The sequence below is a fragment of the Anabrus simplex genome, chromosome 6 (assembly GCF_040414725.1).
Source record: "Anabrus simplex isolate iqAnaSimp1 chromosome 6, ASM4041472v1, whole genome shotgun sequence".
NCBI classification, from domain to species: domain Eukaryota; kingdom Metazoa; phylum Arthropoda; class Insecta; order Orthoptera; family Tettigoniidae; genus Anabrus; species Anabrus simplex.
The window spans coordinates 89,433,681-89,505,769 of NC_090270.1; the positions used below are offsets into that span (position 1 = coordinate 89,433,681).

General features: G+C 38.5%; 1 protein-coding gene across 1 annotated transcript; it reads right to left on the minus strand.

Annotated features, from left to right (window-relative positions):
• Nucleotides 1-2,237: 2,237 nt before the first annotated feature.
• LOC136875483 (nudC domain-containing protein 3) lies at nt 2,238-58,419 on the minus strand. Its single transcript, XM_067149028.2, has 7 exons — nt 58,270-58,419; nt 57,999-58,136; nt 51,794-51,964; nt 32,192-32,291; nt 13,807-13,995; nt 11,028-11,216; nt 2,238-3,250 (listed from the first exon to the last, which is right to left on the minus strand). Exons 1-7 carry the CDS (start codon nt 58,368-58,370, stop codon nt 3,140-3,142), a joined length of 999 nt encoding a protein of 332 aa, XP_067005129.1. The 5' UTR covers nt 58,371-58,419; the 3' UTR covers nt 2,238-3,139.
• Between the last annotated feature and the right edge of the window lie 13,670 nt (nt 58,420-72,089).

A 72,089-nucleotide genomic window follows, 5' to 3' on the forward strand; every position in this document is an offset into this window, starting at 1 on the left:
AATCACGCCTAGCATGTTTTTACAAGACCTGCCTAATGTGAGTACTCCTGATTTGGACTTGATAGATGAGAAGTGTTTAACAAAAAGGATGAGATATATCCAGCAACTACGTCAGGACTTGAGGAAGCGATTCAGGGATGAATATCTGGGTTAGCTTGTACACTGTCATCAGAAGTCAAGTGGTGAAACTACAAAAATCAAGGAAGGGGACATTGTGCTCGTTGGTTGCGACCAGAAAAGGCGGATCAAGTGGCCTATTGCCAAGGTGCTTGAGGTATATCCTGGAAGAGATGGTGTGGTACGAGTGGTATGGTTGAAGACTTCTTCTGGTGAACTTACCAGCCCTTTACAGAGACTACTTGTTGGAGGGATCTTCACCTTCAGATGTTAGTCCTGTCATTGATGTTGATGACAGAGTCCGACAACCTTCAATGTCACCAATGAGGGAGGTACAGGTGACGAGAAGCGGAAGGAGAGTAAAATTTCCTGAGAAACTGAACCTTTGAGCATAGTTGATTGTTGCTTCGTGCAACAATCAAGGGGGGAGGATGTGAGAAACCAGTAATATGTGTTCTTTGTGTTGTTTACTTCCTTGAACTTGGTTATGTACTCTTTGGAAATGGAGAACTCTGGGAGTGTGTAAAAAGACAACGGTGTGATTGTTTGTGGTTTGTAGATGTCTGGAGAATTAAATCTCGTGTGAAGGTATGTTCTGTGTTTTGAACTGTGTTTACATGTATAGATGACGTTCTGTAGTTTTTTAATGTTGGTGCAAGGATCTGTGACACGGGTAGTGCGCAAGTGTCTAATCCAACAATAACTTCACCTGCATACACCCCAGCGTCAGTAGGTAGGGTTTGACACATCCCACTCTGATGAGTCTAGTGTCAGACCTAAGACGAAATGCTGGTTAATAGAGCAAACGCCTAAAAGCCTTACATCTGATCAACTATTACTGTAGTCGCCACCCTCAGAGATGCAGGTTTGTTCTCTCAATCATCGACCACCACTGATCTGCATTTAGGGCAGTTGCCCAGGTGGCAGACTCGCTATCACTTGTTTACCTAGCGTATTCTTAAATGTTTTCAATGAACGTGGAAATTTATAGAAAATTTCCCTTAATAATTTATTCCAGTCCCTTACACCTTGTCCTACAAATGAATACCGTATTTGCCCCCAATTTGTCCTCCTGAATTCAAACTTTTATCTTCATATTATGATCTTTCCTATATTTAAAAGCTCTGCACAAGCTTATTCGTCTACTAACGTCATTCCACGCCATCTCTCTACTGACAGCTTGAAACATACCACGTAGTTGAGCATCTTATTTCCTTAATTCCACTGTTTTCCCAGCCCGAAGTTTGCAACATTTTTTTGTAACACTACTCCTTTGTTGGAAATCACCCAGGACAAATTGTGCTGCTTTCCTTTGGTTCTTTTCCAGTTCTTGTATCAAGTAGTCCTGGTGTGGGTTCGATACATTGTAACCATACTCTAAATGAGGTCTTACCAGTTACTCATATGCCCACTCCTTTACATCCTTACTCAACCTCTAAACCTGTGATAACCATGTGAGGAGATCTGTAATCTTTCTTAACAACATTGTACTGGATGATGCAGATTACTCCTTATATTAACACCCAGGTAATTAAAGCAATTAAAACTGAGAGGACTTTTCCTCTAGGTAAAACTTAAAACCTGACTTTTCATCCCGTTTATCTTGTACCATTGTCCACTGTCCATCTCACAACACCGTCGAGGTCGTCTTCCAGTCGCTCACAATCCTGCAACTCATTTACTACTGTATACAATATAACATCATCTGCAAATAGCCAGTTCTTTACTCATATATATACGAAAACATAAAGGTCCAACAATACAGCCCTGCAGGACCCCCCCACTCTTTATCATTACAGGATCAGGAGTTTGGAATATGACAAGCAAAGTCAGCGACCCTGTTTGCACTAATGTTAGCCAAATAAAAGATCATCTTCAGCAGGTAAGGCAACATGATAAAGCCATTATAACCATGGTGGTACAGAATATCAAAAGTATGCCAAGACGTACTGAGTCTGTTATAAAAACAAAAGGGAGTGCTACAAAGTTAATCTTATATGATGCAGAAACTCTACTAGATTTAAATGCTAAAAATATGGTTTCAAAAAATGGTAAAAGTCTATGTACAAACAAATAAAATCATAGAATAATTTGCAGTTGCCCCCCCCCCCCCCCCCCGCTGTATAATAATAGACTTTCAGATTATCAGCAATCCATGAATAGCTTGCAATAGCTGCTGATTAAGAACAGTACGAAAATGAAACATCACACCAGTAAAAACACAGGGATTATTACATTAACATCCCAAGACTTGAAAGGCTGGGAGGAGACTACAAATGGTAAACCCTGAATTATTCTCACAAGTAGAAATGCTGATATGTCTCTGGTACTTTCTGTCACTGACAACCTACTTCACAGTATCAATTAGGCAGTTCAAGTGTTCACATTTTTAACCACAGAAGGAGCTGCCAATATTTTTAAACTCATACAAAGAGGAAAGAATAAAAACCATTTGAAGAATCCTGAGTCCATAGTGGAACTATTTACCACTGGTGGACAGTGACAGATATAATTACAGGGCGAGTGTTTATTCAAAATATATTCAGGTATTTTTTATGTTTCAATATTCATTTTCTCTAAACCTGTAACTGTGTTTTCCAAACTATTGCATTTAGTTGGATCCAAAATGTGCTGTGGAGATTGTGCAGTTTTTTAATCAAACGTATATCTGCTTCCAAACAGAGTTTTAGACACCTAAAACTGCCACCGGTATCAACCTGCTTCAAAGTATCATAAAGATTTATTATGGGAAGTCTTTATAATACTTTTGAGCACTTAATTACTTAGACAACTACAGTATATACAACACAAAGTAACATTTTCCATTTCAAAATCAATGTAATTTAACATCCACAATGTTTAGAGATACCTTATTAAAATCATAAATAAACAAGTCATTATTTAATACTGTAGCATCACATAGGTCATGTTCTTAAAATAAATTCTAAGAGGAGATGATGACATACGAAAATAACTAAAAATTTACAAAAGAAATGATTGATGGGAGATATTAGTTACCATATTAAAAGTTACCAGGGGACGTCACGTATTTTACCATATTAGGATCATATGGTTTACCAAGAAAAGGAGATCCTTCCTTATCCCAGGCTTCTTTCATAATCTTCTGCATGTCCTAATGTGAATAAACCACAATAATATCAGTATTTGAAAAAAGAATCTACCATACACATAAACACAAAAGAAAAATGCATCTTCCCATCTATAATTTTATCTGGACTGATAACCGAGTAATGGATTCTTAGTTCTTAGGTCCTTGGTATGGGGAAAAGAGGGCAGCTAAAAAAAATTTAAGTTGGGGAGGAAATGGTGATGGTGGTTATTGTTTTAAACTTTAATACTCATGCGGGGTTTTCGATGCTTCACTCTCATTTTAAATTAGTATGAATATTTGTACTGACCATATGTGACCTTGATCATTCAACAACTTCAACCAGAGGGGAGGCAAACTCAGTTTAGTAGCTGGCTTATTAATGCCAAGTAAAGTTCTCTGTGCAGAGCAGTGATGAGGCTTTGAAGACCTCACATGAGTAATTATAATGATTATAAAACAAGGTAAATTCTTTTACATTTTTTTTTTTTGCAAGTTGCTTTACATCGCACCGACACAGATAGGTCTTATGGCTACGATGGGACAGGAAAGGGCTAGGAGCTAGGAGTGGGAAGGAAGCGTCCGTGGCCTTAATTAAGATACAGCCTCAGCATCTGCTTGTTGTGAAAATGGGAAACCATGGAAAACCACCTTCAGGGCTGCCGACAGTGGGGTTCGAACCCACTATGTCCCGAATACTGGATATTGGCTGCACTTAAGCGACTGCAGCTATCGACTTCGGTTTACACATTCTTAATTGTGTGAATGTTTTAATACACATATTTTGATATGTATCTGAAATCTTCTGTGCACCCTGAGAATTGTTATTCTACCATAAATATTGAACACTTCTACATTGAAATTATGACATACACTGAAAAAACTACATAGAAAACTGTATTATTGATTTTCTCGATTTCTAGATTTCTTTTACTTGTGCCTGCTGTCATTTCTTGATGAATACAGTACTTTAGCATTCTGGCACAGGCCAGAGTAAAGTGTAGCTTCCACCCAAGTCCCAATCTCATCCATGGCTGTGACAATATGGAAGCTACTGGGTTATGGGTCGTGATGAATAATGACATTCGGAGCACAACCTGAGTGTTATGAAAGGTGTTGCTCACAGGGTTAGTTGTGCTACAATAGCAATGTCTGGCCCAGAGAGGAAAGCAATGGCAAACTACCTCACTCCTCATCTTGCCTAGTAGCCTCATTTTGGTGCTGCCATTGATTTGGGTGGTTTCCAACTGCATAGCCTTTGGTGGTGCTATTTCGAGGATCCAACCAGCCTCTGGGCTAATGATCTAACAAACAGATATACTCAGATAAATACTCAGATAAATATGACTGGAGAGCAAAAATATGGGATAGTGAACAGTGGCTTTTAGAAAGAGATGAAGATGGCCCTGCTGACATGTGTAACCTATGGAAAGAAGATATATTCCTTATTGCCACTTACTGTATGCCATTTTTTCTTGTACTGTGTATATGTTTCCTTTTATGTAGTTTAGTATGTATATACCTACAATAAAATAAAACTAGTGGACCCGTGCTACTCTGCAGCATTCCTTATAAATAGGTCAGATAACTCGTCTTGATATGCTTGTTGCAGTCATGTTGTTTTGCCAGCCTTTTTCAATAGTTTTATGAACATTTAATACCTGTAATATACAGTAGTTTTTAACACTTCTTTCCATACAATATTCTCTGTGCTTCGACCATTTGGCCGTATCTGGATCTTAACATTTACAAAAGACCTTGCCCGAGATAGTGCAACATACAATTGGCCGTGGCTGAATACTGGTTCGGGTAAGTAGACTACCCACTTTCTCAAGAGTTTGTCCCTGCATTTTATAAATGGTCATACAGAAGGCTAGTCGACTTGATATCTTCCAGTCTGTATGTATGTAGACCGTTTTGTCTTAGTAGCATATAGGTTATCAGGAACATTCTACCATCTGTTGAGTATATTTAGAAGCTTGGAAAGGTCAGAGAACCAAAGAATATCTAGCAGACAATAGTATTCTTCCATCACCAGAAGAAGGCTGTACAGGTAGTAATCAAACATGGCTGCATGCAATGATATTATTAAGGATGAAAATCATATATATCAGAATATTAATGAAAGTGTTGGTTGCTTAGCAACCTGCTAAGTAAGAATGTATTGCAGGTTACGGTAAGCCTTTGCCTGCAATTAATGGAATGATCATTTAATAATTTGATTTTATGATTACTCAAAGCTGGCTGAACTTAGAGACCTATCAATGTCTCATGATTCACCGGCAGGTAATTCCAGAGATAATAAAACAGAAATGAAGCAAATCAGTCCAGTAGAATGGACGGATGGATTTGCCCAAGCTGTTTTTAATATATTATTTTTTTAAAATATATACATAAAATCTGTTTCTTTTTTAAAACAAACAATCCCCATGATGTAACAGCCCTCATGGGTCGTACCTGCCAAGGGACTGCTGCTCAGCTAATGGCCTGCAGGTTGTGGGGTGACGCATGGTCAGTGTAATTAATCCTCTCAGCCGTTGCTTGGCTTTCTAGATTGGGGTCCTTACCTCACTGTCAGATAGCTTCTCAATTGTAATCACATAGGCTGAGTGGACCTAGAACTAGCCTTCAGATCCAGATAATAATCCTGGACCTGGCTGGGAAATGAACCTGAGTCCTCAGATTATTATTATTATTTTTTTTTTTGCTAGTTGCTTTACGTCACACCGACACAGATAGGTCTTATGGCGACGATGGGACAGGGAAGGGCTAGGAGTGGAAAGGAAGCGGCCATGGCGTTAATTAAGGTACATCCCCAGCATATGCCTGGTGTGAAAATGGGAAACCATGGAAAACCATTTACAGAGCTGCCGATAGTGGGGTTCGAACCTACTATCTCCCGAATACTGGATACTGGCCGCACTTGAGCGACTGCAGCTATCGAGCTACGTAGTCCTCAGATTGGCAACAAGGAAGCATTGTACCATTGTTCAAAACAGGAAATAGGAATGGGCTAAAAATAATGCTAGTTGCTTTACGTCGCACTGACACAGATAGGTCTTATAGCGACGATGGGACAGGAAAGGGCTAGGAGTAGGAATGAAGCGGCCGTGGCCTTAATTAAGGCACAGCCCCAGCATTTGCCTAGTGTGAAAATGGGAAACCACGGAAACTAAAAATAATGGAGAAAATCATATACAAAAGACTGAGGGATATAATAGAAACACAATTAGAGGAAGAACAATATGGCTTTAGACCAAATAGATCAACAATGGACCTGATATTTACAGTGCAAACGATAATGGAAAAACATCTGGAAAGGAACAAGGAAATCATCTTCGTATTTTTGGATTTGGAAAAAGCTTATGATACAGTCAAGAGAAAACATGTATGGGAATGCCTACTGGAAAGGAATGTACCAAAAGCATTAATTAACAAGATAAAAATGTTGTATCATGTGAGTAAAAGCAATGTACAAGTGGGGAGTGGTGACTCAAACATTTTATACAAAAAAAGGGTCTCAAGCAAGGAAGTGCACTGTCACCATTATGGTTTATTATATTGATGGATGAAATCATAAAACGTGTAAAACAGAGGATCAGTAGTGATGAAGTAAATGCTTTGGTATTTGCAGATGATGTGGTGATTTCAGGAAAGGGAGAAAAGGAAGTACAAAGGAGAATGGACGTTTGGAATGGTAATTAGCAGGAACGGATTTAAATGTACTAATAATTATTGAAATATGTACATATATATTTAGTTATAGTGAAACCTCGGAATGCGAGTAACTTGGTCTACGAGTGTTTTGCAAGATGAGCAAACATTTAAAATAAATTGTAACTTATAAGCGAGTGAGGATCCGCAATACGAGCATCACATGTCCCTACGATTTCCCCTCCCCTGTTCGTATGTTGAATGGATGAACGAGATCTTTGGTCCTGTACTGAAGAAATACCTTTCAGAAAATAATCTGCCGCTCAAAGTCTTGCTGGTTACGGACAATACTCCTGCTCATCCTCCAGGCCTTCAGGATGACACTGGAGGAATTCAAGTTCGTTAAGGTTAAGTTCCTTCCCCCCAACACTGCTCCACTACTCCAGCCTATGGATTAACAAGTCATTTCGAACTTCAAAAAGCTATACAGCAAAGCACTATTTCAGCGATGCTTCGAAGTGACCGAAGGAACAAACCTTACCCTCCGAAAGTTTGGAAGAAATCATTTCCCCATCGTGAACTGCCTGAACATCATTAATAAAGCCTGGGATGGAGTCACAAAGAGAACTCTCACTTCCGCTTGGGGAAAGCTGTGGCCTGACTGTGTTCTTGGACGTGACTTTGAGGGGATTGTTGGCGACAATAAGCAGCTGATTGTCAATGAAATTGTGTCCTTAGGAAAGACTATGGGCCTGGAGGTGAATGACGTGCACATCAAGAGCTGGTGAAAGAACATAGCCAAGAACTGACCACTAATGAACAGATGGACCTGCATCGCAAAAAATAGGAGGAGGTTATGGAGATCTCGTCTGGAGAAGAGAAGGAGGAAAAGTCAATGGAATCTCTCACTTCAACTGAGATTTGGGAGAAGTGCAAAATGTGGGAAATGGTGCAAAATTTTGCAGAAAAACACCACCCGAATAAGGCTGTAGCAGTGCGAGCGATGAATCAGTTCAATGACAATGCAATGTCACATTTTCGTGAAATCATCAAAAGAGACAAAAGCAACAGTCATTGGACAGGTTCCTCATTAAAGTTGCATGAAAAGGAAAATATTCCAGTGAGCCAGCAGATAGCAGTGATTCCGTTAGTGAAATTCATGCTACACAGTAACTCTTCTCATGTCATCTCTAGTCTCCCTCACACCAACAATGATTTTATTGTAAGGAAAAGTGCACTTTAATTTATTTTACGTTATATTTTGTTTTAGAAATGGTATGCGAATAAATATTTTTGAGTTGTGGACGAATCATCCGCGTTTGAATTGTTTCTTATGGGAAACTTGCTTTGATATACGAGCGCTTTGGATTACAAGCATGTAGCCGGAACGAATTATGCTCGCAATCCAAGGTTCCACTGTATTTTTATTGAAATTGGAATTACCGTATTTATGCGAATAATACCCGCACATTTCTTTTTTTTAATTTGAGGCACGAAATTGGGGTGCAGGTTTTATTTGCATCAATGTTGGCATTTTCTTTCAAAATCAGCCTTTCTAAATTTAGGGTGCGGGATTATTCGTTGGCGGGTATTATTCGCGTAAATACGGTGGCGGGGATTATTCGTGAAAAATTGAGCCACGAAATTGGGATGCGTTTTTTTTTTTTGCGTCAATGTTGGCTTTTTTTTTTTCTTCAAAATAAGCCTACCTAAAGTTAGGGTGCGGGGATTATTCGCGTAAATACATGGACTTAGAATTACACATATAACATTAATTTCTATTTAATATCAAAGTTCAAAGAAGCTAAACAAAGTAGATCTACATGCAACATAATGTTGCACTTCTCATCTACATATATAAAATAACTTGTCCTGACTGACCGACTGATTCATCATCGCCGAGCCCAAACTACTGGACATAAAGAAATGAAATTTTGGAAATACATTCATATTGATATGTAGTTGCTCGCTAAGAGAGGATTTTTGGATATTCCGTCACTAAGGGGGTGATAAGGGGGGGGGGGGGGGGGGGTGAATTTTTAAAATGAGAATATCTATATCTCAAAAACTTAAAAGTTTACAGACTTAAAAATCGGTATTTGGAATCTCCTTTAAAAATTAAGAAACACATATTTTTTTTGTTTTCGGAAAACCTCATTAAGGGAGGTGAAAAAAAGGGGGAAAACTGGTTGAACACCTTTTATGTGTAGACTTATATCTCAAAAACTGAAGGTGTTACAGACAGGAAAATTGAAATTTGGAATCTCCTTTGCAAATAAAGACACACATATTTTGGCGTTTTTGCATAATCCGAAGAATAGGGGTGACCAGGAGTTAAAAAATGGGGTAAATTTTTAAAAAGACTATATCTGAAAATTATCTCAGACACATAACATATTACAGATTTGAAAACTGGTATTTGGAAATTCCTGTAAAAGTAAAGAAATATAAATATTTTTTCAGAAAATCCAGTTAAGGGGAACCAAGAAAGGGGATGAAATTTTTAAATTAGCGTATCTACAGTATATAAGTTATAGACGAGAAAGGTTCCACCTTATCAATACAAATTTATTTATATAAATATCTACAGTACCGGTTTCGAGGAGGAGGAGGAACCTTGAGCTTCCTAATTTGTTCATTAGAATTCTCCACAGATAGTTTTAAAATATTTTCTTTGGAGAGAGCAGCTGACATACAGTACAGCAGAACGTGCTCGACTCAAGAACAAGAAACAAGCACAATTTTATGTAAAGAGGGAAAATAATCACAGAAATGTTGTCATGCAGCAAATGTAAACCCTTCATTGTCATTTAGCATGCACTGCCAAAAGGCGTTGCATTCAGACTGTATCTCTGGACATAAATGGGGATTTTGAAAGATTTTATGTGCAGTTAATATTGAAATGTGATACATTCACTTCTTGTAGCTAGCAAGTAATCTTTTATCAAAATCATTTTTTTATATAAAATGTACTGCTTGGCTAATTTTTTTAAATTCTAAAACAATTAAGCAAGATGAATGAAACGCAGCATTTCTGTCAATTACAGTGAAAACGTGTTAGTGTGTTCCTCATTAACATGTTTTCCCACTTAGTACATTGTAAATTCGAAATCCTGATTCCCATCATATTAGGTCTATATAAAATTACCTCACCTATCATGTGACAAATTTTTGCTATTACTGCTTAATATGATGAGATTTTTTCTAGCCCTGAAATAATTTGTTATCCCTTGTGAAAGGAATGTATTTTCCAACACAAGTAAGATTCCTCGCTACAGGAGGCAGGTTGGGTAAAATTGTGCAATAAAGGGAAAAGACCTTGAATTCCCAAACTTCGGGGCAAACTGCACCTTCAGTGGAAAACTGAAGCCTCAAGAAAGTTTAATTTTGCTAATTAACCCAGTGAGCCTGTTCATGCTTTCTTTTTGCATTTCAGCCAGAAATTAGAAGTTAATTGAATGGTATAGTGATGGGTATGGATTTGGAACATAATTGTGTGAAGTTGACTGGTGTGCCTCAGGTTTTTCTTGTGATAGCCTAGTAATGGCCAAGAGCAAAAGAACACCACCACTGAACGGTCAAAGGACATATGTAACATGGACATATGAGTGCCTCCAACACACTGCATATGACCTGTACGTGCAGTAAGACAATGCTTCAGGCCATTGCTCCAAAATTGTGGCTGAATGGCTTGATGAGCACTCCTTGGACGCGAAGATGCTTGCCTGGCTCCTGAGGAGCCTGGATCTCAATCCATTCAGCACATCTGGGAAGCTGTGGAGAGGGATGTGCATGCCCTGGACCCTGCTCCAACAAATATTTGAGGATTATGGGAGGATGTGCAGCAATCGCGGATCAGCATGGCTTCCCAGCACTTCCGGTGTCCTGGGAAGTTGATGCCACGCAGTGCTGTCGCAGTCATCAAGACAAAAGGGAGTTCTGCACACTACTAGCCAGCTATCGCCAATTCAATTGTTCATTAGTGGGTGAGTAGTTAAGAATTAGGGTCCTCAACATATGGCCCAAAGGCTGAAAAGGCATTTTATGTGGTCGTCAGGCCGAGGTTTGATAATTATCTTAAGTTTCAGTGCATGATTTTCACAGTGACCGAATTAGACAACATATTAACTAATGAAATATAACATACCATTTCATCAGATGTTGGAAGCCCTTTCTGTTTCCTTTCATGATTCCACATCAACTCCTGAATTTTCATTTGTTCTTCTTGGGAAAGGTCATCCATTGGACGCGATGCATCAATATTTTTCAAGTCAATTTTTGGTTCTGATACAAAGAGGGCATCCCACCATCTATCACCGGTCTTCTCTAGATGTAACTAGAAAAATTAAATTTTCAAGTGTAATCATACAATGCAAAAAAGGATGAAAAGTCAGTCATTTACATTCACAATGCAATATGGATTGTTAAATGAAGGTCATTTATAAAAATACGGCAGAAAGACTTCAGTAAAGGGTGGACAAACACACACAGAAAGGTTGGCATCAAGCAGGAAATATGGTAGAAAGTTTCAGGAGATGTGGTAAGGAATAAATTAAACATGAGGAGTAGGTAGCTGGAGATATCACAGAAAGGAGTTTCGTTCTGAGAAATCTTTTGTACAATGCTAGTCAACTGTCATTTCAGATTGCTACTATAAATTAAAATTATAATAAAGTTTATTGACATGATATAGGCTTTTGGGCTTATGCCATGTCAAGAAAATAAGGTGAGATTCTTTACGTTTTGCAGCGAAATTTGTTCTGAGTCTCCAGAAGAAAACCTCGACTGTTCATAAGAAAGGCTTTTCAAAAAAATGAGGTTTGAATTTAGACATTATAATAGAAGTGGAAGTGGTACATTCTTTCGTCACCAGATGAATCATCGGACGCAGTACAGCTCTAGCGTTTAAAATGGAAGCTGATGGAACCATCAGAATCAGTCTGAGAGGGAATCGCATAACATAACAGGTGTACACACATATGGAAGTATGACATGACACAAGTGTGGAATGAAATATCTGGTGAAAAGCAACGTACGAATTTGGAAAACACCGAAACGAAATAATAATAATGAAGGGAACTATCAATCACTTAATCAATTATAATACATTGTTGCCAGCCATTAAGGATTTACATAGGTAGTTCCTCTCCCTGTTCCTTCACTATTATTATTTTGTTTCGGTGTTTTCCAAATTCGTACGTTCCTCATCGCCAGATGTTTCATTCCAGGCTTGTGTCAATGTCATACTTCCATATATGTGTACACCTGTTATGTTATGTGACTTCCTCTCAGACTGATTCTGTTGGTTTCGTCAGTTTCCATTTTGAACGCTAGCGCTGAACCGTGTCCAGTAAGCCATCTGGTGACGAATTAATGTACCGCTTCCACTTCTATTATAACGTCTAAATTCAAATCTCACTGTTTGAGAAGCCTTTCTCGTGAACAGTTGGGATTTTCATCTGAAGGCACAGAGCAAAGTTCTCTGTGAAAAGTAAAGTATTTCACCTTATTTTCTTGACATGGCAACATATAATATAGTTTCATTCTAGAGACTTTGGACATAATGATCGACAGTTCAGTGCACTTGTTCCATATGAAATGTCTATAACAGGAGTACTCAACATATGGCCTGCAGGCTGGGAAGACATTTTATGTGGTCTCCAGGCCAAGGTTTGATAATGGTCAGTTTCAGTGTATGATTTTTGTAGTGACTGATAAACCCAGTGCACCAGAACTTCATTTTTATTAAGAGAAAGGAGATAAATCTATTAAAAATCTCTGAATTATTTGTAGTTTTCTTCTTGACATGATGTTTCCAGTTCTAGGGTGCATATTCCTACTTTAAAAGCAGGTAAGAATTACATTTTCCCACATTGTTTCTTTGAATTGCAGGCTGCAGTGCTTGCTCAAACATTAAAAGGTTGGCATCATTCCACTCTGGATTAGATTCAGCTATTTTGGGACATCAGCAGAGAATTGATAGCTTACACCTAGAAAGTATTTTGGGAGGTTGATTGTGGTTTACTGTGAACTAAAGTTCTTTCTAACTACTGATATTTGTTTGTGAAAAAGTCCCTTTTCAAACATAGAGAAGTGGGCAGCGAGTACTGTGTTTTGAAAGAGAAAAGGGCTGATGATTATTCTTGTACTAAGAACAGTGGAAGTGATGTACCTGATATGTAAAGAAAATATTTCAATTTTTAAACAATACAAAAACACCAGGTGTCATTCTGACTAAAAGCACAAATACATATAATGGAGTACTGGGTATTACGGAAGGAAAATATTTCAAGTTTAATTAAACATCTCATTGATTAAAAACAAATGTTCACAAACATATCAAGGAAAATATGGCTGCAGTTCATGCTAGTTACAGAGTTGCACATTCATTAGCCATGAAAGAATGTTCACAAACATATCAAGGAAAATATAGCTGCAGTTCATGCTAGTTATAGAGTTGCACATTTATTAACCATGAAAGACAAACCATTTTCTGAAGAGGAGTTTGTGAAGAACCGTATGCTTTCTGTACTGAACTGTGACCAATATCTCTGGAATTTTTTACAAATTAAACTTCACTACATTACGGTTTGGTATTCACATCAAGCTGGAGGCACAGCAGCTAAGATTAGATATTAATAGTCACACAAAAATACAAACTTGCTTGCTGCTCAATTATTTGAAAGAATAATGTAAAGGAGGGAGTTTCAATTTTCTTTCCTATTCTTAATAGACTGAAATCTGTTCTAGTTCTAGCCTGTTACCAATGTTCCAAACTGTCTATTAAGTACCAGACTTTGTTACATAGAACAGATTTCTAAACTTCTGTGGTGGTGAAGTACGAACAGGCAACCATCATCTCAATTCTAACTTAAGAGTAGAGGTTTTCACCTTCATCAACTAATAGCAGTATGTAAATAACTTACCTGTACATACTGTCCAGGAACTAGGCTCCATACAGAATCGTCCTTGTTAGTTCTGTGACATAATTCACCATAGACAAGACTGCGCCACTGGTCACTGCTGTTCTCCTCCAAGATGGATACAGATAGGGTAGTGGCTGTAACATCCACTCGGACATTACGACCTTTTCTGACGTAAGGTGGAACTGTTACCTACAAGACCAAACAGAATCATCCTCATTGATTCTGCAGCATTATTTACATTTAAAAGGACTGTCCTTTGGTTTCCAGGATTATTTTCCAAGAAAACCACAGACAGCCTAATCATAAGTGTACAGTCAATTTAATTTGCAAAGTTAGTTTCCACTATACTAAGAGCACGAAAACTGGATCTTTTTAAGTAGAAATTAAAACACCGCTCTAATACACTAACATTTTTAATGTTGAAAAACATGTCTTAGGAGACAAAGTAGGGGTCCCCATACTACAAAAAACATAAAATTAAGCAACTTCCTCAATTGTGCTGAAAGTTGAAGGGCTAAAGGGCCCGGAAAGGTTTCAAATTGTGAGTCTTGGATTGCTCTCTCAAACTAAATTTTTTTTGTTTTCTTCGAGAATCACTTAGACATTCAGGAAAAACAGCCTAAAATTGCTTGTTTCTTTACTCATTTTCTTTTTTTTATTCAAATCCTAGCCAAATTAAATTATTTACATAATTCTTTCTGCAGTGTGTTCCTTGGTTCAATACCCTCAGGCATTTTGTGAATTTTTTAATTAAAATATCCACATCGAATGTAGTTATACAGGCTTAAGTGAAACTTGCATTCACTTATAGTGGTGCTTAAGTGAAACAATTAAATGACTCGCATTAGTGCTTGTAGTGGTAGAAAAAGGCATACTACCAACCTAATCAGCCGGAAAACAATAATTAAGAAAAGGATTGTTATTATTAGGAATAAATAATATATTCTCATAATTTCTTCCATTTTATTGACCTAAAATTCGTAGCTCATATCCCTAGGATATTTTCAACATTGAGTTACTTGCCTGAAGGGTTAGAACTGTGGATTTTGAACAATCCAACACAATTACAGGACAAGTTTGTTACACCATAGAATTTGACATAGTGCAGGCACTTTTACGTCCTATCATGGTAAGAAATATTCAATGAAATATCCATACAATACAATTCTCAAGTCAAATAAAGAGGGAAAGAACATGAAAAGGAAAACAATACAATGAACACAAGGACAGGTCAGTCGGAAAAGAGGGGGCAATAGAAAGGAAACACAAAAGTACCAGGACAATCTCCATATCATCAAATAGAATGGCATTCTCCTCATCAATCCCTATTCTTCTGTACATCATTTTGTGCTTTCCTTCTACTGTATTACACCCTCTTCCAACACTGATCTGTTATTGTGCTCCTAATATGTCAGAGTTAAGATAAACAATCACCTTTCTATCCCTTATAATGCCACTAGCAGTGTCCCACAAAGTACTCACCTTGCTCCATTGATGTTTTCGATATATTAATGATATAAAGGCATTATTTTGCAAATTCCTAATGTTTGCAGACTATGTAAAATTCTTAACAAGAATAAATTCACATAGTGATTGCCTTAGATTACAAAAAGACTTAAATCAACTTCCAGTTTATTGTTTAAGTAATTATTTAAAGCTCAATACCAAAAAGTGTAAAATAGCCTATTTTTCTAAAAAGAAATGTAATATCCTCTTTGATTATAAATTAAATTCCAAAATTACTGTTGAACAAATAAATGACTTAGGTGTACTATTTGCAAATATATTAACTTCAGTGATCACATTGAACAGATCTGTAAAAAATTCCTTGCAAAGACTTGGCTGCATAACAGGTATTCTAGAGTTTTCCAATTTGCTCACTTTTAAACACGTAGTCTATTATTAGAATATTGCACTCAAATATGGAATCCAACCATACTGTTTCCATATCTAGGATAGTCTGTCCAACATAAATTTTTACGTATTTATTCTTACAGAATTGGTATCCCATACGACTGCATAGAATATAAAAAGTTGGAAAACTATCTGGAATTACAATCTCTTCAGGAGAGACATGAGAACTTGGATATTAGTTTAATTTATAAATTACTCTACTCTCATATAAATTGTTCCGAATTATTGGGAAAAGTGAACATTTATGTTCCTCCTACGTACACAAGATTAAATCAGTCTTTCGTAAGAAACTGGCACAGAACCAACTATGCTTTCCATAGTCCGTTGCAAAGAATGATGAGAAATGTGAATAAGCTGGATATAGATATATTTGACTGTTCATACTCTCACCGTATGAAAAATGCTAGAAAATTTTAAATGTACAAAGATCATAATCACTAGGTAACCTAGCCTATATGTCCTATAATTATTATTATTAACTTTATTGGACACATTGGACCGCTTGAGTCTTCCATGTACACTTTTTCTTTGAAGGTTGTACCGTTTGCTTCTTCTTATCTGCCCAGTACTTCTTCATTCATTCTGATCATAGTGTTCTTAATTCATCTGAAATCTCTACAGACCTTCTGTGCATCAATTCAGTTGAAAATTCTTAAGAAGGGTGGTCATTTTATTCTTGTTCTCTGCACCTGTAATTTCGAGTCCAACTGTTTTGAGATCCTCTTGAATTTCTTTGATCCAATGCCCTCCTGTCTTCTTTCCCAGATTTCTCATAACTTGTTGTAAAATCCTGTTTTCTGGTAATCGTAAGATGCAAAAGAAATAAAAGATTATTTTCTTCTTCGTCATGCTGGTAACTGGGGCAATATCTTGATAGGCAGTTTCATTGGGGAGGATTCTCCAGACTCCTTCAACCTTGTACTTTTTATTTATGCAAATTCTGATAAATCTTTTTCCAGTTTTGAGGAGCTGATCAGTTCTTTCTTCATTTTTAATTTGGAACAACGTTTTGCTAGTGTAAGTAGCTTTGGGCAAAGTTACAGTTTGCAGTGTTGGATCTTAGTGTTTTTTGTTTATAAGTTGACCAGGTTAGAAAATGTGCTTTTTTTCTCGTTAGTTCTGTTTATCCATGTTGCCTTCTTGCTTAAGTTGTGCATAATGATTTCTCCAAGGTATTTAAATTGTAAGACTATGTTAATTTTTTTATCATTTATGATAACTTCGTTTATGTCAAGGGGTTTCATTGGCATGATCTCAGTTTTCTTAAAGGATATTTGTAATCCTATTTTTAATGCAATTTTCTGGAAACTGGTGATCTGAGCATGGACTTCTTCCATATCAAGGGCAAAGACAGCTAAATCATCTGCAAATCCTAGGCAGTTTGTCCTTATTGAGGGTTTTGCTCCAATTTTGATTTTAGGTGGGTTTTCTTATTGCCAAATTTTTATGATGTAGGATAATCCATCACCTTCTCTGAGGCCTGTATTCTTCTTCTTTTTCATCCATTCCCTTTTCCAGATTCTCTCTGGGTAGGGTAGTGTACCAAAGCCCTCCACCTTACTCGATCTTTCCACCATTCCTCTTCTAGTACTTTATTGCTATCGACTCCTCTATTTGCAATACAGTCCACAACGGAGTTCCTCCATCTCACTCTAGGCCGTCCCCTAGGCCTCTCTGCAGTCTCTGTATTCATGAATGTTCTTTTTGGTATTCTCTCTCTCTGGCATTCTCATCATGTGTCCAAACCATTTTAGCTTTGCTATTGAACCATATCATTCATAATCAGAGAATATAATATTTAACGCATCAGGAACGCTGTGCCAGGGAGTCTAAACTGGAATGGCGCGAAGAGTAGCTTGGAGCATGAGGGGGGCAGAGCAAGCCAGCACGGGTGTGGCAAGATGTGCGAGAGAGCAAGAAAACCTAGAGTAAAGGATAGAGCGACTCGAATGTTGTTAGGGGATTCACATGCACCACGCTGATAAGAAACACAGCAGAAAGCAGGACTGACAAGTTATGAAATTAGGATGATAACTACTCCTAACAGTTCAATTCAAAGAAACCAAAATGACAGAAAATTTTGTCATAATTTACTGAGTGCTCTGGACTGATTGGATGTGTTAAAATTCATCGCCTTTCTTTATATAACTTGATTGGAACGGGTGTGGGAACTAAGCTCTCATCTGCACAAAGGAATATTGTGTTGTATCTTGCGGGTTACCCTTGTGTGGCGTCACTGTCCAAACTTAAAAAAAGGGGCAGCGCTAAGTGGAAAGGGGGTCATTTATTCTTTCTTGCTGTGGAAGTCGGACGTGAAGGAGGCTGCGTCTTGAACTCTGATAAAGCACACAAAGTTTCAGAATATGTAGTATCGAACAATGTTAATAACTGTAGCCTGGAGAGATAGTCAGTACCTGATAGAGAAAGTGTATAATTAATAAACTATACTCCAGAGTTCGTTTGTGGTAGCACGATGTAGAATTGGTCAAGTAACTGTTAGGCCATTTTTTCATCCCTAACCTGTAGCAGGCAGAAATAGGAGTGATTGGAGTGCACTAACTGGCATTTTATCTGTGTGTAGAAAACTGCAGATATCGCGATACAGGAAACTACGACAAGAGCTGTTAGCATGAGACCGTCCAACACTCAGCACTCAAGCAGACTGCATCGCGACTGACCAAATCCAGGAACTGAGCCAAGGACCAGCTACCCAGGACAATGACAGCAAGATGTTGGGCTAAACCCAATATACCAGAGTCCGGCATGGAGGAGTCGTGAGGACACCATGTTACAGATAAGTTTGAACAGTATTTTTTAGCATGAGAGAGCTGCATTGGAATACTAGTTAAAAGGGACCCATTTGCCACGTGTTGAAACCCAGATGTGAGAGGCTGAGCCGTGTAGTTGTGTGTCTGCTGACGTAATGTTTTGTTTATAACTACGAGGGAGAGACGACCTTGCCCACCTCCTTTTAACAAGGGAAGGTCGATGCCATCGCCCAGTGAGACGACCCGGGAGAAAGGCGACTACTTCACCAAGCCCGCAAGACTAGTGTATTTCTTTGCATGTGTTTATTTCAGATCAGATGGTATTTTGTGATTTGTTCTTTGATATTTTTGTGTCTTTTTTATTGGTATTATTGTTTGTCATTTGATTGTGCATTGTTAGAGGGGTAGCACGTATACATTCTAGTGGTTTCAAGCTCTATTCTCGTGCTTGACTATGAGTACGGGCTCATGATAAATTCAGTGCCTTTTGGGGGTATCAGAAAGTCCTATAATTAATTCATGTTATGTATCCCAGTTTCATGGGAATTATATAAATTTTAGTTTCTTTATGTGCAAAGTGTTCTGTTCCTTATCTCATCAATCAGGACATTTTAAGTACAACAATTATAGTCGAATCTGTTCAAACTTATCAATATGTACGATGCAGTGTTTGTGTAATGTCCCCACGGTCTCTGAAGTAATTATTTTGTTTTGCTGCCACTTCATGGCCAATGATGATATACTTGTAATATATCTATACCGAGTTATGGGATTTTTCATTCTTATTCATCCAATTTTTATGTTCTGATCACTAAAGTTTGGTTTTATGTAAACTCTTATCCTCATCCACTCACAGAAAAACAACTCCTGTCCTACTTACATCTTTAAGATTTGATTTGGTGTATTTTGAGATCTAGTAAACAAAAGTTCTGTGGGCTCTGCCGCTGAACTAGCCAGGTCAAAAGAGGGCAGGAAATTTTGGTAATTTGTGCCTTCTCACGCTGTGACCCATCTTTTGTATATTTATTCATTTATTTGTTATCGACCCAGTAAGGTACACTATATCAATCTCTTCTTGAAGTTTACACACTCCCACGCTTCTCCTTATTTCCTCATTTCGTATTCTATCTCTGAGGCCTGTATTTATTGTAAAAGCACTTGACATTTCTCCCCTGAAATTTACCTTCGATATTGTGTTGGTTAAAGTTAGTTCAATAATTGTTGTTAATTTAGGATGGAGGCCATATGATCTGAGGATTTTTAAAAGAATGGGGCTGTGTATACTACCATAAGCCTTTTTGAAATCATGAGTGAAATGAACAGCTGTTTACTTCTGTATTTGTAAATATTCCATTATTAGTTTCAGGCTGAGAATGTGGTCTGGGCAACTTCTGTATGGGTGAAATCCTCCTTGGTATTCCCCAAGTTGCGATTCCAGAATGTTTTTTATCTTATTGTAAATTATGCGGGAGAACATTTTGTAAGTGCAGCCCAAAAGGGTTATTCCTCTGTAATTGTCTGGATTAGTTTTATCTCCTTTTTTGAATAATGGATGGATTACATCTGAGGTCCAATGTTCTGGGATTTTCTCTGTGATCCACATTTTTACTAGATGCTGATGTAGATTTATGATTGCTGGTTTCCCTGCATTTTTCCAGATTTCTGCAAAGACTAGATCTTCAACACATGCCTTATAATTTGTTAGTTCCTTAATTGCGAATTCTACCTCATTGATAGTTGAAGGATCTGTTAGATTTGGGGTGGTTAAAATGGGTGTGACACTATTTACTTCCAACGTTTCCAGTGGGTCATCACAATTTAAAAGTTTGCTGAATGTCTCTGCGACGATCTCTGCATTTTCTTGATTGCTATAGGCTATTAATTTTATATTTACATTACCAACTTCTCCTTTATGCCTTATGTAAAAATTTCTTAGTTACATATCAGCAATTCTAACATGGTTTTATGCTGTCAATAAACATTTTTTTTTTTTTTTTTCCATTTCCTGTTCCTCTCTCTCTTTGTATGACTTGTTTGTTACTCTCCAATACAATTATGTAAACTAAGTGAGAATCATTACTGAGAGTTGTTGCAAGAGTACCTGTTAACTTCTTTTCAACAGTATTACAGCAGAGCATTGATTAATAATAATAATAATGTTATTTGCTTTACATCCCACTAACTACCTTCACAGTTTTTGGTGGTGCCGAGGTGCCGGAATTTAGTCCCGCAGGAGTTCTTTTACGTGCCAGTAAATCTTCTGACATGAGACTGACGTATTTGAGCATCTTCAAATACCACTGGAATGAGCCATGATCGAACCTGCCACACTGGGGTCCGAAGGCCAGCGCCTCAACCATCTGAGCCACTCAGCCCGGCAGAGCATTGATTAGCCGAATACCAATCAACTGAAACCGTTGCAGTCAGCAAGTTCAAATTTGTGCACCATGTAGAAAGTTCCATAAGTTGTTGTGCCATTCGTAACTGAGACTAAATGCAAACACGTTCTTGTTGTTTAAAGTTAAAATAATACAGCAGTTGAAGAATGTTGTTAGTGGTTCAAGCTTAGCTTGGGAATATGGAGTTGGAAATGCAATAATATCAGACATTAAAAAGAACAGTGATGCCATTACAAAATTTTAGTGTACTTGGCAAAGAAGATGGAAGATTGCCATCCAGCAAAGAAGCTTTACACTGCCTTGAGATAGCTGTGTGAAGGTTAGAACAAGAAGAATGTGATGCTGTCCAATTGCTGTCTTTAAAATGTTTGAAAATTTAACAGCAAAAAAGTTAGTCTCAGCTCTGAAGCAAATGAAAATTTTAGCCTTCTTTTTCCTAAATTTTAGGTCTACTTTAATAAATTACTTTATACAAGGTTATTATTGTAAGACGTGTGATACAAAATATACATACAGTTTTGTGTTTAACATCAATTTTTTTGTAAATATTCGGTTATCCAAAAATCATTTATCCAAACACCCCCAGTCCCCAATTGTTTCGGATAATCGATGCTCTACTGTATCTCTAATTATATTAGCTGGTTTTACATCCCAACTGTCTCGGATAATCGATGCTCTACTGTATCTATAATTATGTTAGATGGTTTTACATCTCATTAACTACTTTTACAGTTATCAGAGACTATAGTATTACTGTATCTGGAACTGATCAAGTTTTGTTGTTCAACCTTCACTGGTATCATGTATACCACCATAACACCACTTTTCACACGTTAAGTCCAGACAGTCCACATTCATGCACCTAACGGCACCTACATATCCAACAGAACACAATCTCTCAGTGCATTTCCTAAAGACTGGTGAAAGAATTGTGAATGATGTACATGATCTGCTATATGTCTATGGATATTACATGAAGTATGTAATGCCTGTGTAGATTTCGCATTATATATATGCACACTGAGCTTAATAAATATTAAATAATAAACATCATGTATGCCAAATCTGCAGTTAATAAAGAGGTAGAATCTGTGGGTGCGAGCATCCTAGTTTTACTGTCATGAAGTTAGGAGGGAATTAACAACACTTCTTGGAACTGAACTAGCTTTTTCAATGGTTTTATTCCTCAGAATTCCATTCATTGTTTTGCATACTTTTTGGACTGGATTGTTTTTAATCTTCTTTTGCAAGATCTAGGCAAGTGAAGGACATTTATTACTTCCTCACAAGTGATCATTTTTGTTTCAATACCATATTTTACCTTCTTTTCTAAGGATCTTTCTTTTATTCATTAGACCTAACCCTTTCACAACCTGGAACATCAAATATACAGTATTTTTTTTTTTTACACCAATACAGATAAGTCTTATGGCGACGATGGGACAGGAAAGGTCTAGGAGTGGAAAGGAAACAGCCGTGGCCTTAATTAAGGTACAGCCCCAGCATTTGCCTGGTGTGAAAATGGGAAGCCACAGAAAACCATCTTCAGGGCTGCAGACATTGGGATTCGAACCCGCTTTCTCCCGAATACTGGATACTGGCCACACTTAAACGACTGCAGCTATCGAGCTCAGTTTTACAAAGTTAAAATAATCGCATGGTATTATTAATTTTAACGATTCCAAGTTTATGAAGTGCAATTACTGCCCTTGGTTCACACACAATACAAATTCATAGTTCAAATGAAAGCACTGTCAGTACTTCGGCATTGCTTTTTTTTCAAATTGTCTGTAACCACTGTGTTGGAATGAGACAACACACACTCGCTATCTACACTGTTCGTTGGGGTCCACAACAACTCAAGACAGTATTTAGCAAATATGCTGAACTCTGTCTGAACTGCAGTTAATGCAAGCATGACATCACATTTTTCACTTTCTTTCATCTGGCTTTGAATTACATGTTTCAGAGAACAGTAACCAGACCAGATATCGTTTCGTGAGAGATCTGTTACTCCATACAATTTCTCAAGCTCATCTAATTTATCAGTGCTATTCAAAATTATATTTTTTGGATACAAAGCTTGAGAAATTGACACAAAATGATTATGGTTGGGGTCTTTAGCTTTCAATGTGGCTAGCTTGCACTGTGAAGAATGAGCAGCTTTGACAAATGTGTGTCAACACGTAGCCTGCTGTAGAGGAGTGAGCTTAATCAAAGTAACATTAGTTGCCGCAGAAAAATTCCCCTCACAAATTAAGGTAAAACTGGCGTCATGGTTATGCAGTTTGGGGTAAAGGAGATGAGAGATAGGATACGGACAGCCTTCAAGTTCAGTAAGGAGGTCAACCAATCCATCTGCATGATCTGTGACAAAAACCATGTGGGAGTGAAGCCTATTCACTTCTCGGTCACTCAGATCAGTCAGGTACTTAATACGATAGTTGTTGATGTTTTTCATGTCGGACATCTTGAAAAATGTAACAACATCAGTAATGTAAGCACTCAAATAGAAGACAGCCTGAAACCAGCTATCCCATCGGGTTATGACAGGTGCAGGAAAAAGCTCTGCTTCGTCTGAAGCACCATACTTTGATGTTAAGAATTGTAAATAATTATATTTTCGCTTTCTTGTGCTCAAAAATTCAGACTTTACCATCGCAAACACATGATTTAAATCTGTGATCACTGCAACCCAACTATTGCCAACCAAGCTGATCTTATGTGCCCAGCACTGTGCATGCATTAAATGATCCTCTATGACCACACTTAATGTTTCATAACAGCGGTTCATGTACGGAGCACTGTCACTAACAAACACTTTAACTGCATCATACGGTACACTAACTGCGCAGAGCTTCAAGAACAGCACGAGAGCAGTTTGTAGCATTTCCTGCATCAAGATAGTTCACAGAAACGATGTGCAGCTCTCTTTTCGATCCGGCTGGGATGATGATGAAAACACAATGGCCCATTATATCTGTAGTTTCATCACAGAGTATATTGATGTTCTTCCCCACTAGAGCCTCTGCTGTTCTTTTCTGGTGGTCAGATGCAACTTTTAGAAAGGAAGAAAGACCTCAAATTATAACAAAATAATTTAAAATTACTGGATCAATTGGGTACGGGTAAGATAGTTTGATATTGAAATCGCACTCAAATTCGAAATCCTTCAATTTTGCGTGTGGTTTCGATATCGTAATACCTAAACCGCACCTGATCAATGAAATCGAAACTTACCCGGTAAATATGCTTCACATAGAGTTCTCACACATGGCAGCTCTTCATTTGAAAACTCAGTAATCCAGGCTCTTAGCTCTTTGCTTTCCAGCTTTTCCAGAGGTATATTTGCTTTGGCAAATACTTCAACTGTGCATTTCGAGAAGTTATCTCTGGAAATTTTTTGTCGTTTACAACTATCTAACTGTGTAAGTAAAGAAGATTACTTTCTTTGAGACGTACTAGCAGCAGGGGTTGAACTTTTGTTACCGCGTCGCTTCTCCACGTGTTTTTCAGATTATGTTTCACAATGTTATCTTTTTTTTCCAACCCAACTCGGCAATTTCAATACTTGCAAAACACTGTCGCTGAATCAGTGGCATATAAACCATTCTTTGCATATTGTTGAGCCATTTCGTGCGCAGTTTTTGTCGTGCACCCCATAACCTAAATGATCGCTCGACTTTCTACTTTTCACTAGTTTCAATTTTGAACAAGAGGAAAACAACGCTGCGTCTATTTCGGTATTTCCATGACACTCGATTTACATTTCGATAATAATCGATACAGATCTTATTCCCATTGTAAATATTAAGCCAGCAAGCAGCAATCGATCGGCTACTTTTCTTCACCAATCAGAACGGTCGAAAGATTTATGCATCATATTTTGAGTATTTCTGACGATTTTGCCAAAATATGTTGTTTTCACCAGTAAAATAGCATATTTTTGCAGAGTTTGCACCAATCGCATATTCGTACTAATTTAGCATTTTGTGTCATAATTCGCATTTTGTCGCACTTCTATTTATGCATAAAAATTATTTTATTCTACATTAGAATTACCGTAGGCTTGGATTCAGTACAAGATTCAAAAATTCGCGTTTATCGCAAATGCAATTTTTTCAGGTCCCTACTGATAGGTAACAACATCTTCTGGCTCGAGAATGAAGTGGAGGGCATTAGTACACTACACTACCAAGAGAGAATCTAGAACAGGGAATGTATGATGAACTCTTCAGTAATACAGATTTTGATTCCTTGAAATATGTGTCCTGAATAAGTAAATCATAATTCCAATATAATTTGTCCTTTACTAGACATAATAAATTTTCTAGCTAACTCATTCTTGGTTGCCAGCGTTTCATCCCAGTGTACCAATTCGGGCAATTCCCAATAACAGATCAATTACATTGGAATTATGAACTCTTCAGTGATTCCTAGGCTACCTATGACAGCTGATAGTGGATTTGTTGAGGATCCATCAGCCTTCGGGCCAAGTACTCAATATTTTCAATATTTTGATATAGGCCAAAGGCAGGCATTTATTCAAGTAGAGGCACATGCTTCCCCTAGTGCACCGTCACTGCATTGTCCTACATAGGAGGCTTGCAGTGGTGTCTCAACGGCGCACTAGCGCCAGAGTCTTGGAAAGGTGTAACATTCCACTGCTACACTGGGGCGAAACGCTGGTAATTTCACGATTAAAAACGCCTAAAGACTTAAAGAGCCTAAATGTTTTACTAAATATTTTGTCTGAATGTTGCAGTCTACAAACCATTCCCACATACTGCTTATGTACAGATATTCACAACCAAACTTCACACTTAGATGGACATTTCTGTTCAAACCAGAGCTCCATCAATAAAGTATGAAGTATAGTAACACTACCATAAGCGTCCCATGTCCAACAGATTGAGAGTCATATAAAAGAGTGGTAACACTTGTACTGTACATAAACATCAAAGTTCCCCATTAGCTCTACAAGAAGAAGCATGAAAAGCAAAATTTTAGGAATGAAACTCGTGTAGCATTCTTCCAACAAGTGACCCTATTTGAACAATCATGTTATTGGTGTTATGTCCAACTAACCATTCTCTTCATTTTCAGGAGATGCCGAGATACCAGAAATGTCTCAAAAGAATTATTTTATACACCTGTAAATCTACCGACGTGAGGCTGGTAAACATGAGCACCTTCAAACACCACCAGACTGAGATGGAATAAAATCCACCAACATGGACTCAGAAAGCCAGTACCACCATATGAGACACTCAGTTCTCAAAATGATTATTTTATTTCTTTGATCTACCTCACAGCTGACCATGCTAACTCTCACTCTAAAAAAGGACTGGAAAGCATTCCTTATGGTGACTGAGACATTCAGGTTCACCGAACAGTAGCTATCCCAAAAGAGACTAGAAATTTCTGAGATATATGGCAATCACAGCACCCCTGCTAAGACAAACATTGTTTCCAATTTTGTGCACCAGGTTCTTTATTTCATCTTTCTTGTCTTACTACCTTTCTTATACAGACAGCATAGGTTTGCAAGATAGAGGGAGAAATCAGTCAACAATTGCCATCATGGGAATGGTATACTCTGAAACAAACAAAAGCCATCCAGGAAAATACAGGAGCTGTAATTCAATTTAATGCCAGGGGGAACCTAACATCCAGGAGTGTAAAAACAGTTGCAGTAAATAGGATGTGAAAATCAGCATTTCCAAGACTAATATACCATATAATCCCGAATACCATCCGCACTTTTTCCCCCAAAATATTGGTTCTAAATCATGGGCGTGGGTCGTATTCAAGCCGTCATTCCCGTAAATATTTACTACGTTTACATGGAGTATTGAAATAGATTTGAATACGGTTACCGTACTCGATATACCACATGTAAACGGGCATTCAGGTCTTACTGTGTTTTAGTTGCATTCTAGAAAACAAGATAGATTTTTTCTCAATACGGTGACAGCGGCATGTAAACACGAAATGTAAGGTAATGAATAGAGACGGGAATTTGCCTATTTTATTCCTGTGTTCAGAAACATAGGCTTTTGAGATATAAATCCGTTTTAGGGTCTTTTTAGCTATATTTTGTTGGTTTTATTGTGCCTATAAATGCTTATTTCAGGGGTTTGTGCCTATTTGAAGTATAATTGCCTATTTGATGCCTTTTGACTATTTTTTTAAAGCCGATTTTCTTCCAGTAGCTAGCGTGCTCGACAGAATTATCTTCTCCTTTCTCAATATCTGTTTATCCCAAAAACAAAAATGGGAATTCTCAGAAGTCACCAGAAATAGTTCTAGAGAAACTTCTATCAGGAGAAACAAGGAACAATTTGACATTGAAGCCTTCAGCCCCTCCAACCACCTAAGACATAAGCGAGAAACAGTCAACATCGAACTATGTTGCACAACCCACATGCCCTATACCTCCCTTTCGATGCGAACTGTTGTACGCGTACGCTTTATGTTCAGAACGTGCTGCGATTTATTGTGAAGTGGAAGAAGTGTGTTTGCGGCAATGCCCAAAGAAAACTCGTTGAAGTCCTACTGGCTGAAGCAGTGGATCACAGGGGATCCCAAATTTCCTACGGATGGAAGGATAGTCTGTCAAGCTTGCTGTAAGGAGGTAAGTTCGTTTGTTCCTTTTATCTTTTTTTGTGATTGAGAACAATGATCACATTTCATTGTAGCATATATAGGACTATTAATTTATGAATTGTAGCAAGTTGTTTTGTTGCAATACTGTATTAGTCATGAACTTTCAATAACTTATATTGCTAAAATGTAAATAACCAATAATTACTGAATGAAGAGGTAGAACACCGGTGGTCTTTTGTCACAGAATGGATGAAAATTAAATCTGTATTTTGAACTGTGATTCATTTCCTATGAAAATAGAGATTTACAACTGAAATGCAATTTTTAAAACTACCTTTAAAAAATCGTGAATTCTATTACACTTCCGCTAAGCCTTCGTGAACACAGGATGCACATCCAATGTAGCCCGGCTAGGACGATGCCACAGCGTGTTTTACAAGGTTGCCAAGACTATCTTTACAAGACCAGGCCAGCGAAAAGACAGTTGGTCTGGATTGGTGAGGTCCGGTTAGTAACCGTTGTGCTTGGGGGGAAGCAAAGGGAGTCTGCGGGGCGTAAGTTCCCAGGTTAACAAGCCTCTAGCATCCCTTCCAGAGTCTTGCTAAATTGTGACATAAATAAGGTTATGCGCACATGTCACGACAATTTCAAATTGTTTTTAATTTTCAACAAGGGTGGCGACCTTGTGGGCACACATGATGCAGGATCTATTGCAGGCAGCAGAAAATAGTCTTCACGACAGCTGACACGGCTGCCCAACGCCAGCGAATAGAAACAAATAAAATGTTCACAAATCTGAAATTTATAGTGCCTCCGTTTTCATTCTTCTATATAAGTAAGAATACTGCAAGGGCCAGCTTGGTGGGTTCTTGGCAAGCATAAAGGACAGATCTCTCCTCTATGTTACTCCGGTATCGTTTCACATCTTTTTTATTATATATTTCACTCGGTGAACTCGAAGCAATACTGCCAAATTATAACTGAAAATAGTTGCGGTCATATTTCCATGTAAATTGCTAATTCCCTTGTTCCTACTTTAAAGTTTTGTACTTCTAGAAACATCATCAGTGAAATAAAACCAGATGAAGTGACTTCATTGAAGTTTTATGCAATCACTTCATGTGATTTTGAGAGATCTTTCTCCGAGTACAAAAACATTATGCATGAGAGGAGAACAAGATTGTTACCGGAAAACATTGAAACGTTGCTTGTAAATTCCTTTTATAGTAATTGCGTGTATTATTAAATTATAAGTAATATTTTCATTCCTATTTTACCGTTAGTGCCTATTTAAATGCCTATTTTGGCTCATTTAAGAGCCTATATGCCTGCCTATTTTAACTGTTTTTAGTGCCTATAATTCTCGTCTCTAGTAATGAAATATGGTAAATCAAAGAATATGGGTAAATATGAAAGCTGCTGCTGCGGATGCTTGATCGTCATATGTTTCACAAATGTTGCTGACATGCTGGGTGCGCGAATAGCTGATCTTGCGGGATATCGTACTTTGCGAGAGCCGAGACCGTTGGTTACGGAAGTCTACCTCGCTCACATTCGAGTTCCGTATCTGTCTTGTGAAAGTGCTGTCTTGATAGTAAGTGATGGATTCAAAACGACGTCTGCGGTCATTAACTGTGCGTGAAAAACTTAAAGTTGTAAGCGAAGCTGAAATGTACAGAAAATGTGCCGTTGGCAGAAAATACGATATTGATGATTCATGTATTTGTGATTGGTGGAAGAAGAAGGAAAAACTTCTAAAAAGTAATGGCGATCGCAGAGAGTTCCGCGGGCGGAGTGCAGTGTTTCCGGAAATTGAAGAACGACTCCACAAATTTGTGATAGAAAAACGTGAGTTAGGATAGGGTGTTTCTAGTGAATGTGTCAATTGAAAGCACTAGAAATCTCAAAAGAACTCGAAACACAGGGTTTTACTGCAAGCCACGGATAGATCCGAAACTTTTATCGGAGAAAGGGATTGTGCATTCGGAGACGTACGTCTATTTCACAACGTCTTCTCAGGGTGCATGAAGAAATATTAACGGCCTTTCAGCGTCACATTATTCATCTGAGGAAGCAAAATTCTTATTTACTGTCGCAGATTGGGAATGCTGTTTATTTTGAAATGCCGCTGGAAAATACAGTGGATACGAAGGGTTCTAAACGTGTAACCATCAGAAACGGTGGTAACGAAAAGCAGCAATGCACAATAATGATGTGCATATTAGCGGATGGAACCAAACTCCCTCCATATGTGGTTCTGAAAAGGAAAACACGTACGAAAGGGAACTTGCCGTCTGGTGTTATTGTTAGAGCACATGAGTCTGGCTGGATGGTCAGTGCGTTAGTTGAGGACTGGGTGAAGTGCGTTTGGCAACGTCGCTTGGGAGCTTTGTTATAAAAACAAAAACATGCTTGTGTTGGACAGTTACTGAGGACATACAACTGACGCCGTAAAAGGTATAATGAAGAAAGGAAAAACGAATCTTGCAATAATTCTCGGAGGACTCACTTCTATTCTACAGCTGTTTGATGTGTGCGTGAACCGGCCTTTCAAAACTGCAATGAAACAGTTGCACACTGAATGGATGTCTAATGGTGATCACGCATTAACACCAACCAGACGAGTGAAGAGGCCTGAAGTGGGACTAATATGCAGCTGGATCAAGACCGCATGAGCGCGCATTCCCAAGGATCTAGTGTCCAAAAGCTTTAAGAAATGTGGAATTTCAAATTCAGTGGACGGTAGTGAGGACAACTATTTGTGAAAAGATGCCAGCGATGAAAGTTCCTATGGTAACACTTCAGATGAATGTTTTATTACATTCACCCCGGTTAGACAGGTTGTTAAATAACGTAGTTATATACGATGCAGGTTTTGGGGTGCACTAGCTACACAATATATTTTTAACTTAGTTGCCTTTGTTGCAGGTCCTCAGTGTAGAATGTTGTGCATTTTCAAAGAAATGAAGTGTTTTGAAATATCATGAAGGAATTAAGCGTTACACCAAAAGCAGCTGTTCCATTATTGGTTGTCAGATGATGGTCAATCAAATACTACATTACTTAATGAACGTGTAGAATGCTAAAAGGTTTGTTTTGTCACCTATTCAATACATATAAATTTTACAATTTAGGAATTTATTATTGATTCCACTTGAGACATGTTTCGCCCTTCATTGAGAGCATCATCAGTCAAATTATCTCCTCAAGGCAAAAATCAGGTACCTGGTTAGTAGTTGACATGCACAAATTAATACATATTATTAATACACATTACAAAAATTAAGTATGAGAAACAGTTGTACAACAGTGATGGTTGAACATATAGGCCTAGGTTTATAGAATAAGAAGTCAGCACCAATGCGTAAAATTAAAATAGTAGAGTTCGGCAGTGGTGTTCTGGAGAACAGTTGACGCAATCATAGGAAAATATAAAGTTTTAAAAATATTTACATTATAACAATCAAGGGAGAAAGGGTGTAGTGCTCGGCGTCAATGTTTGTAACCAAAAATTAATGTCAATGGTTGGTAACGATACAATATTTACATTGTCCAATTGAACAGATTGTTATAATGTAAATATTTTTAAAACCTTATTCCAACTGTTCAATTGGACAATGTAAATACTGTATAGTTACCATCCATTGACAATTTTTGGTTACAAACATTGACGCCGAGCACTACACCCTTCCTCCCTTGATTGTTATAAATATTTTTAAAACTTTATATTTTCCTATGATTGCGTCAACTGTTCTCCAGAACACCACTGCCGAACTCTACTATTTTAATTTTACGCATTGGTGCTGACTTCTTATTCTATAAACCTGTATGTTCAACCATCACTATTGTACAACTGTTTCTCATACTTAATTTTTGTAATGTGTATTAATAATATGTATTAATTTGTGCACGTCAACTACTAACCAGGTACCTGATTTTTGCCTTGAGGAGATAATTTGACTGATGATGCCCTCAATGAAGGGCCAAACATGTCTCAAGTGGAATCAATAATAAATTCCTCAATTATAAAATTTATATGTATTGAATAGGTGACAAAACAAACCTTTTAGCATCCTACATTCAGTATCTTCAATACGGATAACAATGATTTTTATCACTTAATGAACGTGTATCGAAAGATTATACACCATGATCCATTCATCTGTGCTATGACCTTGAGGACAGCTTTATATTTTGATACTGTGCAAGAATTTCTGTAGCAACTAGCCACATGATATTGTACACCACTCTGTGCACATTTCTTGCGTTAATCAATGGATGAATGTTAAGCTTAGTCCATCTAGCCGTGCCCTTAATGTTTTCACAACTGCATATTTTGCACACACACACACACACACACACAAAAAAACTGATGAGATAAAACTTTTTCGTAACTGCTGTATGACAGGAAAATTAATCATATTTTTCCTCAAACTTCCATTATAAAATTAAGGATGAGAAAATCTCATGTCTAAATACAGTATGCATGCATGTAAGTATTTATGTGTGATCTGGGGCAACTCCAATCCCTAGCCCAAATAATTAAGTCATATGCCTTACCAGAAAACCAATATAATGCCAGTTACTATACAGTTCTTACAAAGGCTGATGGCAATGATGTTAATGTAAGTTAGAGTACAGTCTAACAAAAGTGTAATGGATACCTATTTAATGTATTAGTCTAATCATACATACCTGGACATCGATATCCGATATTGTCTGTGCCCACCTGTAGCCATCACGTACAGCACCATTGTAGCTATCTCCTGTACTCTGAAATGCCTTCTGTTCAGTCCTGTAAAAAAAAAAAAATCATAAAAAATTATGAGCAAAACTAAAATTCTATTTGAACATTTGAAAGGTGAAGCAGCTGGAGAAATATATATTAGTAAAATTGGTTTCAAAACTGCAAACATCACCACAAGTTTCACAACATTAAAATTAATGATGAAACTGCAAGACAGAGTAGTGTTGTACCATGACAAATGTAAGACAGTGTGAGGACTCAGCCATTATAGCATGGTAGTTTGTGGTCCCGCCAGTGCAAGCACTGCAAGCGATTATATCCAACATGTGCTCCAGTAATTCCGGCAAGCTGGGTATAGAAAAGTGTGGGAGACGTTACTGTGAAAGATATTTCAGTGAGTAAGTTCAATTTTCTTTGCTTTCAGTTCCTAAACTCAGTTCATTGTGTGCTGTATACTTCAAGCATGTATCGTATGTGGCTTGATTAATTTAATAGTTCAGCATGCCATACTGTTTCTTGCCTGGCTGTAAGTCAGGTTATGGTACAGTAGTTGATGATATGAGATTTTTTTCCACACCGGATAGAAATCAATTTGAAAAATGGGCCAGTTATTCCATGGAAGGATACTGAGTTAACGTGTAATAGCAGAATTTGTCATATTTATTTCTCTGATGATTTGATAGTAAAATCAGATAATTTTATAGCGAATGGTAAAAACGTGAATATCTCTCATGTCTGAGATAGAAATTATGTCCAGGAGCAATACCTCATACTTTCCTTAATTTGCCAAAATATCTTTCAAGTGAGATTAAGTCCCGTGAAACTCCCAACAAGAACCTAGACACCATCAGCAAAGAAGACAGAAGATTGAAGACGAGAGTGCAGCGGCGAATGGGGAATTAAAACGACAGTCTAATGTTGATCAACATTTGGTTCATTCTAGTGTACTTTCTGATGCCGAAAAGAAAATATTATTGTTCAAAAGGTACCTAAAATATGCTAATCGAAATTTAATTCCAACTAGATCCAGTCTCAACTCAGCAAAATTGTGAATTATTTTTAAATTCATCATGCTTTGGTTTCATGTTATATTTTGGTATTCCTAGGGTAAAAATTCGTGCATATTTTCAGAGATTTTAGGTCATAATTTTGAACCAAGGATTTTTCTCATTCTCTCATCTTTCTGACTGAATTTGATAGCGCAGTTCGAAACTCTTCTAATGAGAAGTGTTTAGTGTACCATTTGGCAGTGTACGTTGTTAAACACTCTTCTAAATTTAATAAGTGTTCGCCCTGTGCCCATTCTCTACGTGAGAATAATCAAAGTAAATTTTCATTTCTCACCGAAATACAAGTCTATGGTTCAAACAACAATGAAATGTTTTCAACACGTCCTTCGAAAAGTGTATGAGACATAATTTTCCAGGCTAAGAAGGTAATTAATGGAAAACTGAACTCAAAATCGATGTGGTGTGAAATATTTTTTGATTGTATCGATTCCATAGAAAAAATTTCACTTGATCCCTCAGAAGCTGGATGTTATCTTCAATATGTTATGGATATAATCCCCAGATTTCTTTATCGTGATCTGAAATGCCGATTTTTCTTCATAACGAAGGAAATCCGGCAAGATTTACTATAATACCAATATAAATGGTCCATTATTGGACATTATAAATTTTCCGGCCAACTCATTCCTGGTTGCCAGCGTTTCGCCCTCGTGTGCTAGGCTGGGCTCATCAGTTGGTACCTAGCACACCTACCAAGACGCTGGCTAGTGCATACCATGGAGGCCACTGCATAGGCTAATTGTAGCCACCTATGGGAATCAACATCTATATTATCTGATGGCCAAGCAGGCATCAATTTTTGATAATGAGACAAAGTCTCTCATAGTGCATTGGCACTGCCGGTGGCTACAATTAGCCTATGCAGTGGCCTCCATGGTATGCACTAGCCAGCGTCTTGGTAGGTGTGCTAGGTACCAACTGATGAGCCCAGCCTAGCACACAAGGGCGAAACGCTGGCAACCAGGAATGAGTTGGCCGGAAAATTTATAATGTCCAATAACGGACCATTTATATTGGTATTATAAATTTACTCATTCGGAACAAATATTTCAGATTCCCTATGGGAATCAACATCTATAAGATTTATTATCTCGAATATCCGCCAAATCTTCATGCAAGCTTTCGAAAGTCCATTAACTGACAAATTGAGTTGGTGAGTAGAGTATTACCCTTAAATAGTTTGTAGGTGTTTGTTTTAATATGCTGGGAGTTAGGTGCTATTTATATTTATATGTACACTCCAGTAACCTGAACCTGTGCTTCCCGCAACATGTGATGAAGGCCGTAACGCATATTTCCATGGATAATGTTTTCCATTGTACCCTGCCGTGGTATTTTAATCATAATCTCTCATTGTTTTTTAAAAGGTGGTGTACATACTTATCAGTTATGGAGTAATACATTTCCTCTGGCATCATTCCTAAGACCATCTGATCGGTACTGTGGAGCTTGCCCACATAGCACTGCCTGGCGGGGCTCGCTTGAACTCGAGGAGTCCTCACACTTGTTCTTATATTCGTCATGGTTGTACCATGCATTTAAAAAAATGTTTTTTAACCTTGGACCTCTTGCTACTACACGTCTTTCTCTAGATCTCCAGATCTAAAAAATATATACTTAAAAGTCATATACAGGAATATTAACCCTAGAACTACCAACGGGGGGACAAAAATTGCCCACGTTATCTCATTTTAGGAATAAAATGCACAATTTGTAAGCAAGAAAAGCAATATTTTAAATAGTTGTCACATAAGATGTCTACTAAGATGTCACATAGTCATTATTCCAATGTGTGTTTTTTTTAAAGTTCCTATAATATACTTTTGTTGAGGGGGCAATTTTTGCCCCCCCCCCCTCCCCCCTTAGACGTGCATGTAACAGATTTTCCTATCTGACGAAATATCTTAATAATGTCAAATGGTCGGATTCACGCATTTGCACTTTGAATGTTAGCACTTATGAGATCGTTATTACACATCAGTTGAATTGGCAGAAGAGTTATTTGAAGAAGCAAAGCTCACCTTAGTAGGGACATTGAAGAGCAATCGTCGTCACATACCAGAGGAGCTGAAGAAAACCCAGGGCCATGAGAAATATTCCTCCAAGTTCTTATTCACGGACCCAAGAACACAAAGACCACCCGTAACCCTGGTTTCATACATCCCCCGCCAAAAGCCCACGAGAAATCTCCTCCTCCTCTCCACCCAGCATATTGATGACAAAATTGACAATTCTAGTGAGAAAAAGCTAACTGAGATCAACTTGTATTATAACGATACAAAAGGAAGTGTAGATAGTGTTGAGCAAATGGCAAGACATCACTCTGTAAAACGAGGTACGAGAAGATGGCCACTTTCTGTGTTCTTCACCCTAATAGATATTGCGTGTATAAATGCCTGCACCATATTCATAAAAAATAACCCTGACTGGAATAAGAAGAAACTGAATCTCAGGAGGCTGTATATGTTAGAGTTGGGGCAACAGCTTTTAAGACCACTTGCAGAAGACAGGGCAAAGAACATGCTTGGTTTGAAGAAACCTATCATTTCAGCTACAGAAAGTGTCCTTGGAAGGTCATTACCCAGTGCTACTTTAACAACTGCTTCTGCTCCATCATACACAAGATGTCATCAGTGTTTGAAATCCATTCACACTAAGAAGGACAAAGACAAGATGACCAAAGTGACAATGGTTTGTTGCAGATGTTCCAAATACGTCTGCAAGACTCATTGTACGAAAACTATTATCTGTACCAACTGTGAAAGTGAAAGTGAATGAAAGAACATTCATAATGTTCCTATGATTTATGACTTAACTGTTGCTATACACCATGCAAATTTCATTATTCTCTTTGTTGTTGTTTGTGAGTGCAGTCATTGTTAACTTATCTCAATACTGTAATATTACAGGAATTGTATATTAAAAACTTCATTAGAGATGAAAATAATAGCAGGTAAATTTTGCCCCCCCCCCCCTAGATATCCAAGTGACAGATTTTACCTTGGTAATGCTAGGGTTAAAAGGAATACATAATAGGATAAACACAATGACAGGTCAGTGTGGGAAGATATTACAAGAACAATCAAGAAAATGAAGAAGGACAATCTCAATATCTTCATACACTGCCATATTCAATTAGATGGGCTCTCACCACATCAATCCCGACTCCTCCACATCTGTCTCTTCTCAGCCCCCCCATAAGCTAACATTTGCTTCGTGTTTCATGAGGGTGAAGAGCACTGACGCTGACTGAGGGGCCATCCTCACAGATCCCCAGTCTAGATTACATTATACTGACCCGTTGGGATTCATTTCTTTTTCTGCATTTGCTCTGTGTTCCTAGTCTTTTACCATCTGTTTTTTCCCTTTACCTACATTTATCTGGCTTTCTTATTATCTTACAATTCCCACATTAAGACTGAAGATCTGTCAATGAATGTTCATACCCGCACTCTTGATGAAGCTGGGAAGCAGAAATGAGCTCACTGAAAGGCAGAGAAGAGACGGATGTAGAAAAATTGGGATTGATGAGGAGAGAGCCTATCTATATTTCTCTGAATCTAAGATGACGTTTTTTCTCAGAATCTCATGTGAAAAATGTGATGTGGTAATGTGATGGGGAAGGCCCAAGTAAAAGAAACGGTGGTTGGTATGCGTGGATGTTGACGGGGTGGAAGGAGTACCTTTGGTTGTAGGGCTGTTTTGTCTTATGTTATGTAAAAAAAAAAAAAACAAGGCATCACAGGGATATGTGTTTAATTGACAGTACAGTTGAAGGTGTGCCGTAAAACTAACTCTGTCTATAATATTTATCCATTTATACAGGTAAAAAGTTATTTGTTGCCTAATTGCAACAGTATGCAGTAGAGGGTTGACTGAAGATCTGTCAAGGTGGACCCTCAATGAATGTTGATATCCACACTCTTGATGAAGCTGGGAAGCAGAAATGAGCTCACTGGGAGGCAGAGAAGAGACGGATGTAGAAAAATTGGGATTGATGAGGAGAGAGCCTATCTACTGTATTTCTCTGAATCTAAGATGACTTTTTCTCAGAATCTCATGTGAAAAATCAAGGGTCGTCTTACATTCAAGACCTAACAGTAATGGACACCACTGGCAGCTACAATGGTAACCACTCTGCCTCTTTTCACCTCCGTGTGCACACGCACGCGCGCGCACACACACACCCGCAAAACTCATTGACAATCAATGTCTGTCACTTCAATATAGATCGCTAACCATGGCAACCGGTTGTACAGTGCTTCTGTGTAACATCATTGGATCTCAGGAAATAATGAAGAGAAAACAACATTCTATTAGCCTCTACAAAAACGATTTTCAAATCCACAGAATGGCATCAAAACGTGCAAGCTTTCGAATTCTTACAAAGGCCATGGCTACTCAGTGGCAGAGTTATACTGCGCCTACTGTCACTAACGCTTAGTGAAATTAAGTTTCATAGACAGCAGGAATATTTTCATGATGGATCGTCGTATTGTAAAGATACTTTAATAGGTGTTGCCGGCAAATTTTCAATGGGTTCTCGTCGATATTTTAAGTTAATGGTTATTAATAATCCACTTAATATAATCCTATCCATTAGGTAAATTGTGATTGTTGTATACAAGGAACTTGGTATACAAGGCACAACATAAAAGTTTATTGCTTCAATACATTTATACAATATATACATGAAATAGAATGAAACTTTTCTTGAAGCTTGTTGAGTTGCACACGTTTAATGTTAATATAAGGTAGTAGGCTGAGGGCCTGAGTATTATTTACATAGGTACAAATGGTGATTCCTATATACATTCAATCTTGTCTTGATTAGACAGTCTGTTCAAATGAGAGAATGTTCTTGATAGTCAAAAACTAACGGTCATGTATGATAACAACTGTAACTTGTAGAGAGAGTTTGTATTAGCAGAATGCTAACAGGAGGTGTATAACTTGCAAGGAACTTGCGCTTATGTTCATATATAGCAGAATGCTATGATTGGAGTCGGAGCACTGTATGGGACTTGAGTGAGTAGCAGAATGCTTGGATGGGTGTTCGACGTAGCTACGGGATGCAGGATGAATGAGGCAATGTCCAGAGGTGAAATCTCACGGCCAGGAATCAGTCCACCTATTCAGAACACATTCTGACTTGCGGTGTAGTCTGGTCGTTGGACACTGTAGGAGTCCTGGAGAGGCGAGAAACATTGCTCCTTTTATAGCGCTGGCTGACGTCACAGACGATCACATCAGCGCACTGCAGTCTGCCTCGTGGTCTCTGGAAACATCCATGTGTCGGGCGGGCTGCGGAGATTGTAGGCGCGGAGGACACACACAACAGTGATACTTAAAAGTATATGTAAAACCACTATTATTACTCTTTCACTTTTAGACCTTATGCGTTAATCCGCCATTGTTGTGATTATCTATGTATTGTTCCTCTTGACAGAGCTCTTGCTCTCTGGAACCCTATTTATCAATCAAATAAAAAATAAAAGACACTCAGAAATGAAGAATAATTGTGCAGTCGCAAAAAAAATACAGCATAGGCCTAACTAAAGCCAATATGCAGCATTAGTGTGAAGGTAAAGATAGCTTAAAATATGCATACTGTAAAAAAAAAAAATGCATTCAGTGACCCGCACAAGGGCACTTTAAAGAAGTCGAGTTCATAAATAGTGAGGTACGCGCACAAAAAACGGTGGAATGGCCATACCACAGCACAATATACTTGTTCGTTGACCTTCTTTATTAGGCCTATACACCACTAGCCGCTGAACTCGGCTGAACCCGGCAAGCGAGACGTGCATATAGCGACAGCCGATTGTACCTGGCGCTGAGTAAAAGTAACAGTTTTAGAGACAGCAGGAATATTTTCCTGATGGATTGTATTGTAGAGACATATGGAACAGGTATCGCTGGCAAATTTTCAATGGGTTCTCTTTCATATTATGACACCAATTTTAAGTTAATGATTATTAAACCCACAAAAATAAATAATAATTGTGCAACCGCAAAAAAATTACGGCATATGTTCGGCGTTGGCGGGAAGACAGTCTAAAAATGTGTACTGTACAAGAAAGGCATTCATATGATTTTACAGAGCACTTTCTAAGCCCGATTTAATTTGTTTGAAGGAAAGAGTGAGGATCGTCTTGCATTCAGGGTCGTCTTGGATTCAGAGAAATATGGTATATGAAGGTGGCAGTGTATAAAAAATGTGAAGAATTCCTTGTCCTTTGTATTTCCATGCATTTTTGTGCTCCCTCTTGACACAATGACCTATGATTGTGTTTGTTTTATTATGTTTTCCTATCTCTCTCTATACAGGGTAGTCGGAAACTATGTGAACCGGGTATATGAGTGTTAGGGAGTAGGGTCATACTGATGAATAATTTGAAAAAATTTTGATTTCTTCTGCCATTGTCATTTTATCAGCTGCTGAAGTTAGCCAGTCAGATTGTTCGTGGGCGAATTCAAACGGGCTTTGCGAGGCGATGTTGCTAAATCTACACGTGGCTTAAGGCGGCTTGACAGCACCAATCGAAGGAAAAACTTCGCCATGGGAGGGATTTGTACACAGGCCTCGGAGCTGACATGATGGTGCAATAGCATGTACACTACAGTGACATCGGCTGAAACTCACTGTGTATTTGTCTTTGATGCTGATTTCTCGGCATCGGTAGCTACTAAACTATTGGTCATTCGCGGAATGTTTGTTAGCAGCCATATAGCATGCATACAGTGGATTTGGACTCACAATGCAACGCAAGACTTCAATTGGTAGTCTCAAGCCAGTCCTTAACCCATGTACAGATTTAGCAATATCGATGGCCTAGAATGAATACCTCGTAACTCACGCAAACTCTGTTTTGTAGGAGACACAAAAAACCATTTTCCCGGTTAGTTATTATACTATATTGCATTTTGTTGTGCTCTCACATTATGAGTTTGTATTTCAGAGCTTTCTAAAGAGGTTATTTTAACTTTTTTTTGGTAATTACAAGCACATATGACTTACGAGGTTTTCTTATGTGCGTGTTATCTGAGTTACGTGGAATTCATTCTTAAGTTCTTAGTTACGAGGTTTTCTTACATACACGCTAACTGAGTTACGTGGAATTGACTTTTTAATTCTTAGTTACGAGGTTTGTTAGCTTTTGTCTTGTGTAAGATACGTGGTTAATAGCTGCCAAAACATTATTATAAACATGTTTAGAAGTATGTTTGCACATTTTCGTGAATATTTTTTCATTGATGTGGGTTTCATAAAAGAAACAAAAAATTTCCAAAATTGTTTATTCCACCACATAATACAATTATACAATATATTTTAGCTATGTATAATTCAATCAGCAGAATTTGTCACTACATGTCACTACTGGAACGGTGTGGCAGGTTGTCATAGAAATAGTGAATATCTTTGGGGATCACAGATTTGAGCTCCTGAAGATGCTTAAACTTTACAAAATCAATGGGTAACCGCGAGTTGTATAATGGAGGACGTTCAACACTGTTATCTGAAGGCTTCTTGTTCCCTTTGTTCCTTCTTGGGAGGTCTGAAAATTGATCCTGATGGTTCAGTTTTACTTGTATTGTGCAGTCAGGTTTATACTGGATACATCGTACGTCGGTTACGACAGGATCTCCCTTTTTTGTACCGGGTCTAATTGATGACAAAAGGTTAAGGTCGTTATACCTCTTGAAGAAAGTGTGGTCAAGTTGTTCTACCTTGTATGGCTGGGGTTTAATTCGAGCCGTTTTACAAACCTCGACATACCCAGCTGGGGAGTAAATTTCTCTGTTCCTCATCTTTTTTTCAATATTACTGTGAATGCTATCGCATTCCATTTGAGTATGGCCTTTCTCTAAATATTTTTGGATTATTGTCACCCCAGTTTTGTGCGAAATCAGTAATAATGCATTGGCCAATACTGAATTCCTGTTTTGGCTCGTACAACCATCGCTGTACAAGATGACGTGTTTGACTATATCCAGATTGATTTCTTTTGAAATGAAGTGAGTAACTATAGTAGCAAATTCGTCTGCATTTACTCCCCCCTCACTTTCATCCCAGAGGTAGCAGTAACCTTCGCAAGATTTCAAATTATAAAATGTAAAGTTGTGAACTTTTAATTTCCTCCTATAATATAGAGCCGAAGCTTTTAAGGAAGGGCATAGGAGAACTGCTTGAACATCCATGGTAATAACGGCAGTCCTTTCATCTGTTTCTTCTTTGTCCTTAGTCTTTTCTTCTCTTGCTGCATTTTTTCTTTTTAGATGGGCAACATGCTCTGGTTCACTCACATTTCCTTGTTCGTAACCACAACACAAATCGCACTGATCTTTTTTGGGAGAGAAAATTCCGAAATTGTGAGCCTCAAACACTTCGTGGAATATAAAACTAGATACAACTAAGTGTTCTTTCTCCTCATTTTTACAATATAACTGGTACTCCCTGAAAAGCTGTGCTTTGGACTGCCAATGAGGTTCGAGGTAAAGTTTGTTCGTGTCCTTTCGGCAATAGTGTGACTCTAGTTTGGGGAGATTATTGAAAAATTCAGTTAATAGTTTTCGTTCATTACTGATACATTTTCCCTTTCTTGTTGTTCCTGTATCCTCGGTTTCTACATCTTCATTGTCCTGTTCATGTGCGTCGTTAATTACATTTTGGTCACCTTGTCTTTGTATCTTATTCTGGAGTACCCAATTCCTTATCATCCATTCACCTACAGATAGGGAGTTTAGGAACATTGTTTTACATACACGTATTTTTGGTAAGTTGTTTTGAGGTTTGAGATGATACAACAGAGAGGCATTCCTTCTAGATTTTGTACCAGATACTGTTCTTTGATGCACATCCCTCAAATCTACAAGATGATGTGCTTCAACCTTTCTTTGGTTCCAATCTAATGCCCAAAAGTTTCTGAATATTTGTTGCCTTCTTTCGTCAGTGATCTGTGTACATTTGAACTTGTTCTTTTGTTTTCCGTCACATGAACAGCGAGGTTGAATACTCCTTTCGGGTCTTTTGACATCAAACGCTGTTTTTCCCGTCTCAGACTTCCTCCGTCCTTCATATTCTTTTCCTTTCATTCTTTTAATTTTGTTTTTGGTAGCTGTCCATGTACTTTTGTTAGCTCTTCCTCGTTTGGCACGTTTTCGTTTTTGAGGCAATTCCTTACTATGGTTTACTCCATCATAACTGTCATCAAGATTGCTTTCACTTGAGGGTTCATAACTGTTGTCTGGTAAATTTTCATTTTATTTCCGATGGTCATCCAACTCAACATCACTCAACTGATGAATTGGTTCTTCATGATGATCAACTTCTTTTAAAATAGTACCGGTACCCAAAATCTCTCCGACATTTTTATTTGCCTTATTCACTGAATGACCATTGGTACTCTCACTTAACTCTTCAGAAACCAAATTAAATGAATTATTCAATACAGTATGGTCTATTGATTCACTTCCTGGTTTAACTGGCAGAACTGAATCACTGAATATGACTGGCAGTGACAGAATATCTTCAAATACATTAACTGGATTAAAACCAAAATTACTATTATTCAGTGATGATGAGTCATTAAGATTAAAAGGTTCCAATAATGGAAAGCTTTCTACTCCTCTAACAGTCTGAAGATTATTGTCTTGTGAAGTGTGGAGATAGGAAGCATCTCCTATATTTTGAGGCTGAATTTCCTCAAGGTAGTTACCACTTCCATTGGCTTCTGAGATAGTAAAGCTGTTCTCATTTCTGGGCTGAACTGAGTCGCATCCTTGAACTAGAATAACAGTTTAGGATTAGAAAAATTAAAAAAGCAATAACCCAATAACTTCCCTTACTTATGCAGAGAAACTCGCAACAGGACAGTGGTTGTTTACCAATACATCCTGTGAAACTGTATGGATGAAAACTAACCTGTATCATCTTCAGATTTATCGGCAATGATTTCTGTGTCTGCACAAATAGAACCAGTATTGTTTGATTCAGCTATTCTTTTACCACCTTGGTCCTTAAGAATCTCAAGAGCCATCTTGACAAGCCTAGAACCCCTTGAGTCTGCCATCTGAAAAACTACCACCCACTACATTAAACAGTTGACAAAAACATAAAATTACTCTATTTACAGTACTTAATCCATAACTAAATAATTATCAATCTGTAATTTAATGCAGTACAAATTGACGAGCTCAAATGAATTGGTGAGTGCAAAAGTGAACATAATATTCTTTTATATGAACTATGGTATAACATGAAAACCGTATGTAATATGATTTACATACTTTGTAGTTGAACGTGCAGATATATTATGCACAAAAGCCTAATAGCAACTTTTTTGATCAAACCTCTCCTTTAGCTACAAAACAGATTTTCCCTTCTCCTGAAAAGTAAGGATATTGGAATGTGTACGTTTTTCAACTCACCGATTCAAATACAAATGAGAAGACCACGTAACTCATTAATAAATCACAAGGGACCATAACATCAATGGCCAGTTTATAAATGAAACACTCGTATCTCTGACTTACGAGCTTTTCATACTACACTTTCGCTTTGTAGCCTACATACGAGGTTTTCCATGTTATAGCAGCAATTCAGATCATCAAAAAACGGACTGTTACATGGGTTTTAGTTATTAAAATGAGCAATATAGAGAAAACATTCTTACCTGAGTAAGTATCCAGCAAGAAACGATGCTGATTTCTTCTTGAAGTTCAGTAGAATTTCGTATAAACAACTCAGTAAATGCTCACAATATACGTGCCCTTCACACTCAACATGGCTACCATACCGAATACGAGGTTTGATTTTTCCCTGATAGAGGCCAGCACGATGTTGAAGTATTCTTTTTTCTTTTCCAGGAACATGAGATACGAGGTTTTACATCCAAAAATGCAAAAAAGTAATTTCTGAAAAATTTTGAGATACGAGGTTTTCATTCTAGGCCATCGATATATCACCTTGCAAAGCCCACTTGAATTTACCCGTGAAGCGATCTGACCGGCTAAATTTAGCAGCTGATAAAATGACAACGGCAAGAGATATCGAAATAATTTTTAAAATTATTTATCAGCATGATCAACCCTCTAATGGTCACATACCCGGGTCATGTTGTTTCCAACCACCTTGTATCTGACATGTCATTGTGTTTATCCTGTTATGTTTTCTTTTTTTATGTTTCCATCACACTGCAAACAACTTGATCTGCCACTTGTTCATTCCTTTCTATTATTTAAAACATATATTCCTACACAAATGTTTTTCCCTCTTACAGCATTTCTCAACTACAGGGCACATACTGGTAGTTTTCTCTCGACATCTACTTTGTGGCCTGAATATATGCTCATTATTGTTTCTCAGAAGATAATCAATAGTGAAAGTATGGAGGGTGATCATAGATTACACTGCCCTGTGATTGTTTCATTGCCGCCATCCTGTATTGCTTTTTAGGATGACTTCTGCATCCTGAATCAGGATCCGAAGTTAATTTTTCCCCATCACATAACATTTTCTCAAAAATCCTATATTACATTTATTTCATCACATACACTATTGCACTTCTTACATTATTAGGAAGAGTGTTGCTTTAATTTAGATTTCCTATTTTTTTATTAATTTATTTTATTATTTTATTAATTCGACGTCCTCCAGCCATCTCATAGTCCTGTATTATCACGCTCAGAGTGCAGAGCCAGCAACTATGTACAATATAGCCGGCAGCGCACAGTTCTGGCTGAGTGGTGTCATTCTCTCATTGTGCTTTGTCCGCGACAGTCTGAGTTGTATTTTGCTTGCTAGTGAAAAGAGATTTTTGTCTTCATAAGCGTTCTATATGTGAGTGACGTACTGTGTTAATCTTTTTATTGAACTTACATCTATCAACACGCCACGACGTGGCTGCAAGAACAATCCAGATACATTCTGCTATGTATGTGGAAGTTTTGTACCGATGAGACAGCGGTGCAATATAACCGAGTTCGTGAGAAAGGCCTACTGTGCCTACTTGGGCTTGAAACTTGGAGACCAAGACAAGCCATGGGCACCGCATAAGGCTTGTAGAACCTGTATAGAGCAGTTATGGCAATGGGTGAACGGTAAGCGAACTGCATTACCATTCGGTATTCCAATGGTGTGGCGAGAATCCAAGTCCACAGTACTCACTGCTACTTCTCTTCTGTGAATGTGAAGGGATTTAACAACAGCAACAAAGGTAACATTGTGTATCCAAGCAATATTCGATCTGCAATTTTACCCGTTCCTCATGGCCCTAATACACCAGTACCACAGTGTCCAGAACATTTACAGGATTGTCCCTCTTCTGAATCTGATGCAGAAATGGCGGGCACTAACTCTGACTGTTATTTCTCCCCTGAATGTATTGAAAAAGAACCAAGACTGTTCAATTAAAGTGCATTAAATGACTTTGTTCGAGATCTTGGCTTTACAAAGGAAACTACCGCGTTACTTGGGTCTAGAATTCGTGAAAGGAACATGTTGGCACCAAGGATGATGTACTATTGGTATAGACATCGGGAACAAGAATTTACACCCTTCTTTTCTGAAGAAGGAGCCTTGGTTTACTGCAACGACATTCTGGAGGTTATCTTAAAATGACCCTTTTGACTGGAGACTTTTCATCGATGCCTCCAAGAGTAGTTTGAAGTGTGTCCTTCACAATGAAAACAAACTTGCATCCATTCCCATTGCTCATTCAGTTATTATGCGAGAAACATATGGAAATCTCGAAATGCTGCTGTGTAAACTGAAGTACGAGGAACACAAGTGGAAAGTGTGTGATGTGTCCAAGTAATAGGTATTCTGTTAGGTTTACAAGGAGGTTACACAAAGCACCCCTGCTTTCTATTTGAGTGGGAAAGTCAAGCACAGTTACATTACTGGACTCAAAAAGAATGGCCACGTAGACAATGGATTGTAGGGTCGAAAAACATAAAACAAGAAACTCTTGTTCATAAGAGTAAAATATTGTTACCTCCGCTTCATATCAAACTAGGGCTTATGAAAGTTAAGGCCCTAAACAAGGAAGGTGAATGCTTTCAGTACCTGTGTCATTGATTTCCAGGCATCATTAATTCCAAAATCAAGGAGGGTATTTTCACAGGTCCAGATATCAGAAAAACTTCTTTCTGATGCTAATTTTGAAGACGTTACGTGCACTGCAGAGCTACCGGCATGAACAGCATTCCGGAATGTAGTCAAACTTTCTTGGAAACACAAAGAATTCAGACTACAAACAAATGGTGGATAAATTTCTTGTTTCTTTCCAAGATCTAGGCTGCAAAATGAGCTTGAAAGTGCACATGTTACATTCATATCTGGACTATTTCCCTGAAAACCTAGGAATGCTGAGTGAAGAGCAAGGAAAAATATTCCATCAGGATCTACAGGAAATAGAACACAGATATCAAGGAAAATGGAACAAAAAACATGCTGGCAGATTACTGCTGGTTACTAAAGAGAGAAGGTCCAATTACTCCTCACACACGAAAAGCAAGGCAAAGACGTTTCTTATACTAAGGTAGGACATTACAAAATTGAAACCATAGACTTACCATTCTCAGTGTGTTACGAGGCTTAATGCGTGGTAAATTTTGATCCATTTGTCTGTGTTTTTCTACAGATCTGTTAACACAATACACTACGTATCTTTATATTATGTTCATAAGTACACCAGTGTAAGATAGGAATGTTCAGATGGGTGAAAATAATAAAAAAGAAGCGTTCTTTACATGTGATAATAGTAATCTTGCATGTGCGCGTGCTGCATATTTATCAAATTTTCATTTTGAATTTGCACAAAAACCTGATGTGATAGGGGTAAACTGACTTCAGTTCCGGAATCAGCATGCCCGAAATATGAAAGATCACTATGTAAACTTCATGCAATGATCGGAAAATTTTAATTTGCAGGTCAGTGTTATTAATTGTGGAATTAAAAGAAGTAAAAATCCCTAAAATTGCATTGAAGAAGAAACCAAAGGTCAGGATTTGGGAACTGGAGGAGGTGGATAAAAGAATGGCATTCCACGATTGTATAAAAAGGAAGTTGCCTAACACGGAAATACGAAGTGGAGGAGAAGAGTGGGACAATTTAAGACAGACATTTGTGGAAGCAGAAACTGAAGTATGCGGAAAAACAAAAGCAGAGGTTAAGGGAAAGGAGACATGGTGGTGGACAGACAAAATAAAAAATAAAAAAAATAAAGGAACAAGGTAAAGAAAGAAATGGATGAGGAAAAGCAAAAAAAGTATCAGAGGGATAAGAATAAGATAGTAAGGTTACATGTGGAATACAAAAGATTGAAACTCCAAGTAAAGAGGAGTATCAAGGAAGGAAAGGAGCAATGTTGGTGAGAGTTTACCAACAAAATTGAACAAGATACTCAAAGAAATCAGAAACTATTATACAGAATAATAAAATCAAAAAGAATAAATCAAGAAAAAATTTTTTTTTTTTGCTAGTTGTTCTACGTCGCACCGACACAGATAGGTCTTACGGCGACCGATGGGACAGGAAAGGGCTAAGAGTGGGAAGAAAACAGCCGTGGCCTTAATTAAGGTACAGCCCCAGCATTTGTCTGGTGTGAAAATGGGAAACCACGGAAAACCACTTTCAGGGCTGCCAACAGGGGGGTTCGAACCTACTATCTTCCGAATACTGGATACTGGCCGCAATTAAGCGACTGCAGCTATCGAGCTCGGTCAAGAAAAATCAAGGAATTAGAGAGAGAAGGTGGATCCATAGTACATGACGAAAAGGGTCTTCAGAAGGTGACAGAAAACTATTTTGAAAAAACTTTAAAATGAGGATGACTGCTCGGAGGAAGAAAGAGATAAGAAAATGGAAATAATAGATGGAGAAAAAGAAGAGAACCGATAACGGTTGGAACTTCAAAGGGCAGTGAAAGCAATGACGAATTCAATGTTGATATGATTAAGGCAGCAGGAAGCATTGGACTACAGAGGATATACCGAGCCCTCAATTCCATATGGAAGGATGAAAGGATACCTGAAGACTGGCAACAAGGAAGCATTGTACCATTGTTCAAAAAAGGAAATAGGAAGAAATGTGAAAATTATAGAGGTATAACCCTACAGTATTATCACATGGGCTAAAAATAATGGAGAAAGTCATAGACAAAAGACTTGAGGGATATAATATAAACACAGTTACAGGAAGAACAATATGGCTTTAGACCAAATAGATCAACAACAGACTTGATATTTACAGTGCAAAAAATAATGGAAAAACATATGGAAAGGAACAAGGAAATCATCTACGTATTTTTGTATTTAGAAAAAGCTTCAGTTAAGAGAAAACATGTATGGGAATGCCTACTGAAAAGGAATGTACCAAAATAATTAATTAACAAGATAAAAATGTTGTATCATGAGAGTAAAATAAGTGTACAAGTGGAGAGTGGTGACTCTGAAACATTTTATACAAAAAAAGGTCTCAAGCAAGGAAGTGCACTGTCGCCATTATTGTTTATTATATTGATTGATGAAATCATAAAACGTGTAAAATAGAGTATCAGTAGTGATGAGGTGAATGCTTTGGTATTTGCAGATGATGTGGTGATTTGGGGAAAGGGAGAAAAGGAAGAACAAAGGAGACTGGACGTTTGGAATGAAAATCTGAAGGAGTTTGGAATGGTAATTAGTAAAACAAAAACAAAAAACAAAAAGAAAGTTGTAGTCATGCACTGTGGAAAAGAGAAAAAAGAGAAGCCAAGTGAACATAGATGGAGAACGGTTAGATAATGTAGAATCGTTTACATATCTGGGTAGCATTATTAATGGAAGTAATGAAATCAACCCTGAAATTAATAACAAACTAAGTAAAGGTAACATTTTATCAGGTCAGAGAGCTTTTATGGGATGACGAAGTACCCAAGAGAACGAAATTAACATTATATAAACAGTATTTCATACCAATTGTAACATACGGACTAGAAACGCTGGTAACTAATAAGAGACAAGATAGTAAGATCCAAGCAGTAGAAATTAAATTTTTAAGAACATCGGTTAAAAAGACAAGAAGAGATAGAATTCAAAATATTAAAATCAGAGAAGAGCTAAATATAGAACTGTTAGTACAGAACATACAGAAAGCAAGACTGAGATGGTTCAGTCATGTAAAAAGAATGGGAAAGGAACAGGTAGCAAGAAGGGAATTGGAAAGATAAGTTAAGGGAAAGAGACCAGTTGGAAGACCAAGAAGAAGGTGGATGGATCAGATTTGGAAGAACTTTAGAGAAGCTAGATTGGATGTGGCAGAAATAATGGAGCAGGAAAAGTGGAGGGACAGAAAGGAGTGGAGGCGGCTTGTTAACCACACCCGGGTGACTGGAGTGGGACATTGATGATGATGATGATGATGATTCATTCTCACTCTCTTCTTAATAATGCTGTAAATACCCCACCAAGAATACTAATCAAAGAGGTACCTGAAGTATCATTGCCATACCTAGTGAGATAACAGCTTTAGCCCGATCAGAAATTACTCACCTAAAATCTCTTGCTAATCTGATTACTCCATGAAATCACTTTATCCCTGACACGTCACTTTTCCTCATTCTTGGCCAAATTTCATCCTCTCATGCAGTATTATAACCAGAGTTGGAAAGTAACTGAGTAAAAGTAATCATATTACTTGTAATGTCTGGCTCCATGGCTAAATGGTTAGCATGCTGGCCTTTCGTCACAGGAGTCTCCGGTTCGATTCCCAGCGGGGTCGGGAATTTTAGCCATAATTGTTTAATTTAGCTGACACGGGGCGGGGTATGTGTCGTCTTCATCATAATTTCATCCTCATCACGACGCGCAGATCGCCTATGGGTGTCAAATCAAAAAGACCTGCATCTGGCGGGCCAAACTTGTTCTCGGACACTCCCGGCATTAAAATCCATGCGCCATTTCAATTACTTGCAATGAATACTTTTTTAGTCTTATTTCTTGTAATAGTAGTTTTAACAAATGAAATTTTTATTAAATTTACTTCTTGAAATAAAATTGTAATCACCACATTCTAGTAACCATTATAGTCTAGTAACTGATACATGTACATTGCCCTGAGAGTTTGACAATGTTGGAGCCCCAGCAATTGCGATGCCAAGGGTAGAAACTATAAAGCCAATGATACATAGGAACACTGCAGTATCACATTTGATATGATCAAAGGACATTAAGACAAAACTATTGATGAAGCAAATATTAATACCACCAATATTGTTTAATACTGGAGATAATGAAACACCAGTAATGAATTATAAATAAAAACCTTCAAAACCCTTATTACATGCAGATGTATTACGTGAACAGTATGAACAGAAGAATATACATTTCTTTTCTGCTAGTGGTTTAATGTCACACTAACACATCAAAGGTAGGATTCCTTTTACAGTAGTTTCAAAATGCTGCAATTATTCTGAATGTTACTTTTTTTTTGATGATAAGGCATGCATTGTCTTTGTTTCCCAATTTTTTATAGAGTGGAGAAAATATATGAGATAACAAATATGGACTACAACATCTCCTAATGACTGAGTAACACGCTGCACAGTAGTATGAATAATACTTGAAATGCAAAGACAACAAACAAATATACAAATATAGAGCAGAGACAGATCAAGGATAAGAAACACGCATAAAGAATAAATGCAAAGACAAGTTAATGAATAGACCTGACAGCTGTTAGTTCTTTTCCAATGCAAAGATAAGTTAATGACGGAAAGAGATGAACAGCACACAAAAATAAGGATAAACAGTAAACTGTAAAAGGACCAGAACGAATTCCACATCTTCACTCGCTACCACTTTTTTTTCCCTTGTAGCTTTTTCTGACTACTGATATTGTGATCATAGCTACGGGATCTCTAGTTTTACATGGAATCCGAACAATAGGGATGAGATTATTCATTTCAAAATTCCGTAATTGATCTGGATTTTAATTGTGACTGCCTTGGAGAGAAGCCACGACAATGTCACTTGGCACCTTCCTCTTATCTTATAATATCCCATCGAAGACTAAAGATCTCTAATCACTGTCTCATGGGGAAATACTTAAGATGATGTTACCTGCTAATTCTTATCACAGAAGGAGATTGAATCCTCTGTAGAAAGGAAAGGGTACAACTATTAAAAGTATCAAGATGGAAGTATCTGGAGACATTACAAATTGAATACTATCTACTATGGAAGGTGGTGGTCGTAAGAAAGGAGAGAAGCAATATCAGACCAAGTTAGGGTCCCAGTCGTAATCAATTTATGTTTCCAAATTGATAGTCCTCGGAGATAACTTACCAAGGTGTAAATTCTTTTTGAATTTTCCTATTATCCTTCCTAGCTATATTTGATACATATTTATACAATATGATTGAATACATACCAAGCAGGTGTTATACTAATCCAGATTGACTAATTTACAAAATATATCATTCAAATAATCTTACTGCTCCTCTGATTCATTTGCTGCTGGGGTCTCAGTTCCTTCTTCAGCAGATGATTCTACTTCAACTTCTTTAGCAACAGGTATAACAGAATCTTTCACAGTATCCCTTGATGTTTCCTCCACTAATTCACTATTGTTAACTGTTTCACTGGTATCCTCTGTGGTAAGTTTTCTGTAAGTAAAAAGAAATGATTTGAAATTAACAGTCATGATCATTTTCCATTCTAATCTAAAACTGTATGGCAATGCTGCTCTGCCAGTATACCAATATTTTATGCGCCAGTTCAAAGTTCCTGATTAGATGTTGATTATTAATCCTGAGAATGTAAATATCACAAAAGAAGATCACTGTCTCAAAACTGATTGTCTATCTACTTACTGAAATTGTATCAATTCTGTGAAATTATCTGGAGCAATATGAGATTTATTACCATGCCATATTATTGGAAATATTTCATTAAAGTAAAACATTAGGGATAAGGTGTAAAAATCACTGTGGGTATGGGTGAACAACAGCCAAACCAACCTTCCCAGTTTCTTTTCAAAATAACATGGAATTGTCCAAGGCATAGCAAAAGGTTGAATGTGGTACTGATTATTCCTTCAGGGGTCAAAAAGGGATTAAGAACCCCTCATAACATCAAGTACAGGAATTCGAACTTCTCAAAGAATCACGGTATTGGGTAACGCAAAAGGACTGTAAAAGGTGGAAATATGAATCTCAAGAAGGATTGCCAATTCTTTATTACACTGCCATCTGCCACAGCATTGCAAAAGTTTCCTAACTGGCTCATTAGACTGGACAACCTGTACAAAGACTTTAAATTCTTGGTAACATTAGAAACTGAATACGCACATCCACTTGGGCAATAGTCTATTATTACAACCATTACGCTAGGACGGTGGTCTCAGCATACTGATCGAGCGAGATGGCCATGCAGTTAGGGGCGCGCAGATGTGAGCTTGCATTCGGGGGTTTTGAAACCCACTGTCGGCAGCCTTGAAGATGGTTTTCCGTGATCTCCCCATTTTCACACCACGTAAATGCTGGGGCTGTACCTTAATTAATGCCTTGGTTGGCTCCTTCCTACTCCTAGCCCTTTTGTGTCCCATTGTTGGCATAAAACCTATCTTTGTCGGTGCGACGTGAAGCCAATTGTGCAAATCAGCATACTGAAACTGGTATCCATATAGAGACTACTTTGATTAATGTTCTGGTTATCTAGTTATTCATTTCAGGTGAAATAATCATGATCTCATACACTATCAGTTGTCCCAAAAAGATTTAATTAAGAAAACAGAAGTTAGAAATGAATTACAAAAGTTAGATTCTTTTAGAATCTGTTTTACATCACACCGGCACAGATAGGTCTTATGGTGACATTGGGATAGGAAGGGACTAGGAGTGGGAAGGAAGCGGCCGTGGCCTTAATTAAGGTACAGCCCCAGCATTTTCCTGGTGTGAAAATGGAAAACAACGAAAAACCATTTTCAGGGCTGTCAACAGTGGGGTTCAAACCCACTATCTCCTGGATGCAATTTCACAGCTGCGCACCCCTAACCACACAGCCAATTCGCCCGGTAAAATTAAATGTACAGATCAAATAACATGACTTTTGTTCTACAAATTAAATAGATTTTGACAATTTGGATATATATTTATTAACTCTCTCAAAAATCGACTCATAAAGCAAACAACAAGGTCATCAGATACTTTAAAAAAAAGGCAAGCTGGTAGCTTAAGATGATGTGATACCAGGATCATAACCATGGGACCTCCAGTTTTGCATGGAATTCAAAAATCCTGCAGTGTTGGTTGGGATTTGAAACTTTGCTGCCAGTGACATCAGACAGATATAAGGAAATGGGAATTCAAAAGCAAATGTGCCAAATTACCAATGACACAATCTTACGATATGTTTGGCCATGTAGCAAGGAGAGATAAATTTGAACTAATGATTATTATAGGTAGCAACATAAACTGTAAGAGACCAAGAGGCTGAATTCCTAGATGCTGGTCAACTGGCAACAGTCTTCAAACTGCATTCCAGACAGCAAAAGATCGCAAGAACTGGAGAAGGATTATGTCCCAGGCACTTGCCATATCCCTTGCAAGAGGTACAGAATGAGAAGGAGCAGAAGGAAGGAATCAAGTAGATAAAGATTACACAGGGGACCATAGTAAACTCAAAAAATCCTAGAGAAATCATAAGATGATTATAGAAGCCCATCAAATAAAACATTAGCAGCATAACATGACCTGCCTCATTATGAAGAGTGACTGATAAATAAATAAATAAATAAATAATAATAATAATAATAATAATAATAATAATAATAATAATAATAATAATGTGACTATTGCTAGCCTGGTGCAGCCCTTGTAAGGCAGACCCTCCGATGAGGAGGGTGGGCGTCAGCTGCCGTGTATAGGAAACTGTGCGTTATTGCGGTAGAGGATATAGTTACGTGTGGTGTATGATTTGCAAGGGTGTTGGGGACAGAACAAACACCCAGCCCCCAAGCAGAGGGAATTAATAAGATCAAAATCCCTGACCTGCCCAGGAATCAAACCTGGGGCCCTCTAAACCTAAGGCCTCTATGCTGACAAGTCAGCCAAGGAGCCGGAGAATTGTAAGGTATTAAGTGTATTCAATCTTGTGCCCTTGTGTTATATATGGGGGGGGGAAATTTCTTACCAATATTAAGTACCAAAAATCCAGAAGTGTCCAGTACAGGGTGGAGAGATATTATGATGATTGTGATTATTCTGGAACATCATTTCATCATGGGTCAGCTGGATAGCTTCTAAAAATTGGAGATTTTCAGAAGGCAAACTAAACTGAATTTCTCTGCGGTTAATAACCGTACCGGTAGTTGTAAATCAAGAGCCTGCTCTATTCAAGACTGACTACCTTTGAAAGTCAAATATGGAAAGGTCTTTTGGGAAAACAATTCCACCATTCTGCTCAATAAGAAAGGAGGAAATGGCAACATCTTTTTCTGTGGGTAGTGACGCAGAAGGCAGCAACGAATCGAAGAGTTTGCTATCACCTAGGCTAAGCCAACCCCAACACACAGGAACAGGATGAAACATAACCAAATCAACTACATCGCAACACACAACATTAAGTCTCTACTAAAAACCGGAAAACTGAAAAAGGTCCCAGACTAGGCTAGGAATAAAGAAAATTTTAATAGCGGAGCTCCAGGAGATTAGAAACATGACAGAAGAACCATTTGAATCTCAGGATACCGACAATGGGAAACCCAGACAAAGGGTCATGAAACAATGCCCCCAATCTGGAATAGGATTTAAAGTAAATGTAAAAATAATAGTTTCTATAATTGATTTTCAAGCCACCTCACCAAGAGTTGCAACTTTAACCATAAAAACAACAAATACAATGTATAGGCCTACCATCATAAATGCTCATTCCCCTACTAAAGAGAAACATTTTCCAACGAAGTCCAGGAAGGAAGTAGACAAATTTTGGGATCTCCTCGAACAGTGAACCAAGTTAATAGAAACAATATTAAGATCTTATTAGGGGACTTCAATGATCAGCTCAGAAGAGAAAAATACTGCGATATAATAGGGAAATGGTCTCCATATAAACATACAAATAGAAATGCCCCAAAACTTGTCAAACTCTGCAGAGAACAAAACTTCATCTCCCAATCAACATACTTCTAAAGGAAGCCAAATAAATTTAAAACTTGGAAACATCCTAATGAAGAAAATTAAAGCTAGGCCTGGTGCAGACTGTGATTCTGTCCACAAATTGCTATTAGGAACATTCTCTCTAAAGTTACAATTCCTGAAGAAGAGGAAAGGGCAGGAAATATCTCAAGTCCGGAATATAGAAGCTTTTCAGCAAAACCTCATGAATAAGACTAGCTTCGGAAAGCAGGATCAAGATGCCAGCGTTTATTGGCGAAATACCCAGGACTGGATTGGAGGAGCAGTTAGGGTGAGTGGAACAATTTAAGTTAATAAAAAGAAGCACTGAATGACAGATGCCACTCTACAACTAGTAGAAGAAAGGCATTGCATTGAAAGCAAACTAAGTGATGTACCGGTAGACTATGAGGATCGACAGCAGCAGATCAACAACTAGAAGATCAAACGAGCCTACAATTAGGACAAAAACTCCTTCCTGAAAAACATTTGCTCCAAGCTTGAGTGCCATGCCATTTGAAATGAAACCCACGTCGTCTTCAGGACTGTCCACTATTTGACCAGGGAATTCAAGCCCCAGACCCAAGTAACTGCGGACAAGTATGGTGTGAAGATCACAAACCCAGAGGGAATTGCACAGGTATGGCGAGAGTACTTCATGAATTAGTTCAGGGATAACCAAGGCCATGCCGACCTTCTGGACGGACCTTACGAACTGGAACCTGTTATCTTGCGGTCCAAGACTGAAAAGGCCATCAGTCAGTGAGGAGGATAGATGTCATAACTGCCGAGGTACTGAAAGCCATGGGTCAAACTGGATCAAACAGAATCCTTGAGCTGTGTAATTTCATCTAGAGGACTGGAAGATGATCAGATGAATCATCATTCCCATTTACAAGAAAGGTTCACCGACTGAATGTTCCAACTACAGAACAGTAGCTTGCTCTCATCCCTCATGCAAGCAAGATCTCAATGTCCTTCATAATAAGCTAAAAATCTTCTACTTCCTGAAATAGCTGAAGAACAAGGTGGCTTCATCACAGAAAACGGCACCAGGGATCAAATTCTGAATGTTTGGCAGATTGTGGAAAAGGCCATAGAGTTCAATGGTGTGACTTTTCTCTGCTTCACTGATTACACCATGACATTTGATTCAGTGAAATAGACACATCTCTAAACCATTCTTCTAGAAATGGGGTTCCCATAACATTTGGTGGTATTTGTGCAGAATCTTTAATACAGCAACAAAGTGATTGTTCGAGTCAATATCCAGAATCCTGAAAACAGAAGGTGGTACAAGACAGGGCTGCATTCTCTCACCCATCCTCTTCAATATCTGCACTGAACACATAATAAGAGAAGTGCTTGATGACTGGAAAGGAGGTACCGGTATTTCTATCGGTGTAGGAAGATCAGCAACCTTAGGTACACTGACAACATACTGATTCTCACAGCTAGAGCATAGGAACTACAGGTCGTCATGGAGAAGCTGATGTTGATTAGTAGGGAATATGGCCTGGAAATCAATAGAAGAAAGACAAAAGTTATGACTGTAGAAAGCCAACTAACCCAGTTGCAGAGAAATAGCTGGTTTCGAGGTCTTCCAGAAATTTGTCTACTTGGGCTCCATGATTTCTAATACAGCAGGGTGTTCCGATGAAACCAAGAGAATAACTGTTATGGCCAGGGCAGCCACCCTGAAGCTGGGTAGGATATGAAAGGACCATAGTTACACAGAACACACAATTGCAACTAACTCACTCTCTCATATTCCCCATTGCCATCTATGCAGCTGAGACCTGGACAATCAAACAAGCAGATATGAGGAAATAGTGTGTTTTGAGATGTAGATTAGTAAAAATATACTCTGTGCACTCCAAGCTTAGTAACATTAAAAAGAAGTAGAAATTATGTAAATCTTATGTGCAATTCCTTTCAGGAGAGAGATGTGTTTATTGTGATGTCCAGAAAGCCACCAACCCGGCCCCAGAAGTAATTTTTTTTTTTTTTATAAGCTAAAAGAGGAGGACATGGTATTCTCCACTGCTTAAGCAGCTACTGGCATTGCTATTGGCCAACGTAATATGGGATGTTTCGCCATTCCCAGCAATGATGAGATATGCCGTTACCAATCCCCACGTGGAACTCATGTTGGGGTACGTGGGATATAGTTTTAATGACCTATGCTCTCTTTACACCTCGACCATGGTTCTTACTAAGATTCTATTGCAAAAATCATCAAGACTGAAAGAGGGTTTAGTCATGATCGTCATTGTTTTGTGGGAAAGTACGAAAAAACAGCCCACTTAAGAGCGTTTATAATATAATGGTGGTTAGAGAGAAGAACCTCAGGATCAATTAAATATAACGCTGGCTATCGGTTATGGGACTGAAAACAGTCAAATAGGCCTACCAGTAGTAGTGAAATACATAAACAACACGTTGAAGGATTCCTTGCAGTAAAACGACATCAATAAAGAAAATTAATACACGCCTAATATGTAACCAACAATTCCTTTCTTACCTTTCACAAAAGGCTTGTTCTTCAGCTCTGGCTTCCCCTTCCCATTTCTGTAAGATCTTCAATACTATCTCGCGCGCTAATCCCGGTGGAAAACCCAATTTCTCGCTCGGATCTTTCTGGATGTGATAGAAATCTGTGCTAATGGACAGATTAACAAAATCAGTTTTCGTCACACGAAACTTACCTTAAAATTGACATTTAAATAACATCACACGGATACGATTTCTAGCAATACGTTCAGCAAGTAGAAAAGCTGCACAAAAATGATTACCATCTATATAAAAACCCAAAGACAGTGTCAAGGAAAGGTACAAGTTGACCTTCTCCTTTTAAAATTTCTAAAAGCGCTCCGTCATATTTAGTGTTAGCCATTGTATTTTGATTAAGTTTACACAACTTAAATTTCCAATTCCCACTACTACTCCATATTGTAAACAAGTCAAACAGGTAAGAAACAACTGAAGACACAAATTTAAATACTGCCAACCTCGACCGTGCTGTCAACAGTAAAGAACACGTGAGAACTTCAGGGCTAGAGTATATAATATCATATTATTGATAAATTGTTTAATGGTTTATAAAAAATAAATATAGTAGAATTAGAAATTAGTACTGAAATATTTATTATGAATTTAAAGAGTTTCTTGATAATTCTCCTGTTGAGATCTATGAATCAAAAAGGCACAGAACAAAGAATAAAACGACGGAGATCCGATGTATGAAAGCATTCAGAGTGGCTAGCATGGCTGCTACAACCGTTGCCTACGAGATACTTCCGACAAGTGCCGCTAGAGCTCTCTCTACTGAGCTGTCTCGCCCGCTCATTGCAACACGTTCCAGTACAAAAACCTATAAAATCCATCATAACTAGCAATTTCACAAGACATCAAACAAATGTGAGATATAAAAATAGACCAAGAGCAGTTGTATGACTTACTTTCTACAACGTATTTCTTACACTTTGCTTAAATAAGTACCCTAACCCACGAAATAAGCAAAGAAGTCTATTAGCGAGTGTATCACTTCTACCCGTTTTCTTTAATTCTGCATTCTGCCTCAGTGTATCCAGTAGCGGCGATTGGGAATTAAAAGTGGTGGGGGGGGACGTACAGACAACAAAAAGTACATGGGTTAGTAGGATATAGCAAGGGGGCCGGGGGGGGGGGGGGTGCTGGGAGGGAGGAAGACGGCGTGGTGTATTCATGTAAACTGAAAAAAAAAAAAATCAAAGTGGGAATTATTTATGCTCTCTGACCTAATTTCCACAGAGAGGTAAATGTTTTACCAACTTAAGTGTGGCAATAATTTAAGATTCTGATTCAATAATAGACTATACAATAAAAATTTCACCAAAGGAACAATACGGTATATACATCTGTGTATGTATGTTCAGTCTTCAGCCCTAAGGCTGGTTGGATCCTCAACAGCTCTGCCATCAGCTGTCATAGATGGCCTAGACATCACTGAGGAGGCGTACTAGGGAAATGACGAGTGAGGTAGTTTCCCGTTGCTTTCCTCACCGAGCCAGAAGTTGCTATTACATATCAGTCTGCCAAACCCACTGAAATGCATGCACCAACCGACCCTATGAGCAACATTTTCACACCATTCATAGCAGCCATTACAATTAAATAGAAGTACGGCGTGATTATGCAATTAAAATCATTTAGTACTTGACTAGGCCTATACACTAAGATACTGGCGTAGCCAAGGGGAGCCCCCCCCCAAATATTTGCTGAAACTAGAGCGATGATCAGCCGTTGTTTTACGTACGGTACTGTACCTGTCCAAGGCTTCAGCACATAAACAAGTTACCGTGTTTCATAAGTATGATATTAGAATGGAGCACCTCCGATAAGCTTCGAACTCAGCCCGGTTATCGAAGTCTCACCTCCCCTACTAGAATAATTCGCTAGCTGAGTCGGTATCGCATTTCCGGGTCTGACTGATACGTCCGATGGGGCTATAATTTTCTAATAATCTCTATAGTAGGGGAATATTAATTATGAGAGGAACACTAGTTCATTACTAATGAGAAGAGAAACAATATCTTGAATAACAACTTTCCTATACTAGTGAAACACAATTATTCACATGGATATGCCATACAAACACTTTACATATGGTATTGAAGATGATCTTGACGTTTAAATGTTCGGTAGTTTTTCTCTACACTTCACTCTACGTCCAATTATTCAAACTTAAGAGGCGTTCCCCCTTGAACTATTTACACTATCTCAGACTTAGAGAGGCGTTTCCTCTCGAATGATTTCACTCTACCCTTGCACTTATCACTTTACGCACATATTTAATCAGTATGGGCATACCCTGCTATAATTCTGTTTACCTGCCGAGAATTAATATATTCAAATTATATCAAGTTATGATATAGGCCTACTAACATCGAATGAACTGAAATATACGTATGTTACTTATATGTACACTCCCAAGCCTTTGAAAGTCGTATCACAACATTTCCCTAAGTTAATCATTGCTGAATAGGCAATGTAATAAACACGATCGTTTCATTAGGGTTTCTATCAATACACATTTCAGGACATTATTTACACAACGTTCTAGTCAAAGTTATAAATTTAATAGTTGGTTCCGTATTGAGTAAAGACTATACGTAAAAATAAATACAAATTTATGATCCACCTTCTCAATACTTTACAATCATGTGATGTTTAAAAAAACATTACAATGTGATGTTGCAAGGTACTAGTTTCGGTTCTATAAGGACCATCATCAGCCTAGCCTAGATACAATGTAAAAATCATATTCCTAAAACAAAGTAGCGTGGAAAGATGAAAGACGGAATGAAAGGATGGGAAAGTGGTGGAAAGGTATACATACATAAGATGTTGTTAAATGAATTGTAGTATGACAAAGCTATGTTAAAAAGTGACAAATAAAATCTTATGTAAATGTCTCGTTAAAATTAATAATTAAAAAAGAAGGCACTGGTTGACAATTATTCTTACGTTGCACAATTAAAAATCGAATAAAGTCTGAAGTAAACGAAGTCCAGTGTTCCTGATAAGTTCTAGAATTCAACATAAGCGCAGAGGGAATAATTAGTCCAACAAGTCCAGAAAAAGGTTAATGTTGACAAAGTTGTTGGACATATCTTGTGGAACAATGAAATCTTGCCGTATTCTATTGAGGCAGTCCAAATTCAATAGGAACCAAAAGAACCATGCGCAATGTGAAAACAAGCTTGCCAGTTTGAGTGCAACAGTTCATCGACTTGCCGCGCACATTCGTCCGTCTAGCAGTCTCTTTACTGTCTATTAGTCATACCTCAGTGTCCATGATCTTGGCAAAAAAATTATACCCCTGGTACCCTTTCTCACAGCATATGCAAAGTCCCCACTACTTGCTGTGGCGCTATGCAAATCAGTTAGCCGCGACGAGCGACATTTTGTGCGCATTTCCACTAATAATTAACGAAAATAAAGTAAAGAATTAGCTGATAAGAAAACAGGGCTTGTACAAAGTGCTTTTATAAAAAAAACTCCTATATTCCTAGTTTCAGACGGCTAAATTGGAATAATTTATTCTCCACAAAGTGGGGGGCAACTGCCCCCCTCGCCCCCCCTTTGTCGCCGCTACTGAGTGTATCCGATAAACTGATGGAGATTGCGGTCATAAATAAATTTGATTTTAATCACCATTTTATAAATTATCAGCTATCCTAGCTTTTCCTCCACACACCTGATGTTTCGACATTCGTACTGAAGCCGCTGTTTGGAGAGCGATGTTATGCCCGTTACGCCATTAGAAAATCCTATACAATTTTTCAGCATCTTCTGATGTGGTACAGTTAGGCAGTGCAAGGATCTCAAATCTGTAGCCGGTAGGTGCTTTCCTATGCCAGAGGACGCAAATTTTTAGCGTCGCTCCACCGTATTTCACTCTTTCTTCCCGTAAGATTCGGTTTGTTCTAACAGGAATAAAGCTCCTAAATGATTATTTGTACAATTATTTTCAATTTGGTTTACATTTTGGTCAAGTTCAGATACCTTAAATAATTTTTCTGGTTTCATTGCCGTATCCTACTTCTCAATATAAAGACTGTTTTCCGTAATCTGGCATTTGCAGAGATGCCAACTTTCAAGAAAGGTAATTCGTAATGCAGCCGTTAGGGGAGGGGGGGGGCGGTCATAGAATATGTTTTCGTAATCTTACTAACTTACATATCATTTAATTTAAAGCTTGCAGTTCCTGTTTGGTACACGTACACTGGTGACATGCTTTTTCTTTTCATATCATGTGCATCCTCTGCACTAACAGAGCACCTAACAGTTCGGAGTTCATATTAGCACGAAATTCAGTCTTGTTCTTCATCATGCACATCCGAAACATCGCGGCTACACACACTACAAAACACGTGTGAATGAGATTTTGAGAAATGCATTAAACAAGGCCATTCTTCCGAGTATAGCTCCCTAAATTTTTACAACTATATTTATTACTAGCGTCACTAATCACGGTAACGTAATCACACGTATTTTCCTGCACAAGAAATCGCTTCATTATTTTCATTATTTCAAACCTTTCGCATTTCGTAACACACAATTAACATATATCCTAGAAGAGCAATATATGTAAATTTGGCAACCAAAATCGCAATAAATACATCTTCAACAGTCACCCACACAGTATGCACAATTAAACGGAGTTTGTCACCACTTTACCCTCAAACAAAGACAAAAGAACTCGCATACTTGCATGGAAGTCTGATTATGTGACGAACAAAAACAACAACTCCGCAAGATATACCACTTCACAAGTGCCTGTATTTCCGGAACTGGCAGCACACACTGCGTTCGGCGCGTGAAAACTCGAAATATTCTTAAACGATGGACAGGAAAGGGGTATAAATTATTACTGAGAAATCCGAAAATAATAATCTGAGAACTCAAGCCGCCTTGTGTATCCTTTTGAACACATCATACACTTAGATTTAAAAATCAACAAAAAATCGTAATTTGTGGTGTGTGATTCGTAAAGGCGTAATTATGATGGGTAATTCGTAATTATTACGATTAAATCGTAATAGTTGGAATCTCTGCATTTGAAATCTCATCAATATATATTTAGATTTAACATAGATACTCGTAGCCTTTCCTTGACATAGAAACGAGACTTGTAGGTACTTCTTTTTTTTGTTTGTGAGTGACGTAGATCAGTTATATGCTGAAGATATGGTATGTTCATCGCTATCTGAATCAGAAATTTTACTAAATTTTGACGGCAATACGTCATTTCTTGCAACTGGAGCCTTCCTGCGTTTGGCACCTTTCTGTTGTGAACAGGATATACACTAGAAACAGAAGGAACTTCGTTGGGGAGAATTCACTTGATTGATATGCTTACACTGAAATCTGATGTATTAAAATGCAAGCTACATACTCGTGCCTCGAAATAGCTTGCCTGCATTTCTCTCTTAAACCGCACTCCGAAGGAAAATTATGGAACGTCACATTTTCTTGCTTTTTTTGCTAGTTGTTTTACGTCGCACCGACACAGATAGGTCTTACGGCGACGATGGGGCAGGAAAGGGCTAGGAGTGGGAAGGAAGCGGCCGTGGCCGTGATTAAGGTACAGCCCCAGCATTTGCCTGGTGTGAAAATGGGAAACCACGTAAAACCATTTTCAGGGCACAGTGGGGGTTCAAACCTACTATCTCCCGAATACTGGATACTGGCCGCACTTAAGCGACTGCAGCTATCGAGCTCGGTTTCTTCCTTTTTAGCGGTATCTGAAGTGCATAGAGGTACACAACAGTGCACCATGCTTTTCAACCTCACGGACACTCGCCGACAGAAACAATGCGCACAATAAATTGCATAAAATCAACACATCACAATTACTCCGTACATCACGATGTTAAAAGTCCGCCGAGAGCAGAACAGAAACCTGACATCTAGCGGCCAAACCGTGAACACGGTCGGGCCGTCTTTTCAGCGGCAAATTAGTAGCTATGTCCCGGCCTTGCATATCTCGTAGACAACGCTACAGCTCTGGGTGGTGCCATGGCGAAATAGCGACTCCACACGGCCGACGGCGCAGCAAGGGATCCAGTCGGCCGTGTCCATAGTTTAAGCGCCTGATAACCTGATAAGCATTTTGGCTTCAGAAAAAGAAATTCGACGCTTCATGCGGTGAAAGTTTTATTACACGACATAGAAAACAACCTGAGGTTTCCAAAAGGGAAATATCAAGCAATCTTCATAGATTATACTAAAGCCTACGACTACGTACACCGCGAAATACTCATATCGAAACTCGCAGACATGATTGGAGAAGACCATACTATAACCAAAATCATACAAAACATTGTAAAATACAACATGCTTCAGATCAGTGATGAAGTCACAGTATCTAAAGATATTGTACAAACAAATGGAGTCCTACAAGGTGATCCCGTTAGCCCACTTCTTTTCAACATTGTATCTGCTGACATAGGAAAATTTTTGGAAGGAATCAAAGAAACATTGCTTATTCTGTATGCTGACGATACGGTCCTAGGTTCGTCCAACAAAGAAGACCTGCAATAAGCTTTAAACAACCTTGAAAAATGGGCACAGAACAAGAAATTCAAAATAAATATAGATAAAACGAAGCAAATGACTTTTAGAAAAGGGGAAAGAAACTCGAGAAATGACATCATGTTACTAGAAAATGAACCTTTGGGAAGTGTTTAGAATTCAAATATCTTGGAAAAACACTACAGATAACCACCAAATCTTTCAGAATGCATATCGAAGAAAGGACAACAACAGCCATATGTGCAATTCATCATATTAAGAATTTAAAATCCCTTGCACTAGCGACAGCTATGACACTTTTTGTAACCACAATAACGCCTATAGTTACGTACCGTATGGGCTCACTCTCATGTGGGAGAAACTAACCATCTCTGATCTTAGAAAAATTGAAAATGTCAAAACAAGATTCCTGAAAAGAGCTATTGGATCTGGAAAATTTGCACCAAACAGAATGATCTACGACCTGACGAGAGAATTGTTCTTCCTAGAAGTAAGGATCAAACTACAACTACCTTCCACCGGACCGTACAATGAACTAATAGCAGAAAGGAAATGGAAAGCAGAGGATATAGATTATAATTTCTTTGGGACGGACACAATCATATACAAGGATTGCACCGGAACAAACCACAAAGACATGCTATCATTAGGCTAGCGATACATGGGTTTCACCATAAACTATGTGTTAACAAAAAGTTTCATCAAGCAAATAATTAATGTATTTGCTCTTCATGCGGGCAGAAATGTGAACAGTATCATTTTACGGTTCGCAAGAGTCGAACAAAATTTCTATGCTCTTATAGCACAGAAAATTGACAGAATGTATTAAATGCCCTTTCGGGCGCACCTTTTCATTAATAAAAGTTTAAGCGCCATTCATGTAATTTCTTCCGCTTACGGTGCGTTACTTTTAATAGATTAGATCGAATAAATTATACTCTCTCCGTGTGTGGCATCCAATTGCATACATTGTAGAGAAAACACGAAGAATACATATCATATTTCAAATAAGTTTTTAAAAAACTAAAGTACACAGTTTTGGGCAATTAGCAGAGTTACGTTGCCTGTGTAGCACAATCCAGCACATGTACATTAGCCTACTTTTATTTTCTTGTAGAAACTGACCAAACGGCCAAACACGATAAACGGAATCCTGCCTGAGTGAGTGGCTCAGACGGTAGAGCGCTGGCTTTCCCAGCCCAGGTTGGGATATTTGGTATTTGAATGAGCTCAGATACGTCACTCTTGTGTCAGTAGATTTACCGGCCCGTAAGGGAACTCCGGCGGGACAAATCTCCGGCACTTCAGCTTCTCCGAAAACCGTACTAAGTAGTTGGTAGGATGAAAAACCAAGAACACTATGTATCATTAAAATGTATCCTACGGAGCACAGTACCCGGCATTTTGAAAATAAATATAAAGTGAACAACGATGATAAAAGACGCTTACTGTCCAACGCCACACGTACAATATTTAGAATTTCCTAGTCACCTCATCCCCTCTGCCAAGGATAAGGAGTAATATGAGAACTTTCAGTCCGAAATCACCACTGCTAGTGAGCGAGTTGGCTACGTGGTTCGCAGCATATAGTTCTTAGCTTGCATTCGGGATATAGTGAGTTCTATTCTCGCTACTGACAGCTCTCACAGCTGGTTTTCCGTGGTTCCCATTTTCACATCAGGCAAATACGGGGGCTGCTGTGCCTTACTTAATGCCACTGCCACTTCCTTCGCAGTCCTAGCCTTTTTCTATCCCATCGTAGCAATAAGGCGTGTCTGAGTGGGTGGAACATAAGGCAAATAAAAAATCGGCGTTACCATAATCTTCTTCCAAAAATATCGAAGTGAATTATTCGGGAAAGTTAACTTATGTGATTTAAGATCATTATTATTATTATTATTAATATTATTATTATTATTATTATTATTATTATTATTATTATTATTATTATTATTATTAGGGGATACTTTATTATAACATTGTTCACTTCAAACTTTTTACTCCACGGCTCTAGAATACTTATTTTTCGTAAATTATTATTAGTTTTACGTCCTACTAAATACTTTTTTCGGATAAGCCGAGGTGCCAGAATGTTGTCCCGCAGGAGTTCTTTTACGTGCCAGTAAATCTACTGACACACGAGGCTGAGGGATTTGAGCACTTTCAAATACCATCGTACTGAGCCTGGATCGAACCTGCCAAGTTGCTTGGTATCGGGCTGCTTGGCTGAATGGTCAGCGTGCTGGCCCTTGGTTCAAATGGTCCCTGTTTCGACCGGGATGAGGATTTTAATCGGGTAGTCGACAGTTAATTCCTCTGGATCGTGGATTGGATAACCTTCTTCATCTACACACAACAGAACATGCTACAAACCACCACAGAAACACGCAATAGTAAATACATCACTCCACCTAGGGTTGGCGTCGTCAGGAAGGGCATCCGGTCGTAAAATTAGGCTAAATCCATACAAAATGCCAAATCCAGGTAAATGGGAAGAGACCAGGATTTATGATTATTATTATTATTATTATTATTATTATTATTATTATTCATATTGAAGTTATATGAATTATTTCTCGATGTTGTTATATTACTTTGTTCAAGGTTTTCTGATCTATTTTGTTATTCCCTGTAAGTAGGTCTAAATTTGTTTAATGGCAAGTATTGTGATTTGTTTTGTAATTAGGCCTACTGGAAATGCGCTTATTTTCTTTCTTTGCACAATATGTAAGTACCTGTATGTAGCCTGTGCATTGTATTTTTAATCTCCTTTTAAACAGACATTATGCATCTTTGAGTGCTTCCCTAATAAAGAAAACTGTTAAACGGTATTTATTCCCGCAGCCTCTGTACTTCCTTCATCACACGCCCACTCGATTTGATTGCTTATAATATGGCGGACGTGGCTTTCAAGTAGATTCAAATATGGCGGTCCAATAGCCACTGTATAGTCCTCTTTCTAGCTCGTTGTTTATAATGAATTGACTTGCAGGGTGACATACTCCTTAGTAGTATAATTGGGGGATTCGGGCGCCTCCTCCTCCTCCCGCGGCGCGGGAAATTTGAATTTTGGCGGGAGATTTGAATTTGTAAACAAAGCCACGTGCTTTTTGACAGCTGTCATCGACAACAACGCATCGCTAACCTCACTGCCGCCATCTTGACGGGCCTAAACCTCAGTAGTGCCAACTTAACCTAACTAGCGTGAGGTAAACAAAGCCACGTGTTTTTTGACAGCCACGTGCTTTTTGACAGCTGTAATCGACAACAACGTATCGCTAACCCCAGTACTACCATCTTGACGGGCCTAAACCTCAGTAGTGCCAACTTAACCTAACTACCGTGAGATAAACAAAGCCACGTGTTTTTTGACAGCCACGTGCTTTTTGACAGACAACAACGCATCGCTAACCTCAGTACTGCCATCTTGACGGGCCTAAACCTCAGTAGTACCAACTTAACCTAACTAGCGCGTGGTAAACAAAGCCACGTGCTTTTTGACAGCCACGTGCTTTTTGACAGCCACGTGCTTTTTTGACAGCTGTCATCCGCCATCTTTAAACCACAGAGCACTGTGCTGCCCTCTTTATCGTAGTAGATGTAAATTCGTCACCTGTCATCGACAGTGCTGCCATCTTGGCGGGCCTAAACCTTAGTGCTACCAACTTAACCTAACTAGCGCGTGGTAAACAAAGCCACGTGCTTTTTGACAGCCACGTGCTTTTTTGACAGCTGTCATCCGCCATCATTAAACCACAGAGCACTGTGCTGCCCTCTTTATCGTAGTAGATGTAAATTCGTCACCTGTCATCGGCAGTGCTGCCATCTTGGCGGGCCTAAACCTTAGTGCTACCAACTTAACCTAACTAGCGCGTGGTAAACAAAGCCACGTGCTTTTTGACAGCCACGTGCTTTTTTGACAGCTGTCATCCGCCATCTTTAAACCACAGAGCACTGTGCTGCCCTCTTTATCGTAGTAGATGTAAATTCGTCACCTGTCATCGGCAGTGCTGTCATCTTGGCGGGCCTAAACCTTAGTGCTACCAACTTAACCGCACTAGCGTGAGATAAACAAATCCACGTGCTTTTTTGACAGCTGTCATCCGCCATCTTTAATCTATAGAGCACAATGCTGCCCTCTTTAGCTACTTACCTTTGAAATGTGGTGGCGGATAATTTGAAAAATGCTTTTGACAGCAGCCATCTTTAATCTAGAGAGCACCGTGCTGCCCTCTTTAGCTAGATACCTTTGAAATGTGGTGGCAGGCAATTCCACATGACAGCAGCCATCTTTAATCAAGAGAGCACCGTGCTGCCCTCTATGTGGTGGCGGCAAATTTTACATGCTCTTGTTTGGAAACAACTCACGCGCTTTTTTGACAGCCGTCATCCGCCATCTTTAATCAACAGAGCACAGTGCTGCACTCTTTAGCTAGATACCTTTGAAATGTGGTGGCGGCAATTTGAAAAATTCTATGTGCTCTTGTTTGGAAACAAAGCCACGTGCTTTTTTGACAGCTGTCATCCACCATCTTTAATCAATAGAGCACTGTGCTGCTATCATGCGGGCAATTTCGTCAGCTGTCATCCGCCATCTTAAATCCACAGAACACCGTGCTGCCCTCTTTATGACATGTAGTAGCGGGTAATTTGAAAAGTCCTGTTAGCTGTCATCCGCCATCTTTAATCAAGAGCGCACCGTGCTGCAATCTTTAGCTAGATACCTTTGAAATGTGGTGGCGGCAAATTGAACAATTCCACGTGCTCCTGTTTAGTAAACAAACTCACGCGCTTTTTTGTCAGCTGTCATCCGCCATCTTACATCGCAAACCTCAGTGCTACACTCTTTAGGTACATACCTTTGAAATATGGTGGTGGATAATTTAAAAAGAAAAATTCTACAGCAGCCATCTCTCGACGCTAACTGCACAAGATGGTGGCTATACATGACTCCTTAAAGGTGCTTGTGCAAGATGGCCGCTATACATAGGTTCTTATGAGACGCCCTTGGGATGCTTGCGCAAGATGGCGGTTATACATGGCTCCTTATGAGATGCCCTAGGGATGCTTGCGCAAGATGGCGGTTGCTCTTATGAGGCGGCTTAAGGGTCATGGAACAAGATGGCTACAGACGCCTTAAGGATGCTTGCGCAAGATGGTGGACACAAGATGGCGGCTATACACGTCTCCTTATGAGACGCCTTAAGGGTGCTTGCGCAAGATGGCTGCTGCTCTTATGAAGAAAGCTAGCTTAGAGGCTAACGCGTCGTGCTAGTTCGATTAATTAAATTTGGGGCTTAAATGCAAAATGTTAAATATCTCGAAAGCGGTGCATCGTAGAGCAAAACGGACAAAAATATTTCTGCCCAGTACCTCGGTTCGCAGTACGAGGAACAAGTAAAACATAGTCTAATGATGAGATCAACGGTTCGTTTATTACTTAGGCCCTTTGTCATTCGCTCTGTTTTAGCTTGTATTGAAGCAAGTCTTCGTAACATGATCAGGTTTAGCTATGGTAGAGAGTATAACGTGCCGTTCAGGTTCGATTCATCAAATTTGGGGCTTAAATGCAAAATGTTAAATATCTCGAAAACGGTGCATCGTAGAGCAAAACCTGATACCTAGGTTTGCAGTATCAGGAACATGATAGCATAAGAAAAACATAGTCTAATGATGAGATCGACGGTTCGATCCCTACTTAGGCCCTTTGGCATTGGCAGCTATCTAATTCTACAAGATGGGGGCTATACATAGCTTCTTATGAGGCAGCTTAAGAGCGCTTGCACAAGATGGCTGCTGCTCTTATGAGACTCCCTAGGGGTGCTTGCGCAAGGTAGCAGCGACAAGACGGTGACTATACACAGCTCCTTATGATACGGTCTAGAGGTGCTCACACAAGATGGTGGCTGCTCTGATGAAGAAAGCTAGCTTTGCATCGTGCAGGTATCTTTACAGCACTAAACCTCATACCTTTGAAATGTGGTGGCGGGTAATTTGAAAAATTCTACGTGCTTTTTCTTAACAGCAGCTATCTTTAAACAATAGCGGCTATACATAAGCTGTTAAGGCCTCCTCTTATGTCAAGGCATAGCTCTATCGAACAAGTTTAAACCTGCATCGGGATAGCTAGAGTAAGCACGTGCTGCAGTGATGACGTCATTATGCATGTTTAGACTTGCAAATCACTAAAGAAACATAACAAGACTAGAATCGAACACTGCACTCTATGCTGTTAACTTTATCATGTGATCGGAACATTGATTGAAGTGTTTAGAACACTAAATAAGTGATCAAGACTAAAACAGAACACTGTACTCGATACAACATGTCAGGGGATACCTTTGTTCTAAGAAGATTAGATTACCGCACATTCCTTGTAGGGCTAATAGGCTAAAGGGCTAATGGGCAAAAGGGCTAATGGGCTAAAGGGTTAAAGGGCTAATGGGCTAAAGGGCCAAAGGGCTAGGGTGCCTCTCCTCTCTTTATCCGGGCTTGAGACCGGCTCTACAACTAGAGGCGGAGTTAACACCCTAAGGAAGGGAGAATGTTGGGAAATAATCTATACGAATATAGCTACTCGATCGACTATATACTACAGATGGATGACTTAGGTGAGGGTAAGCGCTTACTTAATAATACCAACACGACGTAATTCATGCTCTATTTCAAAAATATCTTCTTTGTACTGTGTGTAACCAGCAGCATGATAGGCTCTTAGCAGTTGTAAACGTTTTACCAGTACGTTGGGGTCTTTTTTTTTTTGCTAGTTGCTTTACGTCGCACCGACACAGATAGGTCTTTTGGCGACGATGGGACAGGGAAGGGTTAGGAGTTGGAAGGAAGCGGCCGTGGCCTTAATAAAGGTACAGCCCCAGCATTTGCCTGGTGTGAAAATGGGAAACCACGGAAAACCATTTTCAGGGCTGCCGACAGTGGGGTTCGAACCTACTATCTCCCGAATACTGGATACTGGCCGCACTTAAGCGACTGCAGCTATCGAGCTCGGTCGTTGGGGTCTTTACAGTAGCTTATATCTACATAGGGTAACAGAGGCTCGTTGTGAACTTTGAGTCTATATGCAGACAGTTGATGTGTAGGGACTTGTTTTGATGTAATACGTGCTTCAGCAGTAGCGTTTCTAGGTACAAACTTAACTTGTTTCGATAGCGATGAAGCGTTGAAATTTCCTTCTTCTTTACCTTGCATCTCTTCTTGAGATGTTTGCACTGCGACAGAACGTGTAGTAGGCTTAGGACATGAAGTGAAATCATCAAGCTGTAATGGCAATGAAACATTCAGATTTTCTTCTACTTTCCCTTTACCACTGTTTTGATGAACATCATTATCCTTATTATCATAATCATGATCTTGCCTCTCTTTATCTTGAAGTTTGTGCTTAGTAACAGAACTCGCAGCAGGTCTAGACAACAAGGGAGAATTAAAAATCTCTCGCAGAGGTGTACTTTTTAAACATAAATCAGTGTTCGCTGGAATATGATTGAGCTCTTTGTATTTTGTTCCCGATGAAGCTGCA

Coding starts and splice junctions, on each gene's coding strand:
- LOC136875483 (XM_067149028.2), bottom strand. CDS start 58,370: ATGGCTAACACTAAATATGACGGAGCGCTTTTAGAAATTTTAAAAGGA. Junction 13,996..32,191: donor TATCGGATATCGATGTCCAG/GTATGTATGATT, acceptor TTGGTCTTGTAG/GTAACAGTTCCACCTTACGT. Junction 11,217..13,806: donor TTCCTGGACAGTATGTACAG/GTAAGTTATTTA, acceptor TAATTTTTCTAG/TTACATCTAGAGAAGACCGG.